Source organism: Gorilla gorilla, chromosome 13, assembly GCF_029281585.2.
Source record: "Gorilla gorilla gorilla isolate KB3781 chromosome 13, NHGRI_mGorGor1-v2.1_pri, whole genome shotgun sequence".
Classification (NCBI taxonomy): Eukaryota; Metazoa; Chordata; class Mammalia; order Primates; family Hominidae; genus Gorilla; species Gorilla gorilla.
The window spans coordinates 93,166,931-93,239,019 of record NC_073237.2 but is presented as its reverse complement, the minus strand read 5'-3'; the positions used below and the strand labels follow the sequence as shown (position 1 = coordinate 93,239,019).

General features: G+C 41.8%; 1 protein-coding gene and 1 pseudogene across 5 annotated transcripts; one reads left to right on the top strand and one right to left on the bottom strand.

The window, feature by feature from the left end:
* The first annotated feature begins 1,525 nt into the window (after window positions 1–1,525).
* ZNF510 (zinc finger protein 510) lies at window positions 1,526–24,042 on the top strand. 5 transcript variants are annotated; one of them, XM_004048313.5, is made up of 6 exons: window positions 1,526–1,615; window positions 3,404–3,649; window positions 4,802–4,860; window positions 15,959–16,085; window positions 16,378–16,473; window positions 19,434–24,042. In XM_004048313.5, the coding sequence occupies exons 2-6, from the start codon at window positions 3,580–3,582 to the stop codon at window positions 21,128–21,130; spliced, it is 2,049 nt and encodes a 682-aa protein (XP_004048361.3). In that variant the 5' UTR covers window positions 1,526–1,615; window positions 3,404–3,579; the 3' UTR covers window positions 21,131–24,042. The 5 variants fall into 5 exon arrangements, with proteins under 5 accessions (XP_004048361.3, XP_018889575.2, XP_063552666.1 ...); XM_019034030.4 differs by having other exon boundaries at window positions 1,532–1,615; window positions 19,437–24,042; XM_063696596.1 differs by having other exon boundaries at window positions 1,558–2,067; window positions 19,437–24,042.
* Window positions 24,043–58,782: 34,740 nt separating this feature from the next.
* Window positions 58,783–61,215, bottom strand: LOC101145111 (E3 ubiquitin-protein ligase makorin-1-like; annotated as a pseudogene).
* Between the last annotated feature and the right edge of the window lie 10,874 nt (window positions 61,216–72,089).

Below are 72,089 nucleotides of genomic sequence, written 5' to 3'. Positions count from 1 at the left end.
TTTCTGATCATAAGTTTTTATTAGAATGAAAATTGGAATAGTTCCTTTAGGAAAACAGGCAAAATATATAAATGTCAAAAAAAGAAAATATACACTTAGAAAACATAGATGATTAGAATTTTTAAAAACAAATGTTAGTCTTTTCCTCCAGTATCTATTAAAGTGTTTTTCAGTGTCAACAGTAAAATTTTATACCTTGATTCATATATACTGCACTAGTTTACTGTTGCCATTAATCTTTTTTCTTGCTAATCGAAACTTATCATTGCCATATAAAATAACCTGTTAGAAAGTATCAACCGTGTGTGTGAGTGTATGTGTGTTACTAAAAAGAGTGTCATAAAATACTGTGCTGAGAGGTTCCTAATTTGGTTCCTGATTTCAGAAGCATACCACATAAGATTTAAGCAAGCTCATCTCTAGAAGATGCATAATTTGTGGATAATGGTTTTCTTAGTTGGGATTGCGTGTACTTCAGGTATTATGTAATACTGAACAGCTTACTTGCTTTTTCTTTTTTTCCCCCCAGAGATAAACTGAGGATCACAAATATTATTCTTTTATGTTAATAATGGTTTCCATTTTCTAGTATTTGTTACATTTTACGGCTTTATTCACAAAGCTGTTTATGTATTTTTGTGGCAGCTCTAAGTTAAAAGGCACACTTGTAACATTACAGTCCCAATTTTCCCTTTATCAACTTTATATTACAAAATTTTCCAACACATAGTCAATAAGCATGTCCATATTCTAGAAGTAGATATTCTTAACATTTTGCCATACTTCCCATTTCTAATTATTTTTTAAAAAGAACTTACAAACGGGCCGGGAGTGGTAGCTCACGCCTGTATACCCAGCACTTTGGGAGGCCAAGGCAGGCGGATCACTTGAGGTGAGGAGTTCGAGACCAGCCTGGCCAACATAGTGAAACCCCGTCTCTACTAAAAATACAAAAAATTAGCTGGGCGTAGTGGTGGGCGCCTGTAGTCCCAGCTACTTGGGAGGCTGAGGCAGGAGAATCGCTTGAACCCGGGAGGCGGAGGTTGCAGTTAGCCGAGAACGCGCCACTGCACTCCAGCCTGGGCGACAGAGTAAGACTCCGTCTCAAAAAAAAAAAAAAAAAAAACCCAAACACTTACAAACATAATACAATCCTAAATACTTACATAGACATCTCTTTATGAATAAGCAAGATTACCAACATAATCCCAATGCTGCCACAATTAATAATTCTAATTTCCAGTCCGTATACAAATTTTCCCAATTGTTTTCAAACGTCTTCCGCGGCTCTTGCTTTCTGCAACCACACGCTGCATTTGCTGTTATGTCATCAAGTCTAACCCACAACCTCTGGGGCTCTGACAGAACCCGGGCTCCAGTTATCAGGACCGTCCATGTTATTACTCCATAAATCTTGGGGGAAAAACAAAAACAAACAAAAAAACACTGACAGCTGGCGCCGTACTGCATGTGAAACGTAGTCTTGCGTGTTATGGGTTACCGCGCAGCATGCTGGGAACGGATATGCGCGTTTTCGTCTGCGCATGTGCAGTCAACCCCACTTTCCGGCTTCTCCCTGTTAAGTGTTTGCTGGTGCAGAGGGTTCGCAGCTCAGGTGAGAGCGCCGGGCCTCCACGCGGATTGCGGACCTGCAGGGAGGGATGTGCTAGTGTCCAGAGGGCGGGAACGCGACGTCCCGGGAACTCCCCCAAAGCAGGCCCTCGCTCCCTGTGCCTGGGCCGGCCCGGGACCTCAGCCTGAGAAGGGCCGGTGGGGGCGGGCTCCGGGGGCGTTAGGTGGGGCTGAGTCCTAGTTGGAAGATGCTCGGTGCGGGCCGAGGTGTGGGTGCCAGAATGCAGCCAGGCGTCGGAAAACGCGGTGCTGGCTTCAGGAGGGGAATGCGCGTTTATTGTATTGACCATGAACTTGCCACAAAGCGCGTACGGCCCGTGGGTCTGCGGTGAGAGGCCGAGCCTAGGAGCTAGAAGGACCTCGTGAATTTTGGCTCTGTCACTTGAGCGTTTGAAAATGAGGACATTAGTAAAAACTGCTTTGTGTCGTTCAGAGGTAAGCCATCCCCTGTAAAGCATTTAGCTAAGCGCTAGTTACTAAGCAGCATGTAAATGTTGATTCCCGTTATATTTGGAAGACACTTTGTTCTTTTCATGTAGTATTTTCATTTAATTCTCACAACCACCGTATTTATATCATTAAAAATGAAGAAGGAGGGGTGAAAAGATAGAGCCAAGCTCACAAAGGATGAGAGAGCTAGGATGTCAATACATAAACACTTTACTCCCCGAATCAGGCTGTTTGTAATGGCCTACCTACCTAACCCAGCATTGCAGCCTTCACAGCACTGAGTGATTGTCCCCAAAACCCCAGGACAATGATTGTGAAGTCAGCGTGGACAGAATCTTACTATGTGGCAAGTGTATTTGTTGTGGGGTTTCTGGGATGTCTCCAGAGCCTCTGGGTTAGACTGAGGCCCCTGCCACCTCCTGTGCTGTCCCTGCTGTCTCTGTCTTTAGAAGTCAGTCTGATATTCTAGGGCAGTGAAGATGAGTCACATACGTAATTTTAAATGTTAAACTAGTAGCTACATGAAAATCTAAAACATGAAATTAATTTTAAGAACATACTGTGGTTTTCTCAGTGTATCCAAAATGTTATTTCAACATGTGGCCCTAGCCACATTTCCAGTGCTCAGTAGTTGATGTGATTGGAGGCTGTAGTCATGGATAGCAGGGTTCTAATTAATGCCAAGAGAATCAGGTTTAAGGCCTTAGGTCAGTTCTTCACCAGGAGGATTTTGCTCCCTAGGGAACTTTGGAAATGTTGGAGACTTTTTTGGATGGGGAGGGGGGACTGAGTTTCTCTCTGTCGCCCAGGCTGGAGGGCAGTGGTGTGATCTTGGCTCACTGCAACCTCCACCTCCCAGGTTCGACTGATTCTCCTGCCCCAGCCTCCCAGCTTGTAATCTCAGCTGGAGTTACAAGCATGCATGGCCATGCCCAGCTAATTTTTTGTATTTTTAGTAGAGGTGGGGTTTCACCATATTGGCCAGGCTTATCTTGAACTCCTGACCTCAGGTAATCCACCTGCCTTGGCCTCCCACAGTCCTGGGATTACAGGCGTGAGCCACCACGCCCGGCCTGGAGACGTTTCTGATTGTCACAACAGGGAGAAGGGGTGTCCTAGTGTCTAGTGCATGTTTAGAAATGCTCCTAAACATCCTACAATGCACGGGACCACTCCTTATGTCAGAGGATTATTCAGCCCAAAATGTAAGTTGTGCTGAGGTGAAGAACACTGTTTTCCATGAAAGTTTCAACTAAAATAAATTTGTTACCCAGGCCTCAGCTCCAGCTTCTCTGGAGCAAAGCAGCTCTTTATGTTGCAGGAAGGAGGGAGCCCCAGGAACAGGAGTCCCACCGAAGAACTGCCCTCTGACAGAACAGAGACCTCCTCACCAGGGCTTCCAAACAGATGCAGAAGAACCCAGAGAGGAGCAGGTCTTGATTTGCCCAACCAGCAGCACTTCTTCATCCCCTTGCCCAGAGAGCACCAGACTTGGTGATGTTGCCACATCCAGAAGCCATCACAGATTGTGTGACACCGAACACTGTGGGCCAACTTGCAGAAGGTGGTAAGCTGGGGTTGAGAGGCGTGGGTGACTGTCAGACTGCACAGGAAAAACCACATTACTGGAGGGCTTTTCTCCATGGTCTCCAAGGAAGGCATAACCAGCCAGGGCTGAGGAAATTGTCTCTAATCCTCCTCATAGAGCCCCCATTTTCTTCATTCTTGCCTCACTCTTTCCAGATTCTGAGTCACTCTCACACAACATCCATCACATGTAGCATCTAGAAATTTACTAAGGTTGCCTCTATCCTGAACCTGTAGAATCACAAAAATGATAATACAGGAAAGGATTTCTATTTCTGACTCTTAAAACCTTAAAAAGTATTGAACCTAGGATGAACAGTTTGTCCATGGTCACTCAGGACAGAGCTTGGAGCAAAGCACAGTGCTGTTCACTCTGTCACAGGTGAGTCACCAGAAGTGTCTTATCGAAAGTCTTCTGAGAAACTATAAGTTAGAACAAAAATATTTTAAAATAGTCTTTCAGCATCTCCTTTTTTTCAGTTTTGTGTTTTCTATTGGTGTAAATAATATTAACAGAATATTAATGTTAATTCTGTTTAAGTTGTTAGTCAAAGAAGACATACATTTTAAATAAATCAATAGGAAAATAGTCTGCAATCGCCTGATGAAAAACAGCAAGGGGCCAGGCCTGGTGGCTCACCCCTGCAATCCCAGCATTTTGGGAGGCCAAGGCGGGCAGATTGCTTGAGGTCAGGAGTTCGAGACCAGCCTAAGCTACATGGTGAAACCCCATTTCTACAAAAAATACAAAAATTAGCTGGGTGTAGTGGTGGGTGCCTTTGGTCCCAGCAACTCAGGAGGCCGAGACGGGAGAATTGCATGAACCCAGGAGGCAGAAGTTGCAGTGAACTGAGATCACACCGCTACACTCCAGCCTGGGCAACAGAGCCAGATCCTGTCTCAAAAAAAAAAAAAAAAAAAAACACACACACAGCAAGAGTTCATCCACATGATCATATTAAAGATGCACATATTCAGGAGGTGCTTTCTCTGTAGTGCTTCTTGTCCCTTCTCAAAGGTCAAAGGAACATTTTTTGTAGAGAGGCCTTTTTCCCCAGCTGGTGTGATGACATTGGTAGGCAGGTAAGATAGAGGCTGCCCAGATCTCTCATGACTCCTTCCTCACCCCCAGGTTATCCTTTACGGTTCTCCACACTCTTTCAGGAGCAGCAGAAAATGAACATATCTCAGGTGAGTTAATTACTAATACCTTTTTCATCATGGATTTCATAGGTGTTTAAGGGTCCACATATTAATATGGAAATGTAGAAATGGATCAAAATCATTCAAGGAATATATAGAAAAGCGGGGCAGTAGCACAGCAGAATTGGCATGTGGAAAGATGGAGGTCCCCTGATGTTACAGATTTTCCAAAATGGAACTGCAGTTTTCATTCTTTCTGATAGCCATGGCAGAGAGCCAGACAGACAGTATTTTTTTACAGATTTGCATTGATGAGAAGCTTAAACCAGGCTGATTCCTCATGGAATCTAAAGTTATCAAAGTCAGGGAAAATGTCTTTGTTGGTCTTCATGTGTCAGTGCAAATCTTTCTCATAACAGCCTTGAAATAAATGCAGTATGTTGCTTCCGCTTTTTCCTCAGTGGAAGTAGACGGCTTAGTGCCAAACTCAGGCTTTTATTAATACAGTTTTTCAGTTTTTTTATTAATACAGTTTTTCAGGTAATGGAAACAGACGTTCAGGTAGACAGACTGTCAAAGAAAGGAGAGATCGATGGTGTAGGCTCTGTTGATCAGAGGTGGAGAGTTTAAAAGGATTTTGTCCTGAAAAATGGGTAAGGTTTTCATTGTTGCAGTACAGGAGATTACTGCATTTTGAGAGCAGGCTAAACAAGGCATGCAAGGTCCATTAAGAATCTTTGCCCATTGCAGTTTGGACTTCCTCTTAGGGAATAATAAGAGAGGGGAGGGAGATAAAGGTTAGAGCCTTAGTATTAGTTTGCTAGGGCTGCTATAATAAAGAACCACAGACTGGGTAGATTAAACAGCAATTTATTTTCCCACCATTCTGGAGACCAGAAGTCTGAGATCAAGATGTCAACAGGGGTCGGGTGCAGTGGCTCACGCCTGTGGTCCCAGCACTTTGGGAGGCCAAGGAGAGCAGATCACTTGAAGTCAGGAGTTCGAGACCAGCCTGGCCAACGTGGTGAAACCCTGTCTCTACTAAAAATATAAAAATTAGCTGGGCGTGGTGGCGGGTGCCTGTAATCCCAGCTACTCGGGAGGCTGAGGCAGGAAAATTGCTTGAACCTGGGAGGCGGAGGCTGCAGTGAGCTGAGATCGTGCTACTGCACTCCAGCCTGGGCGACAGAGCTAGACTCCATCTCAAAAAAAAAAAAACAGATGTCAACAGGTTTGGTTCCTTCTGAGAGCTGTGAGGGAAGGGCCTTGTTCCGTGGCTTAGATGTCTGTCCTCACATCATCTTTCTTCTGTATGAGTCTATGTCCAAATTTTCTTTTCCTGTAAGGAATTGAGAAATTGTTCAAATATAGAAAGATACAAAGAAATAATATAATAAATATGTTCCCACCTTCCCAAATTACCAACTATATATATTTTGCTAAATTTTTGTTTCTCTTGTATGCACTCTTTTTTCCTTTTAAAAACTTAGTTCTTTAACTGAGATGCAGTTTTAATACCAGTAAAGTGTACTCTGAAGTGTGTAACTGGATGGATTTTTACATATGTAAATTCATGTAATTTAATACCTAGATTAAGATAACACCACTGCTCCCCTCTACAGGGCAACCACAATTCTGACCTCATATGTTAGGGAAAAAAGATAAATTCATTTTTGAATATGATACCAGTAGAATCATACAAAGTGTATTCTTTTACAGTTTTCAAGGGAATGTTTTGCTCTGTATCTTAGTATTTCCCTTTTATCACTGGGCTGTATTTCGTTGTATGAATAGACCATAATTTATTTCCTCATTCTCCTCTTAGTGCATTTTTTCATTTGTTTTTCCTGTTTGAGGCTATCAGGAATAAGGGTGCTGTGAATATTCTTTTGTGTCTTTGGGTATGTCCTCATTGCTTTTGGGATATACTTAGAAATGGAATTGCTGGTTCATAGAATAAACATATGTTCAGTTTTAATACATACTGCAAGTAGCTTGCCTAAGTGGTCGAATCAGTTTACATTCCCACTAGCATTCTGGCTGTACCACATTCTGAGCAACACTTGTTGTTATCAATCTTTTTGTTTTTAGCCATTTTGGTGGCTGTATAGTGTGGTATCTTATCAAAATTTATAATTTGCTTTTCTATGGTAAATACTAATGTTGGGCACCATTGTTTCTGTTTTGGCCATTTAGACATCCTTTCTTTTTATGTAATATATAAAGTACCTATTCAACTCTGTTTTAATTGGGTTATTTGCTTTTTTTAAGTAGGAATTATTTCAATATTTTCAGTAAATGTTTTTTGCCATGTGTGCATTACTAATGTTCTTGGATTCTGTGGCTTGCTTATTCATTTTTTAAATAATATCTTTGACAACAAAGTTTTTACATTTAATAAAGGTCAGATCGTCTTTTCTTTAATGGCAGTTCCTTGTGTATCATATTTGAAAGCTCTTTCCCTACTCTTAAGATCATACAGATATTCTCCTATATTGTTACTACATACTTGTTTATTTTAGCTTGATCTACATAGAGTTAGCTTTTGTGTTTGGTATAAGGTGAGTGTCAAGGTTCATATTTCCATACGGATATCCAGTTGCTCTAGCACCATTTGTTAGACCATCTTCTGTCAACTGAATTGCAGCTGTTTTTTGTCAGTCAAGTGACTTGTATGCGGGTCTAATGTAGACTGTATATTTTCTTCCTTTGGTCCAATTAGTTTATCTTTTTGCTAGTACTTCACTGTCATAATTACTGTTGCTTTATAGTAAGTCACGAATTTTGTGAATTTATTTACTATTTTAGGTCCTTGTCATGTTCATGGAAGTTTTATCAATTTTCACAGAAAATCCTGATGGAAAGTTTTTCAGAGTAGAGGTGAAGTCTTTCACATCTTTTATTAGATTTATTCCTAGGTATTTGATCTATTTTGATAATAGCACAAATGATACTGCATTTTAAATGTCATTTTCCAGTTTATTGTTAGTTTATTAAAATACGATGGATTTTTTTAGTATTGATCTTATACCTAGGCATTTTACAAAATTCACTCATTCTAATAGCTTATCTGTGGATTCTTTTGGATTTTAAAGTGCAAAATTTTTTTTGCAATAAAGACAATTTTACTTCTTCCTTTACAGTTTTTATATCTTTAATTTCTTTTTAGCCTTACTGCTAGGACTTCCAGTAGAATGTTTAGTACAAATGGTGATAATAGAAATCCTTGTCTTATACCTCACCTGAGGGGTACTCAGTATTTCACCATTGAGTCTTATTTTAACTACATGTTTTTTGTATATGTCCTTAATTAGAATAAGGAAATTCCCTTTTTTATTTTTAGTTTCCTGAGTTTTTTTTTTTTATCATGCATGAGTATTTTGTCAGATGGCTATTCTTGCTTCTAGTGAGATAATCATATTATTTTATTCCTTTAGTCTGTTAAAGAGCTGAATTATATTGATAGATTTATCAATGTTTAACCAACCTTGCATTCCTGTGATAATTCCCACATGATAAGGTAGTGCTGTCACTTTAAGTTATTTCTGGATTCAATTTGTTAATATTTCAATTAATATTTTTGTGTCTACATTAATGGAAAGATACTGGCTTGCAGTTTTTCTGTCATGTCATGTCATGTTTTGGCGTCAACATTATATTCTCAAAAAATGAGTTTGGAAACAGTTATTCATTTTGTGTTCTCTGAATGAGTTTAAGACTGCTGTTATTTCATCCTTAAATGTTTGGAAAAATATACCTGTGAGGTAGTCTAGCATTGGAGTTTTTCTTGTGCCTGGTTTTTGCTCATGAACTCAGTTTCTTTAACAGGATATAGAAAATCCAAATCGTGCTACTTATTCTAGTGTCCTTTATTTTTAACAGCTTTATGGAGATACAATTCACATACCATATAATTCACACTTTTAAAGTGTACAATTTTGTGGTTTTTAGTATATTTGTAGAGTTGTGCAGTCATTGCCACAATCAATTTTAGAATGTTTTCGTCACTTCAAAAAGAAATTCCGTATCATTTAGCTATCATCCCCCATCCTGACATACACAATCTCAGCCCTAAACAACAAGTAATCTGTGTTCTGTTTCTATATGTTTGGCTATTCTGGACATTTCTAATAAGTGAAGTCACATAATATGTGATCTTTGTGACTATTTCTATATTTTTTTTTTTTTTGAGACAGAGTTTTGCTCTTGTCGCTCAGGCTAGATTGCAATGGCACGATCTCAGCTCACTGCAACATCCGCCCCCTCAGGTTCAAGCAGTTCTCCTGCCTCAGCCTCCCAAGTAGCTGGGATTACAGGCACCCACCGTCATGCCTGGCTAATTTTTCTATTTTTTTTTTTTTTTTTTAGTAGACACGCGGTGTCACCATGTTGGCCAGGCTGGTCTCGAGCTCCTGACCTCAGGTGATCCGCCCACCTCAGCCTCCCAAAGGGCTGGGATTACAGGTGTGAGCCGCCACACCTGGCCCTTTGTGACTATCCTTTTTACTTAGCATACTGTTTTCAAGGTTCATCCATGTTGTACGTATCAGTACATCATTCCTTTTTGTGACTGAATAATATTCCATTGTGTGGATATACCACATTGTTTATTCATTCAACTATGAGCATTTGGATTGTTTCTCCCTTTTCACTGTTATGACTAGTACTGCTATTAACATTCATGTACAAGTTTTTGTTTGGACACCTGTTTTCTCTTGGGACTAATCCTAGAAAAGGAACTTCTGACTCATATGGTAACTCTTGACTTATCTTTTTTGGTAACTGCCAAACTGTTTTCCACAGTGGCTGCACCATTTTACATTCCCACCAGCAGTGTATTAGGGTTCCACTTCCTCCGCATCATTAAAACCACTTGTTATTTTCCCTTTTTTTAAAATTATGGACATCCTAGTGGGTGTGAAGTGGTATCATTTGACTTTGATTTGCATTTCCTTGATTAATGACATTCAACATCTTTTCATGCGCTTATTGGCTATTTGTTTATCATCTTTGGAGAAATGTCTATCCAAGTCCTTTGCCCATTTTGGATTACATTTTTTGTTGTTCAGTTATGAGAGTTCTTTATGTATTCTGGCAACTAGACATTTATTAAATGTAGTATTTGTGAATATTTTCTCCTATTCTGTAGGTTCTTTTCACTATCTTGATGGTATCCTTTGCACAGAAGTTTAATTGTGATGAAGTCCAATTTTTTTTTCTTTGGTATCATATCCAGGAAGTCATTGCCAAATCCAAGGTCATAAAGGTTTACTCCTGATTTCATCTAAGAGTCATGCAGTTAGACTCTTATATTTAGGTCTTTGATCCCTTTTAAGGCCAATTTTTTTTTTTTTTTTTTTGAGACGGAATCTTTGTCTGTTGCCCAGGCTGGAGTCCAGTGGCACGATCTTGGCTCACTGCAACATCCATCTCCCGGGTTCAAGTGATTCTCCCACCTCAGCCTCCCGAGTAGCTGGAATTACAGGCATGCACCACAATGCCCGGGTAATTTTTATATTTTTTCAGTAGAGACGGAGTTTCACCATGTTGACCAGGCTAGTCATGAACTCCTGATCTCAAGTGATCTGTCTGCCTCAGCCTCCCAAAGTGCTGGGATTACAGGTGTGAGGCACCATGCCTGGCTATTTTGAGGCAATTTTAAAATACAGTATAAGGTAGGAGTCCAACTTCATTATTTTGATGAGATTCAGTTATCCCAGCATCATCTGTTGAAAACTATTTTTTCCCTAATAAATGGCCAATGTATGGGTTTATTTCTGGGCTCTCAGTGCTATTCTGTGGATCTGTATGTCTGTATTTATGCCAGTACCACACTCTCTTCATTACTGTTGCTTTATAATAAGTTTTTAAATCAGGAAATGTAATCCCTCCAATTTTTTTTCTTTTTTTTCTAGATTGTTTTGACTATTCAGGGTCCCTTGCAATTTCATATAAATTGTAGGTTCAACATTTCTGCAGAAAGGTCATTAGGATTTTGATATAGATTTCACTGAATCTGTATATCACTTTTGGGAGTATTGTCATCTTAACAATATTAAATCTTCCAATTCATGAACACAAGGTGTCTTTCCATTTATTTGGGTCTTCTGATTTCTTCTAGCAATGTTTTCTAGTGTTCACGTATAAGTCATGTACCTTCTTGGTTAAATTTATTCCTATTTTATTATTTTTTGTTCTATTGTAAGTGGAATTGTTTTCTTTTTTATTATTCATTGCTAGTATTTAGAGAGATAAATGATTCTTGTGTGTTCATCTTGTATCCTACAATTTTGCTGAATTCATTTATTGGCTCTAATAGTTTTTTGTGGCTTCCTTAGTCTTTTCCATATATTAAATCTCATGGTCTCTGAGAATAGAGATAGTGTTACTTTTTTCTTTCCAATTTGGATGCATTTTTGTCTTACCTATTTCCTCTAGCTAGAACTTCCAGTATAATGAATAGAAATGATGAAAGCAGGCATCCCTGTCTTATTCCTGATATTTGGAAGAAACCTTCTTGTTTTTTAGCCTAGCATATTATGTTAGCTGTGGTTTTTCAGAAATGCTTTTTATTGTGTTGCAGCAGTTCTATTCTAGTCCTACTATGTTAAATGTTTGTTTTTATCATGAAAGGATATTTTTGTCAAATGCTTTTTCTGCATCAGTTGAGATGATCACGTGACTTGTTTTCTTCATTTTATTATTGTGATATATTACACTGATTTATTTTCTTATGGTGAGCCACCTTGCATTCCTGGAAATAAATTGTACTTGGTCATGGTGTATAGTACTTTTTATTTGTTGCAAGATTTGGTTTGCTAGTATTTTATTGAAAACTTCTGCACACATATTCAGAAGGGATACATATCATAGTTTTTGGGTGATTTTTTTATCTGGCTTTGGTTCAAGGTAACTCATAGAATGAGTTAGGAAATGTTCACTCATCTTCTTTTTTTGGAACAATTAGAGAAGGATTGGTGTTAGTTTTTCTTTAAATGTTTGGTAGAATTCACCAAACATTTAAAGACCGACAGTTGGTCTTGAGCCTTTCTTTGTTGGGAGGATTTGGATTACTGATTCAGTCTTATATCAGTCTGTTTGGATGTTCTGTTTCTTTTTGAGTCCATTTTGGTGGTTTGTGTGTTTCTAGGAATTTGTCCACTTCATCTCGGTTATGTAGTTTGTTGCTATACAGTTCACTGTATTCTTTATTGTTTTTTTTATTTTTGTAAGGTTAGTAGTAAGGTCCCCACCTCATTTAGTTCCTTAAAGTATACAATTAGGATACTGATTTGGGATCATTTTTAATATAGGTGTTACAGCTATAAATTTCACGCTTAGCACTGCCTTAGCTGCATCTCATGCATTTTGGTATTTTGTGTATTCATTGTGAGTAATCTCAATGTATTTTCTAATTTCTGGGTCTCGGGGGTTTGTTTTGTTTTGTTTTGTTTTTTTGAGACAGAGTCTCGCTCTATCACCCAGGCTGGAGTGCAGTGGCGCGATATCAGCTCACTGCAACCTCCGCCTCCCGGGTTCAAGCAATTCTCCTGCCTCAGACACCCGAGCAGCTGGGATTATGGGCACGCATCACCACACCTGGCTAATTTTTCTATTTTTAGTAGAGACAGGGTTTCACCATGTTGGCTAGGCTGGTCTCGAACTCCTGACCTCAAGTGATTCGCCTGCCTCAGCCTCCCAAAGTGCTGGAATTATAGGCGTGAGCCACCATGCCCGGCCTCATTTCTCTTTTGATTTTCCCTTTGATCCTGTAGCAAGGTGAAAATCCACCTATGTGTATGGCCCCCAGGGACTTCACACACTCAAACTAGTACACATTTGCCTTTAGCAGGTTAAATTTTTCTAGTTTTATCTTCCTAATTGTATTAGATGGAGTTGAGTAGCATCTGCTCCAGTAAGCAAATGAGCACATCCTGATTCTCCCTGCAGGTGCCTGTCTCTCTCCTAATAGTTTGAAAAAAAGATACTAATTTTCTGTTTTCCCAGCTATGTTCTTGTAAGGATGTTAGCGTTGCTTTTATCAGCTCTCTACATCTCTAAGCTAAGATCTAAAGCTACGCTGTATGATTGTAATTTTTTGCAATTTAGTGAGATAGACTGTCCTTTTTTTTTTAATGTGCAAAGGAAACCAGAGAATTATGTTATGCAGAGGTTATCCTATATATGTCAGTCAGGTTGGTTAATTATGTCTTTTCAATCTTCTATATCAGTGGTCAGAAAACTTTCTGTAAATGTCAGATAGTAGGCTTTGTGAGAGATACAGTCTCTGTTGCATCTACCAAACTCTGCAGCTGTAGTGTTAAGCAGCCATAGATAATACATAAACAAATGAATGTGGCTGTGTTCCAAGAAAACTTTATTTACAAAAAAAAAAAATTGGTAGTGGTGGTATTTTTCATTTACAAAAAAAAAAAAAAATAGTAGTGGTGAGCTGGATTTGATCTTTGTGCTGTAGTTCACTGACTCCTGTTCTATATCCCTGTTGGTTTTTCTTAGTCTGCTTTTCTATGAGTTACTGGGAGAGTTACATTAAAATCACTAATTAAAATTGTAGATTGATATCTCATTTCTGTCATCTTTTGTTTATATACAGTCAGTTCTCATAATTCTCAGTAGTAATGTTCCAAAAAGTCACTACAAACACTGAACTAATAAATACTGAACCATTACTCAGAGGAGAAATACGGGGTTAAGCCTCTAGTCACATTTTTGTCAGCCAGTCAGTACGTAATCTTTTTGTGTGTCTTTCTGCATAAAGACACCTTATTTAATATTGTTGGTTTATAATGATTGAACTAATGGCCAACAACACCATAACTAATGCCTGAATGAATCTTATCTAACATAGATATTTTCTCCATGAGACATACCACAGGCTTCTTGCACATAGGCACACTAGATAGCACATAACTGTTATACATATAGGCCATTTAAAAAGTGAAATCGGCCGGGCGCAGTGGTTCACGTCTGTAATCCCAGCACTTTGGGAGGCCGAGGTGGGCGGATCACGAGGTCAGGAGATGGGGACCATCATGGCCAACATGGTGAAACCCCATCTCTACTAAAAATACAAAAATCAGCTGGGCATGGTGGCGCGTGCCTGTAGTCCCAACTACTCAGGAGGCTGAGAGGCAGGATAATTGCTTGAACCTGGGAAGCGGAGGGTGCAGTGAGCCGAGATCGCATCACTGCACTCCAGCCTGGCAACAGAGCAAGACTCTGTCTCAAAAAAAAAAAAACAAAGAAAAAGTGAAATCATCAAGAAAAAGCACAAAAATGCAGTAAATATGGCACTAAATAGACTGAGAAGTGGACACTTATTTACAGTATCAGAGCTGAAACAAGAAAGCAGATCACCTTGTTGAGCCTCATCTGGGAACATGTAGGTCAGGCAATTCAAATTTTTTACCTTCCTGTATATGTCCACAAATGACTGCAAAATAACTGCAAGTGTTGATTTTGAGGTTGCAAATAATTTTAGTGTGTGAATTTACAAATACGTAATCCATGAATAATAAGAAATGCTATTTGGACGCTATGTTTGCCAGGTGCATAGCAATTGCGATTTGTTGTATCCTCTATTGAAAGGACTGTTTTGTCATTACAAATCGTTATTCAGTTTTTTGTTGTTGTTGTTGTTTTTTATACAAGAATCTCACTCTGTCACCCAGGCTGGAGTGCAGTGGCGCGATCTCAGCTCACTGCAACCTCCGCCTCCCAGGTCCAAACGATTCTCCTGCCTCGGCCTCCTGAGTAGCTAGGATTACAGGCACTCACCACCACACCCGGCTAATTTTTGTATTTTTAATAGAGATGGGGTTTCACCACGTTGGTCAGGCTGGTCTCGAACTCCTAACCTCGTGATCCGCCTGCCTTGGCCTCCCAAAGTGCTAGGATTACAGGCATGAGCCACCGCACCCGGCCCGTTACACATTTTTTATACCTCTTTCTTACCTTAAAATATACTGTATATGATAGTAATGCAATCATATCAACTATCTTTTGGTTTTGATTATATGGTATATCTTTTTCCATCCTTTTACTTTCAATCTCCATAATCCCTATATATATAATGTTTCCTTTGTTGTTGTATTATACTTTATCTTTTCTTTAACACGATTATTTAGTCCAGAGAATGGTACATTTTTTTCTATAAAGGCAAGTAATAAATATTTTCAATTTTGACAATCATAAGGTCTCTGATGGAACTTCTCAGTGCTATTTCAGCACCAAAACAGCCATAAACAATGCAACATGATTGGGTGTGCCTGTGTGCCAATTGACTTTATTTAAAAAGCGGCAAGTGGCCAGGTACAGTGACTCACACTTATAATCCCAGAGCTTTTGGAGGCCAAGGTGGGAGGATCACTTGAGGCCAGGAGTTCAAGATTAGCCTAGGCAACATAGCAAGACACTGTCTTTACCACACATACACAAAAAACTGGCAAGCCAGATTTGGCCCAAAGGCCATAATTTGCTGACTCCTGCCATGATGTATGCCCAGGGTAGTCTGTTGGGATGGAATAAAAATTGTAGGAAGTTTATTTACATTTTTTGGCTACAAAAATAAGAATTAAAAAAAAAGTTTTACTAATGTATCTATTTATAGTATATGTATATAACTCATAAATATATATAGATCATTTATAAACATTTTCTTTGAGACAAGGTCTTGCTCTGTCACCAAGGCTGGTATACAGTAGTGTGATCATGGCTCACTGCAGCCTCAACCACCTGGGCTCAAGCAATCCTTCTGCCTCAGCCTCCCAAGTAGCTGGGACTACAGGCACATACCACCATACCTGGCTAATTTTTTAAAATTTTTGTAGAGACAGGGCCTTGCTGTGTTGCCCAGTCTGGTCTTGAACTCCTGGGCTCAAGCAGTCCTCCCACCTTGGCCTCCCAAAGTGCTGGGATTACAGGCATGAGCCACTGCACCTCTCCTATAAAAACTTTTACCAATTTAATACCTTCAAAGTCTAAGATTAAATTAGATTCAAAATAGGCATCCCTTATATTCATTTAAGCTTTTTAGAGTTAAACCTGATAAGAATCGTTTTCATGGGTATTTTCTACATCATCTAATTCTGAACCCTTCAGATTGAATAGAAATGTACTGTTACAGGCATCAGTGTCATTCAAGGACGTGACTATAGAATTCACCCAGGAGGAGTGGCAGCAAATGGCCCCTGTTCAGAAGAATCTGTACAGAGATGTGATGCTGGAGAACTACAGCAACCTCGTCTCAGTGGGTAAGCATGTAAACATAACTTACCCTTGTAACTCCATATAGAAGGTATTTCTTTTTTAAGTGCCAATACATGTGAACAGTTTACTTAAAGTTTAAATTATTTAGGCTTTTCATTCAGGATTCCAAAGTAACTATGCCCTGTCGAGGACTAGAAAGAATGTGTTGTCAACTCCCAGTGATAAATGCAAAGGAGCACTTTCAGGATACTGCTTCCAAAGCTGTATTTTCTTCCACTTTTGGAGACTAAAATCTCATATATCTGGTCTAAGTCCTCGATTGTGTTTTATTAACAGGGTACTGCCGTTTCAAACCAGAGGTGATCTTCAAGTTGGAGCAAGGAGAAGAGCCTTGGTTCTCAGAGGAGGAATTCTCAAACCAGAGTCACCCAAGTGAGTTACTGAGCAGTAGTAGACATAATTCTGCAGGAGTGGTTAGACTCCAGGTCAGTTTAGGGGTGAACACCTAAATATTGCAAGACTTTTCTTAGAAAGCCTAAAGGCGGCCGGGTGCGGTGGCTCACGCCTGTAATCCCAGCACTTTGGGAGGCAGAGGCGGGCGGATCATGAGGTCAGGAGATCGAGACCATCCTGGCTAACACAGTGAAACCCCACCTCTACTAAAAGTACAAAAAATTAGCCGGGCGTGGTGGCGGGCGCCTGTAGTCCCAGCTACTCAGGAGGCTGAGGCAGGAGAATGGCGTGAACCCGGGAGGCGGAGCTTGCAGTGAGCTGAGATCGGGCCACTGCACTCCAGCCTGGGCAAAAGAGCAAGACTCCGTCTCAAAAAAAAAAAAAAAGAAAGAAAGCCTAAAGGCACAAAAAGCAGCAGTTAAAAGAAAATAATTAATAAAGTTGATTCCATTAAAAGTAAGAAATTTGTTAATAAAATATATTATTCAAAGGGTGAAAAGACAAGCCACCGACTAGCATAATATGTATGTAGTGCAAATAACTTAGAAAGGATATGCTTCCTGAAAATGTAAAGAACTTCTGCAAGTCATTGTGGGAAAAGACAGGCAACCCAGATGAAAAATGGGCAAAAACATTGAACAAGAACTTTTTAATATGTATGCCCAGTAAATCTTTGAAAATGTGTTCAATCTCATTAGTTTTCATGGAGTACAAAATAATACATGAAGTGAGATATGAGGTGAAATAACAGATATGAAGTGAGTTTACAAATATGGCAATGCCAAGTCTTGGTGAGGATATGGAATGTTAGACACCCTTATCCACTGATTGATTGGAAATATAAACTGGTAAAACCACTGTGGTATCAGGAAGATGTTTTCTTTTTCTTTTTTCTTTTTTTGAGATGGAGTCTCCCTCTGTCAGATGGAGTCTCCCTCTGTCACTCAGGCTGGAGTGCAGTGGTGCAATCTTGGCTCACTGCAAGCTCCACCTCCCAAGTTTATGCCATTCTCCTGCCTCAGCCTCCCGAGTAGCTGGCACTACAGGTGCCCGCCACCATGCCCAGCTAATTTTTTGTATTTTTAGTAGAGACAGGGTTTCACCATGTTAGCCAGGATGGTCTTGATCTCCTGACCTTGTGATCTGCCCGCCTCAGGCTCCCAAAATGCTGGGATTACAGGCATGAGCCACTGTGCCTGGCCTCTTTTTTTTTTTTTTTTTTTTTTAATTTCCACAGGTTTTTGGGGAGCAGGTGGTATTTGGTTACATGAGTACATTCTTTAGCGGTGTTTTGTGAGATTCTGATGCACCCATCACCCAAGCAGTATACACTGCACCCAATTTGTAGTCTTTTTTCCCACTCCCCCTTCCCACCCTTCTCCCACCCCAAGTCTCCAAAGTCCATTGCATCATTTTTATGCCTTTGCATCCCACCAGGATGTTTTCTAATCAAGGTAAACTTTTGCATATGTTGTAGCCAAGTAATTCCTTTTCTAACTGTATGACTGACAAAAAGATATGATTATATTCTCTGGAATACATAAAAGAATATTAATGGAAGTATTGTTTATGTTTGGCAAAAATAGTGCTCATCAACAGTAGAATGGAGAAACAGTTGTATTCTTTAAGGAAAAATTATACAGCCACATAAAATCTTGTACACTGATTACAAACATAATATTAACCAAAAGAAAAAATATGCATATATGGCTATGTTTATGTAAAGGTCAGAAGCAGGCAAAATTCAACAACATTTTTAGGAATTCATATATTGGTGATAAAACTAGGAAGAAAATCAAGGAAATTATTGCATAAATATTAGAAGACTGGTGAATTCTAAGCATAGAGAAGTTGTAACCAAGCATAGGTAAACAGGGATTTTTGCAGAGCCATTTGTGTTTCATGACATGGTTTCTGATTCCATGAGTGTTCACTTAATAGTATTAAGTTGCACATGAAAGTTTTATGCAGATGTATATTGTTTCATGCTTAATAAAATGTTAAGAGGTAAGCGAGAAGTGGCAGATGATATTTGCAATATGACCTGTCAAGGATAGGCATTTAGAATGCATAAAGAATCCAGACCTCTCTTAAATGTCATTTTCACAGTAAAACTTTCTGTGATACCCTATTTAAAATTGTACCCCTCATGTCAGATTGAAATGTGGAAACTCAGGATGGGATGATCAGGTTCACTTAGCACTTAGTTCTGATGGAATAAATCAACGCTATGACAGCCAGAATGGAGCAGTGCATCTAAGTTAGTTGCATGAATGGATTTTATTTTCAACAATTTTATACTTGCTTGTATTTCTATGAATCACAACCATAAGACAGGTTAGAGCTATAAACTTTTTCATTTAATCATAAAGGAGTTGGTGCTGTTATAAATTTAATTTGATGTTGAATTGATGAGGGATATCAAATTGTAAGAATGTAGACAATAGACTATTCTAACCATTATAATCTAGATAATGTCAAGACCTAGACTGTAATTTACTTTCAGCTTCTAAACCCCCTCCCTGTTGAGTCTATTCCAAAATTCCTGTTATCTCCTGATTTTCCCTGTTATACTACTTACATTTAGAGTTTTTGTTGTATTTATCCCATTCTCTGTTTTTCCTGCTCCCTAAAATAACTACCCCTATAAAACGCTTAAGTTTTATTTTATTTTCTTTCCTCTATCTACCCAGTTAGGAAAATCTTACTAGTCACATGCAAAATACGTATTCATTACCAGTTTCCTCTCCTATTTGCACTATATCAATATTATTTTTTAAAGGAGGGTGGTCTGAGATATATATATTTACACACACATACATCTGAATTATTTAATCTTGATAAATCAAATAATTAGGTGCAACATAGGCTGTATGTTGATAAGCCCTACCCACAGAAAATGTAAGAGTCATAAGATGTTTTCAATATTTCTGTTTTAGAAGATTACAGAGGTGATGACCTGATCAAGCAGAACAAGAAAATCAAACACTTGGAGCAAGCAATATGTATCAATAATAAAACATTGACTACAGAGGAAGAGAAAGTTTTGGGGAAACCATTTACTCTGCATGTAGCTGCTGTTGCTTCAACAAAAATGTCCTGCAAATGCGACTCATGGGAAGTGAATTTGCAAAGTATTTCTGAATTTATCATTAATAATAGAAACTATTCAACAAAGAAAATAGGTTGCGGTAATGTATGTGAGAATTCACTTTTCAAAATTAACTTTGAGAAAACTCAGACTGGAGAGAAATTTTATGAACATAATAAAAACATGAAAGCTCTCAATTATAATGAAAATCTTCCCAAGCATCCAAAGTTTCAAACTTTGGAGCAAGCTTTTGAATGTAATAAAATTGGAAAAGCCTTTAATGATAAGGCTAACTGTGTTAAACATAAGAGTCCTCACACAGGAGAAACAGCCTCTAAAGATGATGAATTTAGGAAAAATTGTGATAAGAAAACTCTCTTTGACCACAAGAGAACTGGCACAGGGAAGAAACACCTGCATCTTAATCAATGTGGGAAATCCTTTGAGAAGTCAACTGTGGAGGAATATAATAAACTTAATATGGGTATAAAACATTATGAATTAAATTCAAGTAGAAATAATTTCAACAGAAAGGCACACCTCACTGATCCTCAAACAGCTGTCACAGAAGAGAACCCATTGGTAAGTAATGACAGAACACAGACTTGGGTTAAATCCTCTGAATATCATGAAAATAAGAAATCCTACCAGACATCGGTTCACAGAGTTCGCCGGAGAAGTCACTCAATGATAAAACCCTATAAATGTAATGAATGTGGGAGATCCTTCTGTCAGAAAGGACATCTCATTCAACATCAGAGAACTCACACAGGAGAGAAACCATTTGAATGTAGTGAATGTGGAAAAACTTTCTCCCAGAAGTCACACCTCAGTACTCATCAGAGAATTCATACAGCAGAAAAACCCTATAAATGTAATGAATGTGGAAAAACATTTGTCCAGAAGTCAACCCTCAGGGGACATCAAAGAATTCACACAGGAGAAAAACCCTATAAATGTAGTGAATGTGGGAAAACTTTTGTTCAGAAGTCCACCCTCAGAGATCATCACAGAATTCACACAGGGGAGAAATCCTTTCAATGCAATCAATGTGGAAAAACATTTGGCCAGAAGTCAAACCTCAGAATACATCAGAGAACTCACACTGGGGAGAAAACTTACCAGTGTAATGAATGTGAAAAATCCTTCTGGCGAAAAGATCATCTCATTCAACATCAGAAAACTCACACGGGAGAGAAACCATTCAAATGTAACGAATGTGGGAAAACTTTTGCCCGGACATCAACTCTCAGAGTGCATCAAAGAATTCACACTGGGGAGAAACCATTTAAATGTAATGAATGTGGGAAAAAATTTGTCCGGAAAGCAATCCTTAGTGATCATCAGAGAATACACACAGGGGAGAAACCCTTTCAGTGTAATAAATGTGGGAAAACTTTTGGCCAGAAATCAAACCTCAGAATACATCAGAGGACTCACAGTGGGGAGAAATCTTATGAATGCAATGAATACGGGAAATTATGTAAGAAGTCTACCCTAAGCTTATACCAGAAAATTCAGGGAGAGGGGAATCATCCCTATTGATGTAATAACTAGAAAATCCTTTTGACAAAAGGAATATGCCATTTGATATCAGAGATACACAAAAAACCAATTGAGAGTAGTGAATGTAAGAAGACAGTCCCAGAAGTAAACCCTCACTGTGAATCAGAGAATTCACATAGGAAAGAAACCAGATGAAGATGAATGCAGGAAGAATTGTGTCCAAAAGGCAACCTTCAGAGTGTATCAAAGAATTCACACAGGCTTCTGTTTTCAGAGTACTATGGATAGGCCTGAATGAAGTCATACCCTATTAGATAGCTCTCACACATCACACAGGCTGGTAATCTCTTCACCAGCACCAATTTCATTTTACTCCAGGCACATAGTCCAAATTTCCCAATCTCCTTTTCATCCAGGTCGGTCTTTGTGACTGGCTACTAAGATGTGGATGTCCATGATGTATATCACATCCCAGTCTGAAACAGACTTCCCTAACAAATTACCAGGGCCCTGTCACAACAAAATGGATATCATTTCTAGGACAAACTTGGTGCCGTGCTTTAATGTGGCATGGTACAAGATAAAGAACTCTGTGCCTGAATGAATATACGTAGCAAAATTCTCCTCTCCTGTGTCTTTCCCAGTTGAACATTATGTGAGCAAAATTTAAGCTTATACAGTAGTCCCCCCTTATCTGTATTTTCACTTTACGCAATTTCCATTAACCATGGTCAACTGCACTTTAAAGTTATTAAATGGATCCAGAAATAAACAATTCCTACATTTTAAACTGCACCCGATTCTGAGTAGTGGGATGAAGTCTCATGCCCTCCTGCTCTCCCATGAGGGTTATTGAATCATTCCTTAGTCTAGCATATCCACAGTGTATACACTATCTGCCAGTTAGTCACTTACTTGACATTTTAGTTATCAGATCACCTGTCAGGGTATGACAGTGCTTGTATTCAAGTAACCCCTGTTTTACTAAATAATGGCCTGAAATTGCAAGAGCATTTCTGGCATGTTGTTGTAATTATTCCATTTTATTATTAGTCCTTAATTTATAAATTAGGCACAGCAAGAGATTAAACTATCATAGGCGTGTGTATATGTAGGAAAAAAATATAGTATATACAGGGTTCAGTATACCCGTGGTTTCAAACATCAACTTGGAATTCTTGGAGAGCATTCCTTGTAGTTAAGCAGGGACTACTGTATTCTGTTGAGCTTTCACATGTTTGAGTCTATTTGTTTCTACACATAATTTAGTTATCTTCTGCTAGGAAGGCAGAAAGCTTCTGTGTAAGCCAGGCTTAAGTCAATCAGAGGGCACAAACCTTATTAGGACGCTAGAGAGTCAAGGAGAACCTCAAATATGATCAGAGAATTGTGGAAAAGACATCCTTTCAATGTAATGAAATTGATAGTACCACCTGATACAGGGCTTTGCATGAACCTAAAAGTCTTCTGGCTGAATGATGAGCAGCCACTGTGCAGTTCAACGTAAGTGTGCCTTAGTTGCACAGAGGTACTGCCCCCACACCTCCTGACACTTCCATATACCCCAGCTATATCTGCTTTAAGGAGTTTTCCCTGGCTCCAAAGGCCATTGGCACCCACCCAAGTATTATGGGAAACCTCCAGGGAGGGGAGGGACTCAGATTTATATGGCTTTATTGAATCCATGCCCAAGGCAAACATCTTAACTAGTTCCTGTGGGGGTACAGGACACCTAGATTTAGCTAATGGGGTTTGGCAATGGGAAGGCAAACAAATTTAATAACTTTATGGGTGAGGTACTTTGGGCCAGTGGAGTGTACTACAGTTATGTTTACATCTGAAAGTATAGTAGGGATTAATTCCCGTAAGTTATAGAGAGAATTCTAATTCCCTGTAATTCACATAAGTCATAGAATTCTAATCAGAAATAATTGTATGTAAAGATACCTCTGAGGTCCAACAGCTCTGATCATTTTGGGCTTCAAGTCTCTGTGACTGGTGATTTTGTGGGTTGAAACTTCAGGCAAAAGGGGGCAGCCCTTGGGAGCTGGGGGCCAGGGGATTGACTTGGTTCCCTGACAAGGGTACCAGGTCCACCCCTTCTGAAAAGCAGCTGTTAGTTTACTCTTGGGCTCTTTTACACATTGGATATCTCTTCCCTGGGTAGAGGGTTCTGACCTAAAATTCCACTTTGGGAGTTTGTCATCTTGGACTCAACAACTAACAAAATGAAAAGGACCCAGCAAGCCTCACTTGTGGAATGAAAATGGGGCATTCAGGAAAGCAGCTGTCCTGGCCCCACAGTATGTCAGCTGTATAGGCAATAGTAGTAGCTGTCTCTTAGAAGGGAAATAATGTATCACCTCTTTCCAGAACGAAGCAAAGTTGCTGGCTTAGTAGAGCCCTCAATTCATAGAGGTTACTGTAATTGGGCCTGGCTCACTGATGCTTTCGCCAACTGAAACTACTAGGATCCTGTGTGTGTTCAAACTCAGTGCCATTAACAAACCCAAAGTGAAGCGGTCACTCCTCTCAGTGGAAAGAGCACAAGGATGTTCTCAGCTCTGGCCAATACTCCATTTCATAAACCTTGTTACATTTTTGTTAAGCCTTGGCTCTGGATGTGGCCTAGATATTTGATATTCTAATTGGAAATTACAGATTAAAAAGCACCCTTTCATTCTTTGTACAGTGGGGGTAAAAGTCACAGCTGCTTAGTTCAACCATCTGGGTTGCTCAGGTAGATGCCCATAATAAGAGACTATTTTCTGATAAGACTGACTGGAATCAAGCTGCCGACAGCTTTCTCCATCCAGATTGTGACCGTTGCTACCTGGATCATTTTACTGGTATGGCAAAAAATCACCCATGTGACACTGGGTGACATGGTAAAAGTACATGGTACTTTTACAGTACCATGTACTGTACAAAATAAAGGTCTCTTTATCTGATGCTTCCATTGATGTCATTGGATATAAGAATTTACAAAACTTTTTTCCTTCTGGATAAATAGCCAGTACTTCATATGCCATTGATAAATTCACCTTTTTCCCACTGATTTTAAATATATACTAAATTGTCATTTGTAAAGATAGTGCATATGACTGATTAAACGTTCTGATATTTTAGTAACATCATTTTGTGAATAGGACTGGCATGTATAGGAACCATAATACCCATCTTTCTGGCCTGCTATTGAATTTTTCACAGAAGGATAATTGAATCAAGTTTGGAAAAAGAATACATCTTAGTACTTAAGAAATAGAATATCATAGGCCAGTTACATTGTAACTGTAGAACTGCCAGCAGCCTTACCAAGAAAATGCATTGACAATAGGAGAACATAAGGTTACCCCTGGAGAGAAGCAGATATGACAGGAAGATTAATGGTACACAAGCCCAGTTAGTACCTGTTAGGACCAGTTAGTCCCTGAGAATCAAAACATCACTGTTTACTCTGTTTTTGTAATACTTCCTAATATAAAGCAAGTCTTTCTTTAAACTTTTTTTACCCAGACACTTTCTGAAAGAAAATATTTAGAATCATCTCTCTTCCTGCCCCTTTTAAATAGGATATTTGAGGATTATGACTGGGTTTGGTATTAAGGATCAGGAACCCTGTAGGGTGGAACTGATTGATTCACCCAGGTGGCCTGAGTCATTGGGAGGCCAGGTGGCAAAGCCCCATGACTGGGGACTCAGGCTTCACCTGCTGTCCCTTAGCAGAGGGCGGCCCACAGGATACCTTTCCATACAATACATCACCAACTGGAGACCATGGTCTGTGCTCTAGTCATGTATGCTCCCTCTCCTTGCCTGGTTGATCTCCTTAGCAACTCATGGTCTTTTACTCTAGCAGATGGATGCCTCATCTAGAGACTCTGGAGGAGCTGATTTTCTGTCTGCCCACCCACTAAGGTCCTTCAAGCTAATAAAGATAGAAAACAGGGCAGGAATTTTTGTCTATTTTATTCACAGTGTATCTCAAACACATGAAGCAGTCCCTCTTCGTATGAGGCACTCAGAAATACTTGCTGAAGGTACAGTTATCAAACTGAAATCTGAGCATTTTTCCTTTTGATGTTCCAAGTTATCTTTTGAGGTGATTAATTTATTATAAATAGGTAAAATATTGCTATAAGTTCCCTATTCACAGGTATTTTATAAATTTTTAAAACTTGTTCTTAATCTTCAGAAGTGTACAGAACTGTTCTTCAGATCTTTGTCAACCAAAACATGTATTTTCAATAAATTCAGATTCCCAGTTCAAAGTTATGTCCACACATTTAATCAGTTTATTAGTATTGTAGAGTATAACCTTTTTTTTTTTCCTGCTTTGCTTCCACACAAATACTTTGTAAGTACCAGTCTAAGCAATTTTGCAAAACAATAATGTAAAATCCTATTTCCAAGATCAACCAGATGGGCATGCAAAGAAAATCTGGGGATCATCACTTTAATCCAATTTAACAATAGTTCCCCTCATTTTTACTCTCCAAATCCTTCTCACAGTTCAAAAGAGAAGTTTTTTGTTACATTCAGATATCTTTGCCCTTGGAGAGACATGTTACCCTGAAAGAAGGGGTATAACACCTTCATGTGACTTCCTGCCTCTATGTTTGTCTTCTCTGATACCTTTTCATATTAAATGTCTTCCCAGAACCCCAGAAGAAATAGTATCTTCTGTCCTTGTACTAGGGTAGCCTTTTATAATGGGAGAGAAATTTGTTTTCTTATCAGATTGCACAGTCTTCAAGTACCAACAGCCTGCCTGGCCAACTGGCTATTTTAGTGATCTTCCAGTATTCTAAGGAGCATTGACAGAACTGTATAACTAGCTTACACATCAGCTGACTGACCCATTGATACTTAAACTAGGAAACTGGTTGGCCTGATTTCTTGGCAAAAGACATCCGCCAAAATAAATTTGACTAATCAGATATGCTGGGACTGAATGACAGGTTCAGGATGGGTAATGTCATCACTAACTAATGAAGCCTTCCTATCCTCATTTAGTTCCTTATTCACCAGATGTCTCCAATGCACACATGCCTAACAATTCAATAATCCCTCAAATGGCAAGGGTGAAGAGGCTATGCTCTTTAAAAAAAAATATTTAATGAGCCAAAAGGATTGAGATGACGACAACCTTGTACATACCTTCAGCATACCTAATTATGGTTTACTTTTCTCTTACTTGATGTTCAGATGCACTAAATTAAATGATCCAAACCAACATACCAATCTCTCAGTCCTCACTGGAGCCAACTAGTGATCAGTCTTTTTCCCCTTTGCCTCATTGATGTAACCTGCCTGACACCTGTGTCATGAATCTGCAAGCCATGCCCTAATCCATTTCACACCAAGTAAGTTGTACCCTCAGGAATCCCTTATTTCCTTAGAAACATGCAATATTCTTTAGAATATGACAGTTGTTAACCATCATATTCCTAATCCCTCCGTTAATGGTAACAATCCTTGCCCCAAAGTCATTTACTGCCTCTCTTACCAACTTTGATCTTATCTTTTACCACTTTCCTAGTTTCTCTGTCACTTTGTATTGCCTTGTCAACAATGACTTGTAACTGCCTTCTCTCTGGACAATGTGGGCTTTAAGGACAGGTCATGATTTAATAAGAAAAAGGAGGAGGTATCACAACAATCACATTTGAAAAATACAAATTGTAAAAGCAATCCACTTTGATAGCTCTTAGTGGACTTCAACTCCCCTCTTTCAATAGTGAGTGAAACAATAGATAAGAAAGAAGGTCAAAAGGAAATAGAGGATCTGAACTAAACCATAAACCAGTTATACCTTACCTAACATCTATACAGAACACTGAACACCTCCTGCATACAAATTCTTCTCAAGTGTATATGAAACATTCTCTAGGATAGACCATGATGTTAGGGCACAAAACAAGCCTAAATGAGTTTTAAAGGTTAAAGTAATATAAAGTACCTCCTGGGGCCGGGCACAGTGGCACACACCTGTAATTCCAGCACCTTGAGAGGCCCAGGCAGGAGGATCTCGAGCCCAGGAGTTTGAGACCAGCCTGGGCAACATGGCAAAACCCTGTCTCCAAAAGATACAAAAATTCAGCCGAGCATGGTGGCATGAACCTGTAGACCTAGCAACTCAGGAAACTGAGGTAGGAGGATCACTTGAGTCTGGGAGATTGAGGCTGCAGTGAACCAAGATTGTGCCACTGCACTCCAGCCTGGGTGACGAAGTGAGACCTTATTTCAAAAAAAAAAAAAAGTGTCTTCTCTGATCAAAACAGAATGAAAACAGAAGTCAGTAAGAGAAGAAAACTTGAAAAACTAAAAAACACGAGAATGTGGAAATCAAATGACACATTTTTAAAAAAAGATTAAAGAAAAAATTACAAAGGAAATTAGAAAATACTTTGAGATGAATGAAAATGAAAACCTACCACAATGTATGAATGTAGCTAAAGCAGTGCTTAGGGAGAAACTTATAGCTGAAAACACTTACATTAAATAGATCAATAACCTAACTATATATTTTAAGGAACTCTTGATAAATAAGTGCAAACTTAAGCCAAAGATAGCAGAAGGAAAGAAAGAAGAAGAGAGATAAACAAAATAGAGAATAGAAAAACAGTAGAACAAAACAGAAAATTGGTTCTTTGAAATTAACAAAATTGACAGACCTTTAGATAGCCTGACCAAGAAAAAAAGGACTCAAATTATTAAATCAGAAATGAAAGTGAGAACATTACTACCAACCTTTCACAAATAGAAAGGCTTATAAATAAAAAGGAAGCTGGAGAACTCACACTTCCTCAATTTCAAAACTCATTACAAAGCTAATCAACACAGTGTGATACTGACATAAGGACAGACATATAGATTCATGAAATAGAATTGAAAACCCCATACATCTATGCTCCATTGATTTTTGACAAGAGTGGCAAGACATTTCGATGAACAAACAAGAGTCTTTTCAACAAATGGTGCTGGTACAACAACTGGGTATCCATGTGCAAGAGTGAAATAGACCCCTACCCAACACCATATATAAAAATTAATTCAAAATAGATCAAAGACGTAAATATAAGAGCTAAAACTATGAAACTCTGAGAGGAAAACATAGGGATAAATATTTTTTGAGACAGGGTCTTACTCTGTCACCTAGGCTGGAGTGCAGTGGCACAATCTTAGCTCACTACAGCCTCAACCTCCTGGGCTTAGGTGATCATTCCACCTCAGCCTCCCAAGTATCTGGGACTACAGGTGTGTATCACCACACCTGGCTAATTTTTGTATTTTTTTTTTGTAGTGATGGTGTTTTGCCACGTTGCCCGGGGTTGTCTTGAACTCCTGGACACAAGTGATCCTCCTACCTTGGCCTCCCAAAGTGCTGGGACTGCACACGTGAGCCACTGTGCCTGGCTAGGAATAAATTTTTTACATTGGGTTTGACAATCATTTTTTAGATATGGCCCTAAGAACACAATCAGGAACAACAAAAAATTGATAAATTGAACTTCATCAAAGTTAAAACTTTTGTGCAGCAAAGGACACTCTAAGGGAAGCAGAAAGACAACCCAATGAAGGGGAGGAAAAATTTCCAAATAATATATTTGATAGGGGTCTGGTATCCATAATATATAAAGAATTCTAAAGACAATCCAGTTCAAAAATGGGCGAAGACTTTAATAGACATTTTTCTAGAAAAGATAACAAATAGCCTACAAGCACATCAAAAGATGCTTAATTACATTAGTTATTAAGGAAATGCAAATTAAATCCACAATGACATTCTACTTCACACCCACTATGATGGTTGTGATTTTTTTAAAAAATAGAGGCTGGGTACAGTGGCTCATGCCTGTAATCCCAGCACTTTGGGAGGCTGAGGCGGGCGGATCATGAGGTCAGGAGATCAAGAACATCCTGGCCAACATGGTGAAACCCCGTCTACTAAAAATACAAAACTTAGCTGGGTTTGGTGGTGCACACCTGTAGTTCCAACTACTCAGGAGCCTGAGGCAAGAGAATCACTTGAACCCAGGAGGCAGAGGTTGCAGTGAGCCAAGATTGTGCCACTGCACTCCAGCCTGGCAACAGAGTGAGCCTCCATCTCTAAATAAATAAATAAATAAATAACAACTGTTGGCAAAGATGTGGAGAATTTGAAACCCTCATACATTGCTGGTAGGAATATTAAATGGTGCAGTCACTCTGGAAAATAGTTTGTCTGCTCCTCAACATGTTAATCATATAATTACCTTATGAGCCAGCAGTTCCACTCCTATGTGTATATTCAAAAGAATTGAAAATGTGAGTTCAAACAAAAACTTGTATATGAATGCCATAGCAACATTATTCACATATATAATAACCAGAAGGTGGAAACAAGCCAAAGGCCCATCAACTGACGAATGAATAAAGAGAATGTGGTCTAATCCATTCATAAAATGGGATATTATTTAGCCATGAAAAGTAATGAAGTACAACTGATATGTACCACAACACAGATGAACCTAAAAACATGTTAACTGAAAGAAATCAAACATTAAAGGTAGTCTTCAAAGCAAAGGATATTTCCAGGGTGGAGAGTTATATTGCATCATTATAAAAAAGCTCCATGCACCAAGAAGACAAAAATCCTATGTGCACAAAACAATAGAGCATCGATATACATGAAACCAAAACTTACAGAATTAGGAGAAATAGAAAAGTCTACTAACATAGTTGGTGAATTCAATATGCCTCTCTCAACAATTGATGGAACCACCACACAGGAAATTGGCAAATATATAAAAGAATTCCATCACTCAGCTGAAGATAATATACATTTATAGAACACTCCACCCAACAACTGCAGAATATACATTCATTTCAAGTACACATGGAGAATTCAACAAGTTAGATCATATAATGTGTCATAAAGGAAACTGTAAATTTTTAAATATCGATATCATGCAGACTATGTCCTCTGACTATAATGGAATCAAACTAGAAATAAGTAACAAAAAGATTTTTTTTAATGTAAGCACATAGAAAGTAAACAGCATACTTTTAAAGCATGCTTTTAAATATTCCACAGGACAAATAGGAAGTTGCAAAGAAAACTAAAAAGTAATGTGAAGGAATAAAAAGATAAAACCTTGTCAAAATTCGTGCCATGGGCCGGGTGGCTCACGCCTGTAATCCCAGCACTTTGGGAGGCCAAGGCGGGTGGATCACGAGGTCAGGCGATCGAGACCATCCTGGCTAACATGGAGAAACCCCCTCTCCACCAAAAATACAAAAAATTAGCCGGGCGTGGTGGCCGGCGCCTGTAGTCCCAGCTACTCAGGAGGCTGAGGCAGGAGAATGGCGTGAACCCGGGAGGCGGAGCTTGCAGTGAGCTGAGATGGTGCCACTGCCCTCCAGCCTGGGCGACAGAGTGAGATTCTGTCTCAAAAAAAAAAAAAACAAAAAAAAAAACATTGTGCCATGGAGCCAAAGCAGTGCTGTGGGGGAAATTTATACCACTAGATGTTTACATGAGAAAATAAAGGTCTCAAATCAGTAGTCCAAGCTCACACCTCAGGAAACACAGTAGAGCAAAATAAACCCAAAGCCAGCAGAAGGAAAGAAATAGTTAACATAACCACAGGATTCAATCACATTAAAAACAGAAAAACGATAGAGAAAAATCCATGAAAGTTGAGTTGATCCTTTGTAAAGATCAATAAAATTGATGAAACTCTACTATGATGGGAAAAAAAAGACACAAATTACCAATGTGAGGAATGAAAGAGGTGATATCACTACAGACTCCACAGACATTAAAAGGATAATAGGAACAGCACAAAAACTGTGCACATAAATTTGACAATTTAGGTGAAACTGACCAGTATTCAGGTCAATACCTCAAAGCCACAAATTACCAAAATTCACCCAAAATAAAACAGATAATTTGAACTTTTTAAAACCATTAAATAAATAAAATTTGTAGTAAAAACATTCCAGGAAAGAAATGTTCAGGCCCAGTTTATTTCCATGGAGAATTCTCACAGATTTACAGAATTAATATCAATTCTACACAAACTCAGAATTGAAGAGGGAATACTTTACTACTCCTTTCATGAGGCCTGTATTAATTTCATACATGTAATAAAGATAAGAAAAGAAAGAAAACTAAAGACATATCTCTTTTTCATGCATGTGAAAAAAATCCTCGAAAAAATTTTAAACAGTAACACAACAAACAATTCAATTCGAAAATGGGAAAAAGACATGAGTAGTCTCTGTTTTGTCAATGAAGATATACCAATGTGTGTTACATTTCCCACCCTGTATATTATGTTTCGGCATTTTAAAAGAATCCCTTCAGTCTGGGGAGTGACTGCCTCTCCCAAGTCTAGCTAACTCTTAGAGACAGCAAAGGGCCCAACCAGGTGCATGCTTTTGATATGCAAACTAATCAATCCAGAGCCATACCTCCTCTGTCTGGCCTGTATATCCCAGAAGACAATATTCCTCAACCTTAATCATCCAGGGCCAGGTACCAGGCAACTAAGGGACCACTCCTTTAGTTGAGAGCCCACCAGAATTATTCAACCTACCTAATCTTAAACTGTTTACCCTGCCTTGCCTTGTGTTTTCCATGGAAACCCCAATAAAGACTCCAGTCTCGGCTTTCCCCTTGCTCCTGTCTTCTGCCACCTGACCAAACCTGGTATTCCTCCCATGGCCCTGTGTAGCATGCTATGCCTCTTTTCTAGGGGAACTGTCAGTTACATTAAACTTTTCTTTCAATGGCATTGACCTTTATATGCCATCACTCAGTCACCACATAAGTAAGACCTGGGCACAGAATGCAATGGCAAATAAATGAAATGACATTCAACATGATTTGAAATTAAGGAACTACAAATTAAAACCACAATGAGGTACCTATTAAGATGGCTAAAATTTAGAATGTTGACACTAACAAGTATTGACAAAGATACAGAACTAGATCTCTTATATACTGGTGATAGAATTAAAAATGGCATGGCTACAAAAATACTTTTGCAGTTTCTTACAAAATTAAACATACATGTACCATACTACCAAGCAATCCTACTTGTGGGCATTTATCCTAGAGAAATGAAGTTACGTTCACACAAAAACTTGAACACAAATGTTAGGTGATTTATGTGTAATAGCTAAAAACTGGAAACTCAAATGTCCTTCAGTGGGTGAATATAAACACACTGTGGTGCATCCATATTATGGAATACTACATAGCAATAAAAACGAACAAACTATTGACATACACAACAATTTCCATGGCTCTACACAATTTCCATGGCTCTCAAGGGAATTATGTTATGTGAAAGGTAACATATTTCATGACTATTTATATAACATTCAAGAAAGGACATAGAGATGGAAACCCCATTAGTGGTTGTAAGAATTGGGGGGTGAGGGAGGGAATGCCACGATAATGGGCATGGCCATAGACTAACCTAAGGGGAGAGAGTTGACATCTCCTGAGCCTGGAGCTCACTGCAAGCCAGAGATTCTAGAGCTCGCCTCCTTCCTGGGGCCAATGGGGAGTGACATGGAGAGACAGAGCCATCCCCTGGGGCTGTACAGAGGAGGCCCCGCACATCTCCTAATGTTGGGGGACACTGTTCTGTCTTGGCTCTGGTACCTTGGCTCATACTGCTATCATTCAAAAGTAAACCTTTACTGGCCCAGCGTGGAGGCTCAATCCTGTAATCTTAGCACTTTGGGAGGCCAAGACGGGTGGATCACTTGAGGTCAGGAGTTCAAGACCAGCCTGCCCAACATGGTAACACCCCATCTCTACTAAAAATACAAATATTAGCTGGGCACAGTGGTGCATGCCTGTAATCCCAGCTACTTGGGAGGCTGAGGTACGAGAATTGCTTGAACCCGGGAGGTGGAGGTTGCAGTGAGCCAAGATCATGCCAGTGCACTCCAGCCTGGGTGACAGAGCGAGACTCTTGTCTCAAAAAAAAAAGTAAACCTTTCCTGACTTTTTTTTTTTTTTTTTTTTTTGAGACGGTCTCACTTTGTCACCCAGGCTGGAGTGTAGTGGCATTATCATGAGTTACTGTAGCCTCGACCTCCCAGGCCCATGCGATCCTCCTGCCTCAGCCTCCTGAGTAGCTTGGGACTACAGGCACATGCCACCATGCCCAACTAGGTTTTTTTACTTTTTTGTAGAGACAGGGTTTCCCTATATTGCCCAGATGGTCTCAAACTGCTGGGCTTGAGTGATTCTCCCACTTGGGCCTCTGTAAGTGCTGGGATTACAGGCATGAGCCATCACACCAGGCCTAAATCTTTAAACATAATAAAACAGCTGCTTCAAAACCCATGTTTTCTCATTACAACATTTAGGTCATCTCGGGCCTTTTCCATTGGTAGGCTTTCTCCCTCTTGATTTTGGGTCACATTATTCTGCTTAATATGTCAGGCATCTGAATTATGTTAGACATTACAGATAAAATATTGTAGAGATTCTAGATGTATTTATTTCCTAGGGCTGCTGCAACATATTACCACAAACTTTGTGGCTTGAAGAAACAGAAATGTATTCTATTACAGTTCTGGAGACCAGAAGTCAAAAATCAAGGCCACACTCTGAAGGATCTAAGGAAGAATACTTCCTTTCTTCTCCCAGATTATTGTGGTCCTGGCATTCCTTGGTTTGCAAGCACATCACTCCAATCTCAGCCTCTGTCTTCACACTGTCTTCTCTGTGTCCTAGTGTGTCCTTGTCTATTTCTTGTAAGAAAACTCTCATTGGATTGAGGGTCTGCCCTAATCCAGGATACGCTCATTTCAGTCATTATCCTAATTACATCTGCAAACACCCTATTTCACTAAGATCATGTTCAGAGGTTGTAGGTAGACATGAACTTTGTAGGGATACAATTCAACTCACTACCCTGGATAATGCTGACTTCCATTATAGGATGTTGACTTTTTTGCTAAACCAAGTAATTGAATTACATGTGGATGCTTCTGGCCCTGTCAGGCTTTGTTTAATCTTTTGTCGCTGTGCATCTCATATGGTCTTAAACATAACTTTAGAGCATGGTCCTTTCTGTAGGGTATCACTTGACAAACTTTGTATGTAAGGAGTCATAAATATTTTAGATTGCATGGAAAAAGAGATAAATGAAGGCTATTACATAGGTCCTTATATAAAAGGAGAAAAAGAACTTACACAAAATTGTTATTCATGAAATTTGAAGTTTAATTAAAAGGTGCAAGTTTAGGTAGTATAGGTCTACTAATGAGAATGGAATTCTACATTTTGTTGAATGCAATTCAGAGTTAGCATGTGTCCCATTTATCAAAATCAGTTCAAATATTCACCTGTTAATGATGATCGGTAATGAGATTTTATATATTTCATCTTTTGAAAATGTTTCTCCACTGTGGGAGGCTGAAGCGAGAGGATCACTTGAGCCCAGGAGTTTGAGACCAGGCTGGGCAACATAATGAGACCTCATCTCCACAAAAACTTTAGAAAATTAGCCAGGCACGATGGTGAGTGCCCGTGGTCCCAGATACTCTGGAGGCCGAGGTGGGAGGATTGCTTAAGCCTGGGAAGTCCAGGCTGCAGTGAGCCATGATCGCAGTGAGCAATGTCAGTGCAGTGACAGAGTGAGACCTGGCTCAAAAAAAAAAAGTCTCTCCATACAAATACATACTGCCAAGTACTGATTCTTGGCATACAATTCTATTTAAGGCTATTTTGCGCTAGGAAGGTATTGACAGAATTGTATCTGATTGTCCTCTGCACATCAGCTCCTCAACATGTATTACACTGCAGATCAATCACTTCCAATTAAACATTAGGTGGCAGCACCTCAAAATTTAATGCTTTTGAAGTATGGAAATTTCCTTTTTATTTGCATCAAACTTCTCCCAAAATGCTGCTAGAATAGTAGTTTCAGCTTCTAAAGCATGGGAATGGAGATCTCTCTTGTTGCTGTAATTTTTTAAGAGACAGGGTCTTGCTATGTTACACAGGCTGTACTCAAAACTCTTTTGCTCCAGTGATCCTCCCACCTCAGCACCCCCAAGTAGCTGGGACCCCAGGCAAGTGCCATCACACCCAGATCTTGTAATTTTTGACTACACAAGAGTGTACACAGCAGGCTGACGTTACTTGTGATTCAAACATTAGTCGTTGGAATGACTTAACCACCATATCTGAATTTCACATATAAGTGCTATTTTGCCTTGTAACTTCAAGCTGAATTCAGAAAGATTATCAAACCTATGGCATTCAGAGTTTATTAATAGTGCTTTAGGGCAGATTTTCTCATTCAGAAAAATTTCAGTCTTGGCTATAAGCTTTAAAAATTCACAATAACTATTTACCACTGCTAAGTCATTGATCAGCTATGTGACAGGACAAGACAAAACATTCAAATTCATGGATCTCATCAGAGTTAAGTCAATGAGACCAGCAGTTTTACTGTTACACTACTCACTCAGTAAGACATGACAGACTGAAATATTTTCAGCAATGTTCCTGTTGATGAACGATATAATGAATAACCATAGGTCTTCAACACCTTATATTTTCACAAGCTCTATAAATTTGCCCAACTAAGCTTTTTTCGGTTCCATATATTTTTACCACCATCAGTTGAAACACATCTTAGCAATTCCACCTCAGGTTGCACTAAGTGTTTTCACAACTTCTCTTTAAAATATTCTCACCTGTAGTTGTTCCATTCAAACTATTAATAGAGATTAATTCTTCACTCAATTCAAACAACACATCAAATAAATAGCAACAGAGCAGTATTGGTAACAATTGTGGGCTCAACAACAGCTAAGGAAGACCACTTAAATCATTCATACTGTTTCTTAATTGACTGTTAAATGTTGCTTCTACTCTCCTCAAGCAAGTGTTCTCACCAAAAGGAAAAGAATCTTTAAAAAGTTTATTTCTTCTAGAAATACCTCTTCAACTGCCGCAATCAAACACAACATTGCTAAACAGCCTTCCTTGCTTAGCTAACACACTGCTATACAAAACATTCACATATATACACACCTAGAATGCAATCTTATACACAAATGAACTCATTATTAACTAGAAGTCATAGACCAATACCTACCTAAGTCATTTTCTCACAGATTATTCTCAAAGGTTCACTTTCTTTAGCCACACAGGATGGTGCTATATCAAGATCCTCATATCTTACTTGAGACTGAAGAATTTCTGCCCTGAAATTATCATCCTGTGGTAAGGAAGGCCACCAGCAAGAACAGAGCTGGTAGACTGCCCTGGGCCAGTCTCTGGAAGACTTTGATCAAGCCTTGCTCTTCACAGGCACTGAGAGCAATCATTGGAACCTGAGTCCAAACAGAAGAATAGGTCTCTAGGTGCTGCTCAAGAGTCAGCCAGACACTCTTAACTTGTTGCATAGCACTCTGACCCCTGAGATGGCAATATCATACATCGGAGTGGCTGTGAAATGGAACATGGGGGTTGAACATAATAAATGTAAGTTTCTTGGAGGTCACTTCTGAGCAGCAGATGAAAATTGTAGTAGTCTATTCTCACACTGCTGAGACTGGGTAATTTATAAAGGAAAGAAGTTAAATTGACTCACAGTTTTGCAGGGGAGGTCTCAGGAAACATACAATCATGGTGGAAGGGGAATCAAACACGTCCTTCTAATTACATGGTGGCAGGAAAGAGAAGAATGAGAGCCAAGTGAAGAGGGAAGCCCCTATAAGACCATCAGATCTTGGCCAGGCACGGTGACTCACACCTGTAATCCCAGCACTTTGGGAGGCCGAGGCAGGCAAATCACTTCAGGTCAGGAGTTTGAGACCAGCCTGGCCAACATGGTGGAACTCTGTCTCTACTAAAAATACAAAAATGAGCCGGGCATGGTGACACAAGCCTGTAGTCCCAGCTACTCAGGAGGCTGAGGCGGGAGAATCGCTTGAACCCAGGAGGCAGAGGCTGCAGTGAGCTGAGATCATGCCACTGCACTCCAGCCTGGGTGACAGAGCAAGACACTGTCTCAAAAAAATAAATAAAAATTTTTAAAAATAATAAAACCATCAGATCTTGTGACAACTTATTATTATGAGAATAGCATGGGCGAAACTGCCCCCAGGATTCAATAATCTCCCACTGGATCCCTCTCACCACACATGGGGATTATGGGAACTACAATTCAAGATGAAATGTGGGTGTGGACACAGCCAAACCATATAAAAAATTATAGGTAATAGGTAACTAAGTTATTAAATATTTAGAAATTTTGAAAGCAGCTATGCACTATCTTCCCAGAAACCTGCACATATAACAGAAAGTTATTCATGAGCTTCCTAGGGGTCTCTCCTGAGCAAAAGTTCTTGACAATTTTGCATCATTAGAGTAGCAATCATTTTGAAAATGTGACAAAAACCATGAATCTTCATGCCAGAAGTATGCGCACACCCACCTACAGCCATAAATTTGAATGTATCTCAGGCAGCTAATGAACTCCCTGTAGCTCATTTATGGGACTCAAGTTAGCAGTGGGCTGCAGGTGGTTCTGCATGTTTATTGCCTAGTTACCTGACACTAAAAACTGTGCTCAAGAGGGCAGAGTAAGGGGCTCTACAATGCAGAGGAGCCTAAACTGATAAAGAAGAAAGCAGCTATTTATCCTGGCAACACTCCCTAAGTTCCCTCCATCTATGTGGTTACACAGCTGGTTTGTCTGTCACTCTGTCAGGTCACATATGGTTGATAATAGTTAGACACTTATTCACTTAGTCAACTAGACAGGCAGCTAAGATACAGTATCATTCTTTCAAACAACAGACAGGAAAGAAAAAGGTGTGCTGGGTGAGTGCTGAAGCGTGAAAATGCTCCTCATCTGCAGAGTCACCACACGCAGCAGTGTGGAAACCCTGCGGAAACAGGCTGCCTATGTGCCTGTAGTGACATAAGGAGCCTAAAGAAGGAGGTGAGCAGGAAATCTAATTCCTCCAGGGTCTCCAGGTGATCCTACCATTTGTTGGAACAAAAGTTTAGACACAGGTAAAAAAGATCTATAAAGCAGAGAGGGGGAAAAAAAAGGAGCATTAAAAACATTTAGGGCCCGGAAAACATTCCCTAGTGGGTGATGTGGTACTGGGTGGGGAGTATTCTCTGGACATTGGTCAGCACAGAGGGAAACTAGGAAAGGCCTGAGCCCCATATGGCTAGACTGTGTCTCTGGGTTTCCACAGAAGGAATCTAGGCCAGTGCGTTGAATTGGTTATACATATGGGCACCTGATTGAGACAAAATTAAATGAAATTCTAATCACAATCTTAAAGGATTTCTTAAGAGGGGCTTAGAATTCTAAACATTGTAAGGAAAAATCGAAATTATCAAAACAAGAATGCTTTGGTAAAAGCAAAAAGATACCAGAAACATGACAAAAGGACACAGGAACAATTTAAATGCCCCACAGGCTTCGTCTCAGATGATTTGAGAATAAAAAACAACCAACCATACTAGCTAAGCATTATAACCCACTGAATACAGAGAAGCTGAATCTATACAGACATAAATAAAAATAAATAATAAATGCTGGAAAAAAGAAAACTATTTTCTATACCATGATAAACACGTGAGGAATAATGGAACTAAAAATCACAGGTTTTTGCGACTGTGGTAATAAGTGACTTGGGCAATGATCAGGAGTAAACACTAACAATAATGAGTAGTGACTTCAGGATTGAGAGGATACATGCATAGCCTGAACATATCTCCTCACAAGATTTTTCTTCTAATTTTGTTAGATACAAGGTCTTGCTCTGTCACCCAGACTAGACTGCAGTGCCGCCGTCATAGCTCACTGCATCCTCGAACTCCTGAGCTCAAGTACCTGTAATCCCAGCTACTCAGGAGGCTGAGGCAGGAAAATTGCTTGAACCTGGGAGGCAGAGGTTGTAGTGAGCTGAGATCGGCCACTGCACTCCAGCCTGGGTGACAGAGGGAGACTGTCTCAAAAAAAAAAAAAAAAAGAAAGAAAGAAAAAAGAATAGAAATCTCAACACTTCTGTTACTTCTGTTGTATGTCTACAAAAGGTAGATAACCTAAATGTAATCACAAGGCAACATCAGACAAATCCTGTCATTTACCAGATGAGTAATGAAGAGTTGTGGGCAATAGCTAATGATCAGTCAGGATGTTGTCAGGGGTTTCTCCCATGAGGCTTTTGATATCATTTGGGCGTCTGCCTCCTTCAGATCTCATGTTGAAATTTGGTCCCCAATGTTGGAGGTGGGGTCTAGTGGTAGGTGTCTGGGTCATGGGGGTGGATCCCTCGTGATCAACTTGATGAGTGAGTTCTCACTCTATTAGGTTGCACAAGATCTGATTGTCAAAAAGATCCCGGCACCTCCCTTCTCTCTCTCTTTCCTCGTCTTTCCAAGTGAAGCCTGCTACCCCTCTTCCCCTTCTGTCATGGGTGGAAGCAATCTGAGTCCCTCACCAGAAGATGATGCTGGTGCCATGCTTCTTGTACAGCCTGCAGAACCATGAGTCAAATCAACCTTTTATCTTTATAAATTACCCGGCCTCAGGTATTCCTTTATAGCAATGCAAATGGACTAAGGCACATATCAACTTCACGCTTTTCAAGGAAGTCATATTCTTAGCTTGTATCAGCTGAGGGATGTCTAGGATATGTCAGTAACAAGTAGACCCAAACCTATAACAGCTCAGCAGAGAACAAGTTTGTTTATTCCTCATAAAAGGCTGCCAGAGAAGTAAGATGAGGAAACTGTTCCACACAGTGATTCTTGAACCTTTGCTCCTTCCATATGGTATTTTTCATCTCTAGTATAGGAACAAGGAGAGCAAAAAAACATATAGAATGAAGATATCTCTCATAGGACTTGTTTTACCACTGAAATCCACATTCCACTACCCCATATAGATGGAAGAGTGGTTGTTGGCCTAGGGACAAAAGGAAATAGTTCTTGGTGAACACACAAGAATATGCAAACACACAAGTAGGTGCCATAGGGGTCTCTTTTATTTACTTTTTATGTATATATATCACATTGTGTGGTTGCATTCTGGAAGAAGGATTTCCCACATCCATTACCTTCATATGATTTATTTGGTCTGGTTGATATACTATGAGGTCTCTACTGCTGCATACATTTTCTTTTTTTTTTTTTTTTTTGAGATGGAGTCTTGCTGTGTCACCCAGGCTGGAGTGCAGTGGCACAATCTCAGCTCACTGCAACCTCTGCCTCCTGGGCTCAAGCAATTCTTCCTGCCTCAGCCTCTTGAGTAGCTGGGATTACAGGCACCCACCACCAAACCTGGCTAATTTTTGTATTTTTAATAGAGACGGGATTTCACCATGTTGGCCAGGCTGGTCTTGAACTCCTGACCTCAGGTAAACCACCCGCTTCAGCCTCCCAAAGCACTGGGATTACAGGCATGAGCCACTGCACCCAGTCTGTATACATTTTCTGTTGCACTGAGAAAGGTGGGTTTGAGCTGAGATTATCATACATTTATTACATTCTAGGTTTTCTCCATTGTTTAAATTCTCTGCTCAATGAGGTTCAATCAAGGACAGAAAGCATCCATCTTTTCATTTCTTTCTCAGGATTCCTCCATAGTGTAAGTTTATAAGGGTTTAGTTCATATAGGATATTTTCTATATTCATTAACTTCATAGCGTTTCTTTCCTGGGTGAATTATCTGACTCCAATACGGACTAAGCTTATACTTAGTGGCTACAAGACTATCCACATGCAATACATTTCAAGGCTTTCCCTCCAGTGAAAGTTCTCTTATGTTGGCTGGGCATAGTGGCTCACACCTGTAATCCCAACATTTTGTGAGGCTGAGGTAGGAGGATCCCTTGAGCCCAGGAGTTTGAGACCAGCCTGGGCAACATAGTGAGACTCTAAGAAAAACATTTTTTAAAAATTACCGAGGCATGGTGGTATGCACCTGAAACCCCAGCTGCTCAGGAGACTGAGTGAGGCAGGAGGATCACTTGAGCCTCAAAGGTTGAGGCTACAGTGAGCCATGATTGCATCACTGCACTGCAGCCTGGAAGAAGAGCAAGACGCTGTCTCAAAACAAAAAGTTATATGTTTAGTGAGAAACTTCCACGTTCATTTGGTAAATAGGTTTTCATCCCCTGTCTGAGTTCTCCAGTCTTTTCTTAGCTCTGACTTGTGGCTGAAAGTTGTCCTACATTCATCACCTTTATAGAATTCCTCTCATGAGTTCTCTGATGTTCTTGAAAGTGTGATTTCTGCCTAAAAGTACTCCAAGATCCATGACACTGGCAGGCCCATTCACATGTGTAAGTTCTCTGATACAGTGATAGGTTTAATGTGTGGCTGAAAGCTTTTCCACACTCATTATGTTTATAAATTTAATCCCAGTGAGTTTTCTGATACTTTTCATGGTTTTACTTCTGGTAGAAATCTTCCCTACTCCATCATATTTATAGGATTTCTTCATTGTGGAATTTATCTGATGGCTTTTTGCACCTGAAAACTCTTTGAAAAATTTCCCACATTGATCACATTTATAGGTTTTCTGATCTTTGTGAGTTCTCTGATGCACTCTAAGGCCTGATTTCTAGTTGAAAGCTTTACCACATTATTACATTCAGAGGGTTTCTTCCCTGTGTGAATTCTCTGATGTATAAGGTTTGACTTCCTACAGAAAGACTTCCCACATTCAGTACATTCAAAGGGTCCTCCTCTGAGTGTGTTCTCTGATGTACTCTAAGAGATTATTTTCAGGGAAAATTGTCCCACATTCATTACATTCATAGGTTTTCTCAACTTTGTGACTTATTTGATGTATAAGGGATGATCTCCTAGAGAAGAATTTTTGACATTGAAGATACACATAAGACTTCTCCTTTATGTGAGTTCTCTGATGTATACTGAAGGTCGACTGAGAACTGAGTTTCCCTGCATGTGTTATTATGACAGGATGTCTTCAATGTGTAAGTTTTCTGATGATGTACTGTAAGGGCTTAAATGTGGCTGATGTTTTTCCCAAACTCAAAACGTTTCACCCCTGTGAGAGCTCTCTGATATTCTCTGAAGAGTACTTTTCAACTGAAAGTTGAAAAGAAAAAAAAGAAAGGAAGAATTCTTTGTATTGATCTATCATGTAAAAATTCTGGTGTATACCTGACTGTCACCCTGCTGCTAGCCATACTTCATTAACAAATTAAATAAAAATTAAAGAAAAGAAAAGAAATAATTAAAAAATCAAGTAAGGGTCAGAAAAACAACACAGGCAGCTGGGCATGGTGGCTCACGCCTGTAATCCCAGCATTCTGGGAGGCCAAGTTTTTTTTTTTTTTAATGATAGTGTTGGGGCTCAGAAAATGATACCCCAAAGGACTGAGCAGCAGCCTCAGTATCAAAATTTCTCTTTCTCTTGCCCTGTGTTTCTTCCCCATCATTCTCCTCCAAGGCAAGCCACAGAGACTCAAATTCCTCTTCCCCAAGGCAAGTCATAGAAACTATTAATGCAACCCTTTTCCACAGAGCTAGCCATAAAACCTAAATATATTACTCTAATTTTCCCCCATTTCTGTGTAAGACCTGGCTATGAAGAAAATCTCTCATCTACCTTGTTTGATAATAGGTCATAAACCCTCCATTCCAGAAAGGATCCTACTCATACCTGGGAGAAATTAATGCCATTCAGAGAGGCCAAGAAGAATCTGAACCACACAGGCCTGCTAGGTTTCCTCACTCAGTCTATTAACACTGGCTTATAACCATTTTTGTCCAGTCACACTTCTACATGGCTGTCCCTGCTTCATTGAACCCAAGCATAAAACCAGATCGTTTCCCCTGTAACTTTGAGTCTTCATTCTGAAGGCTCCCATGTCACGTAAAACTATGACCAAATGAACTATATTTTTCTCTTTTTAACCCATCTTTTATTATGGAGTGTCAGCCATGACTCTTATGAGGAGGGGAAAGGCATCACACCTTTCTGTCCCAAAAATAGTAAGGAAATTCTGAACAATTTCATACCATTAAACCTAAATAATTCAGATGAAACTGAAAAATTCCTTGAAAAACACAAATTACCAAACCTCATTTAAAAAATAGATAACATTCAAAAGTTTACTCAAAATAGACCAAATACCTAAAGGTAAGAGCTAAAAGTATAAAATTCTTGGAAGAAAGCAGGAAAAAATCTTCATGACGTTAGATTTGGCAGTGATTTCCTGGATATGAAGCCAAAAAGAAGTGGCAACAAAAGAAAAATAGATAAGTTGGACTTTGTCAAAATTAGAAACTTCTGCTGGGCCCAGTGGCACATGTGTGTACTCCCAGCTGCTCAGGAAGCTGAGGCAGGAGGATCGCTTGAGCCCAGGAGTCTGAGGCTAAGGTGCACAGTGATCGTGCCTGTGAATAGCTAGTGCACTCCAGCCTGGGCAACAAAGTGAGACTCTGTCAGACAGGAGAGGGGAGGGGAGGGGAGGCGAGGGGAGGGGAGACTCTGTCAAAGAGGAGGGGAGGGGAGGGGAGGGAAGGGGAGGCGAGGGGAGGGGAGACTGTCAAAGAGGAGGGGAGGGGAAGGGAGAGGAGGGGAGAGGAGGGGAAAGGAAGGGAGGGGAGGGGAGGGGAAAAGAAACTTCAGTACACTATTGAACAGTGAAGAGGTAACCCATAGGATAAAAAAATTGCAAATCATATCTGATAAGGGATTAATATTCACAAGATATGAAGAACTCCTACAACTCAACAACAAAGAACAAACAACTCAATTCAAAAAGGTAAGAGTCTTCTCCAAAGATATACAAATGGCCAGTAACACAGGAAAAGATGCTCAACGTCACTAATAATTAGGGAAATGCACATCAAAACCACAATGAGATACCACTTCATACTTACTGGGTAACTGTTATCAAAATATCAGAAAAAAGGTATCGGTGAAAACACGGAGAAATTGAACCCTTATGCATGGTACGTGATGGCAGGAATATAAAATGATACTGCCATTGTGGATAACAGATTGGTGATCCCTCAAAATTAAAAAGCATTGAATTGTCTGGGTTTGGTAGCTCATGCCTGTAATCCCAGCACTTTGGGAGGCCGAGGCAGGTGGATCACCTGAGGTCAGGAGTTCGAGACCAGCCTGGCCAACATGGTGAAACCCTGCCTTTAACAAAATATGAAAATTAGCTGGGCGTGGTGGCAGGCACCTGTAACCCCAGCACTTTGGGAGGCCAAGGTGGGTAGATCACCTGAGGTCAGGAGTTCGAGATCAGCCTGGCCAACATGGCAAAACCCAGTCTCTACTAAAAATACAAATATTAGCTGGGTGTGGTGGCGGGCGCCTGTAATCCCAGCTACTCAGGAGACTGAGGCAGGAGAATCACTTGCACCCCGGGAGGCAGAGGTTGCAGTGAGCCAAGATCACGCCACTGCACTCCAGCCTGGGTGACAGAGGGAGACTCCTTCTCAGGCAAAAAAAAAAAAAAAAAAAAAAAATGCAATGAATTGCTATCACTTCTGAATATATACACAAAAGAAATCCGGCACATGAACAGATACTCGTACAACAATGTTCATAGCAGCGTTATTCACAATACCCAAAAGGTGGTATCAACCCAAGCATCAACCAGTGGATGAGTGGATACACAAAATGTGGTACAAACATACAATGTAGTATTTTTCAGCCTCAAAAAGGAAGAAAATTCTGACACATGCTAAACACGGTTGAATTTTAAAGACATTATGCTAAGTGGAATAAGCCAGACACAAAAGGATAGGTATTGTATGATTCCAATTATATGTGATACATAAAGTAGTCAAATTCATAGAGACAGAAAGTAGAACCAGTGGTTAACAGGGGCTGGGGAAAAGGAGGAATGGGGAGTTAGTGTTTAACGGGTAGTTTCAGTTGGAGAACATGAAAAAGTTCTGGAGTTACATGGGAGTGGTGGCTGTATAACAGTACAAATGTAGCTAATGCCACAAAACTGTAGAGTTAAAATGGTAAATTTCAGGCCAGACACAGTGGCTCACACCTGTAATCCCACTACTTTGGGAGGTTGAGATGGGAGGATTCCTTGAGCTCAGCAGTTCGAGACCAGCTTGAGCAACATAGGGAGACCCCACCTTTATAAAAAAGAATAAATTGGCCGGGCACAGTGGCTCATGCCTGTAATCCCAGCACTTTGGGAGGCCGAGCCGGATGGATCATGAGGTCAGGAAATCGAGACCATCCTGGCTAACACGGTGAAACCCGTCTCTACTAAAAATACAAAAAAAATTAGCCGGGCGTGGTGGCGGGTGCCTGTAGTCCCAGCTACTCAGGAGGCTGAGACGGAAGAATGGCGTGAACCCAGGAGGTGGAGCTTGCAGTGAGCCGAGATCGCGCCACTGCAGTCCAGCCTGGGCGACAAGAGCGAGACTCCATCTCAAAAAAAATAAATACATAAATAAAAATAAATTTAAAAATTAGCCAAGTATATTGGCACATGCCTGTAGTCCCAGCTACTCAGGAGCCCGAGGTGGGGGAAGATTACTTGAGCCCACGAGTTCAATTCTGTAGTGAGTCATGATTATGCCACTTCACTCCAACCCAGGCAACAGAGCAAGACCCCATCTTGAAGGGAAAAAAAAAATGGTAAATTTTGTTACGTATATTTTACTATAATAAAAAAAGAGATAACCGGATGGGTGCAGTGGCTCATGCCTGTAATCCTAGCACTTTGGAAGGCTGAGGCAGGAGGATCACTTGAACATGGGATGTTGAGGTTGCAGTGAGCCATGATCACACCATTACAATCACACTCCAGCCTGGGCAACAGAGCCAGAACCTGTCTCAAAAAAAAAAAGACAACCCAAATAGTATTATGACTAATAAAGAAATTATACTTTTTTTTTTAAGACAGGGTCTTGTTGTGTTGCTCAGGCTGGAGTGCAATGGTACGATCTCAGCTCGCTGCAAACTCTGCTATCTGTGATCAAGCGATCCTCCCACCTCAGCCTCTTGAGTAGCTTGGATTATAGATGTCTGCCACCATGCCCAACTAATTTTTGTATTTTTAGTAGACAAAGGGTTTTGCCATGTTGCCCAGGCTGGTCTTGAACTCCTGGACTCAAGCAATCCACATGCCTTGGCCTCCCAAAGTGCTGGGATTACAGGCATGAGCCACCGTGCCCAGCCAAGAAACCACACTTTAAATAAAAACTTTCCCACAAAGAAACCTGTAGGTCCAGAATGATTCTGGGGTGAATCCTACCAAACATATAAGGAAGAAATATATCAATCCTATCCAATCTCTTCTAGAAAATAGTAGAAATGGTCAAACTCATTTTACAAACCAGGTATTGCAACAAGAGAGCAAATCAATATGAAGACAAGGCAAGAAAATCTACAAATATCCTTTATAAATATAGGTGCAAAAGTCCTTAAAATGCTAGTGAGTCATATCCAGCAACATAAAAATAATATAGCACAAACAAGTGAGGTTCATCCCAGGAACTCAAGGTTAGATGAACGTTCAAAAAACCAATGGAATTCACAATATTAGCTGAATAAAAAAGAAAAACCATATGATTATTTCAGTAGAATCAGAAAAAATATTTGACAAAATTCAATGATGGTATTTATCAAAGAATGAAAACAAGATTTCAGTAGACTAGGGAATTTCCACAAACTGATCAGTAGAATCATAAAACATATACAATTAACTTAGTTCACTATATCACAGTGCAGTTTGAATGTTTTCCCTCCAAGATTAGAAACAAGACATGGGGGTGGGCACATTGGCTCATGCCTGTAATCCCAGCACTTTGGGAGGCTGAGGCAGATGGATTACTTGAAGTTAGGAGTTCGAGACCAGCCTGGTCAACATGGCAAAACTCCATCTCTACTAAAAATACAAAATTAGCCAGGCATGGTGGTGGTGCCTGTAATCCCAGCTACTCCAGAGGCTGAGGCAGGAGAATCGCTTGAACCAGGAGGTGAAGGTTGCAGTGGCCAAGATTGCACCACTGCACTCCAGCCTGAGCAACACAGTGAGACTCTGTTTCAAAAAAAAAAAAAAAAACAAAAGAAACAAGACATGGATGTCCTCTGTCACCACTTGTAGTCAAAGTTATATTGGGGGGAGGAGCCAAGATGGCCGAGTAGGAACAGCTCCGGTCTACAGCTCCCAGCATTAGCGACGCAGAAGACGGGTGATTTCTGCATTTCCATCTGAGGTACCGGGTTCATCTCACTAGGGAGTGCCAGACAGTGGGCACAGGACAGTGGGTGTGCGCACTGTGCGTGAGCCGAAGCAGGGCAAGGCATTGCCTCACCTGGGAAGTGCAAGAGGTCAGGGAGTTCCCTTTCCGAGTCAAAGAAAGGGGTGACGGACGCACCTGGAAAATCGGGTCACTCCCACCCGAATATTGCGCTTTTCAGACCGGCTTAAAAAACGGCGCACCGGCCGGGCGCGGTGGCTCACGCCTGTAATCCCAGCACTTTGGGAGGCCGAGGCGGGTGGATCACGAGGTCAGGAGATCGAGACCATCCTGGCTAACACGGTGAAACCCCGTCTCTACTAAAAATACTAAAAATTAGCCGGGCGTGGTGGCGGGCGCCTGTAGTCCCAGGTACTCGGGAGGCTGAGGCAGGAGAATGGCGAGAACCCAGGAGGCGGAGCTTGCAGTGAGCCGACATCGCGCCACTGCACTCCAGCCTGGGCGACAGAGCGAGACTCCGTCTCAAAAAAAAAAAAAAAAAAAAAAAAAAAAAACGGCGCACCACGAGACTATATCCCACACCTCGCTCGGAGGGTCCTACACCCACGGAGTCTCACTGATTGCTAGCACAGCAATCTGAGATCAAACTGCAAGGCGGCAGCGAGGCTGGGGGAGGGGCGCCTGCCATTGCCCAGGCTTGCTTAGGTAAACAAAGCAGCCAGGAAGCTCGAACTGGGTGGAGCCCACCACAGCTCAAGGAGGCCTGCCTGCCACTGTAGGCTCCACCTCTGGGGGCAGGGCACAGACAAACAAAAAGACAGCAGTAACCTCTGCAGACGTAAATGTCACTGTCTGACAGCTTTGAAGAGAGCAGTGGTTCTCCCAGCACGCAGCTAGAGATCTGAGAACCGGCAGACTGCCTCCTCAAGTGGGTCCCTGACCCCTGAACCCCGAGCAGCCTAACTGGGAGGCACCCCCCAGCAGGGGCACACTGACACCTCACACGGCAGGGTATTCCAACAGACCTGCAGCTGAGGGTCCTGTCTGTTAGAAGGAAAACTAACAAACAGAAAGGACATCCACACCGAAAACCCATCTGTACATCACCATCATCAAAGACCAAAAGTAGATAAAACCACAAAGATGGGGAAAAAACAGAACAGAAAAACTGGAAACTCTAAAACGCAGACCGTCCCTCCTCCTCCAAAGGAACGCAGTTCCTCACCAGCAACGGAACAAAGCTGGATGCAGAATGACTTTGACAAGCTGAGAGAAGAAGGCTTCAGACGATCAAATTACTCTGAGCTACGGGAGGACATTCAAACCAAAGGCAAAGAAGTTGAAAACTTTGAAAAAAATTTAGAAGAATGTATAACTAGAATAGCCAATACAGAGAAGTGCTTAAAGGAGCTGATGGAGCTGAAAACCAAGGCTCAAGAACTACGTGAAGAATGCAGAAGCCTCAGGAGCCGATGCGATCAACTGGAAGAAAGGGTATCAGTGATGGAAGATGAAATGAATGAAATGAAGTGAGAAGGGAAGTTTAGAGAAAAAAGAATAAAAAGAAATGAGCAAAGCCTCCAAGAAACATGGGACTATGTGAAAAGACCAAATCTACGTCTGATTGGTGTACCTGAAAGTGATGGGGAGAATGGAACCAAGTTGGAAAACACTCTGCAGGATATTATCCAGGAGAACTTCCCCAATCTAGCAAGGCAGGCCAACGTTCGGATTCAGGAAATACAGAGAACGCCACAAAGATACTCCTCGAGAAGAGCAACTCCAAGACACATAATTGTCAGATTCACCAAAGTTGAAATGAAGGAAAAAATGTTAAGGGCAGCCAGAGAGAAAGGTCGGGTTACCCTCAAAGGGAAGCCCATCAGACTAACAGCGGATCTCTCGGCAGAAACCCTACAAGCCAGAAGAGAGTGGGGGCCAATATTCAACATTCTTAAAGAAAAGAATTTTCAACCCAGAATTTCATATCCAGCCAAACTAAGCTTCATAAGCGAAGGAGAAATAAAATACTTTACAGACAAGCAAATGCTGAGAGATTTTGTCACCACCAGGCCTGCCCTAAAAGAGCTCCTGAAGGAAGCACTAAACATGGAAAGGAACAACCGGTACCAGCCACTGCAAAATCATGCCAAAATGTAAAGACCATCGAGACTAGGAAGAAACTGCATCAACTAACGAGCAAAATCACCAGCTAACATCATAATGACAGGATCAACTTCACACGTAACAATATTAACTTTAAATGTAAATGGACTAAATTCTCCAATTAAAAGACACAGACTGGCAAATTGGATAAAGAGTCAAGACCCATCAGTGTGTTGTATTCAGGAAACCCATCTGACATGCAGAGACTCACATAGGCTCAAAATAAAAGGATGGAGGAAGATCTACCAAGCAAATGGAAAACAAAAAAAGGCAGGGGTTGCAATCCTAGTCTCTGATAAAACAGACTTTAAACCAACAAAGATCAAAAGAGACAAAGAAGGCCATTACATAATGGTAAAGGGATCAATTCAACAAGAAGAGCTAACTATCCGAAATATATATGCACCCAATACAGGAGCACCCAGATTCATAAAGCAAGTCCTGAGTGACCTACAAAGAGACTTAGACTCCCACACATTAATAATGGGAGACTTTAACACCCGACTGTCAACATTAGACAGATCAACGAGACATAAAGTCAACAAGGATACCCAGGAATTGAACTCAGCTCTGCACCAAGTGGACCTAATAGACATCTACAGAACTCTCCACCCGAAATCAACAGAATATACATTTTTTTCAGCATCACACCACACCTGTTCCAAAATTGACCACATAGTTGGAAGTAAAGCTCTCCACAGAAATTATAACAAACTATCTCTCAGACCACAGTGCAATCAAACTAGAACTCAGGATTAAGAATCTCACTCAAAGCCGCTCAACTACATGGAAACTGAACAACCTGCTCCTGAATGACTACTGGGTACATAACGAAATGAAGGCAGAAATAAAGATGTTCTTTGAAACCAACGAGAACAAAGACACAACATACCAGAATCTCTGGGACGCATTCAAAGCAGTGTGTAGAGGAAAATTTATAGCACTAAATGCCCACAAGAGAAAGCAGGAAAGATCCAAAATTGACACCCTAACATCACAATTAAAAGAACTAGAAAAGCAAGAGCAAACACATTCAAAAGCTAGCAGAAGGCAAGAAATAACTAAAATCAGAGCAGAACTGAAGGAAATAGAGACACAAAAAACCCTTCAAAAAATCAATGAATCCAGGAGCTGGTTTTTTGAAAGGATCAACAAAATTGATAGACCGCTAGCAAGACGAATAAAGAAAAAAAGAGAGAAGAATCAAATAGACACAATAAAAAATGATAAAGGGGATATCACCACTGATCCCACAGAAATATAAACTACCATCAGAGAATACTACAAACACCTCTACGCAAATCAACTAGAAAATCTAGAAGAAATGGATAAATTCCTCGACACATACACTCTCCCAAGACTAAACCAGGAAGAAGTTGAATCTCTGAATAGACCAATAACAGGAGCTGAAATCGTGGCAATAATCAATAGTTTACCAACCAAAAAGAGTCCAGGACCAGATGGATTTACAGCCGAATTCTACCAGAGGTACAAGGAGGAACTGGTACCATTCCTTCTGAAACTATTCCAATCAATAGAAAAAAAGGGAATCCTCCCTAACTCATTTTATGAGGCCAGCATCATTCTGATACCAAAGCCGGGCAGAGACACAACCAAAAAAGAGAATTTTAGACCAATATCCTTGATGAACATTGATGCAAAAATCCTCAATAAAATACTGGCAAACCGAATCCAGCAGCACATCAAAAAGCTTCTCCACCATGATCAAGTGGGCTTCATCCCTGGGATGCAAGGCTGGTTCAATATCCGCAAATCAATAAATGTAATCCAGCATATAAACAGAGCCAAAGACAAAAACCACATGATTATCTCAATAGACGAGAAAACGCCTGTGACAAAATTCAACAACCCTTCATGCTAAAAACTCTCAATAAATTAGGTATTGATGGGACGTATTTCAAAATAATAAGAGCTATCTATGACAAACCCACAGCCAATATCATACTGAATGGGCAAAAACTGGAAGCATTCCCTTTGAAAACTGGCACAAGACAGGGATGACCTCTCTCACCACTCCTATTCAACATAGTGTTGGAAGTTCTGGCCAGGGCAATTAGGCAGGAGAAGGAAATAAAGGGTATTCAATTAGGAAAAGAGGAAATCAAATTGTCCATGTTTGCAGACGACATGATTGTATATCTAGAAAACCCCATTGTCTCAGCCCAAAATCTCCTTAAGCTCATAAGCAATTACAGCAAAGTCTCAGGATACAAAATCAATGTACAAAAATCACAAGCATTCTTATACACCAACAACAGACAAACAGAGAGCCAAATCATGAGTGAACTCCCATTCACAATTGCTTCAAAGAGAATAAAATACCTAGGAATCCAACTTACAAGGGATGTGAAGGACGTCTTCAAGGAGAACTACAAACCACTGCTCAAGGAAATAAAAGAGGATACAAACAAATGGAAGAACATTCCATGCTCATGGGTAGGAAGAATCAATATCGTGAAAATGGCCATACTACCCAAGGTAATTTACAGATTCAATGCCATCCCCATCAAGCTACCAATATCTTTCTTCACAGAATTGGAAAAAACTACTTTAAAGTTCATATGGAACCAAAAAAGAACCTGCATTGCCAAGTCAATCCTAAGCCAAAAGAACAAGGCTGGAGGCATCACACTACCTGACTTCAAACTATACTACAAGGCTACGGTAACCAAAACAGCATGGTACTGGTACCAAAACAGAGATATAGATCAATGGAACAGAACAGAGCCCTCAGAAATAATGCCACATACCTACAACTATCTGATCTTTGACAAACCTGAGAAAAACAAGCAATGGGGAAAGGATTCCCTATTTAATAAATGGTGCTGGGAAAACTGGCTAGACACATGTAGAAAGCTGAAACTGGATCCCTTCCTTACACCTTATACAAAAATCAATTCAAGATGGATTAAAGATTTAAACGTTAAACAATAAAAACCCTAGAAGAAAACCTAGGCATTACCATTCAGGACATAGGCATGGGCAAGGACTTCATGTCCAAAACACCAAAAGCAATGGCAACAAAAGACAAAATTGACAAATGGGATCTAATTAAACTAAAGAGCTTCTGCACAGCAAAAGAAACTACCATCAGAGTGAACAGGCAACCTACAAAATGGGAGAAAATTTTCACAACCTACTCATCTGACAAAGGGCTAATATCCAGAATCTACAATGAACTCAAACAAATTTACAAGAAAAAAACAAACAACCCCATCAAAAAGTGGGCGAAGGACATGAACAGACACTTCTCAAAAGAAGACATTTATGCAGCCAAAAAACACATGAAAAAATGCTCATCATCACTGGCCATCAGAGAAATGCAAATCAAAACCACTATGAGATACCATCTCACACCAGTTAGAATGGCAATCATTAAAAAGTCAGGAAACAACAGGTGCTGGAGAGGATGTGGAGAAATAGGAACACTTTTACACTGTTGGTGGGACTGTAAACTAGTTCAACCATTGTGGAAGTCAGTGTGGCGATTCCTCAGGGATCTAGAACTAGAAATACCATTTGACCCAGCCATCCCATTACTGGGTATATACCCAAAGGAGTATAAATCATACTGCTATAAAGACACATGCACACGTATGTTTATTGCAGCATTATTCACAATAGCAAAGACTTGGAACCAACCCAAATGTCCAACAATGATAGACTGGATTAAGAAAATGTGGCACATATACACCATGGAATACTATGCAGCCATTAAAAATGATGAGTTCATGTCCTTTGTAGGGACATGGATGAAATTGGAAATCATCATTCTCAGTAAACTATTGCAAGAACAAAAAACCAAACACCGCATATTCTCACTCACAGGTGGGAATTGAACAATGAGATCACATGGACACAGGAAGGGGAATATCACACTCTGGGGACTGTGGTGGGGTGGGGGGAGGGGGGAGGGATAGCACTGGGAGATATACCTAATGCTAGATGACGAGTTAGTGGGTGCTGTGCCCCAGCATGGCACATGTATACATATGTAACTAACCTGCACAATGTGCACATGTACCCTAAAACTTAAACTATAATTAGAAAAAAAAAAAAAGATTCTTCCAAAGTAAAAAAATAAATAAATAAATAAAAATGTAAAAAAAAAAAAAAGTTATATTGGTAGTCCTAGCCAATTATTAAAGAAAAAAAAAAAGACATACAGTTGGGAAAGGAAGAAGTAAATATATCTTTATGTATAGATAATTGTGGGCACAAAACATTCTAGGGAACCTCCAAAATATTTACTAGAATAAATAAAATTAGCAAAGTTATAACGAAACATAATGTGGCCAGGCATGGTGGCTCACGCCTGTAATCCCAGCACTTTGGGAGGCCGAGGTGGGTGGACCACCTGAGGTAGGGAGTTTGAGAACAGCCTGGCCAGCATGGTGAAACCCTGTCTCTACTAAACTACAAAAATTAGCTAGGCATGGTGGTGTATGCCTGTAATCCCAGCTACTTGGGAGGCTGAGTCAGGAGAACGGCTTGAACCCAGGAGGCGGAGGTTGCAGTGAGCTGAGATCACACCATAGTCTAGCCTGGGAGACAGAGCAAGACTCCGCCTCAAAACAAAATTAAAATTAAACAAAACATAATGTAATATACATAAATCATCTGGAGTTCTACAAACATCCAACAAATAATTAAAAATTAAAATGGTAAAATGCATATTATTTATAATATCAAAATCATGAAACACATGTAACAAAATATGTATAAAACGTATACTGGGCCGGGCACAGTGGCTCACGGCTGTAATCCCAGCACTTTGGGAGGCCGAGGCAGGCCGATAACCTGAGGTCACAAGTTGGAGACCATCCTGGCCAACATGGTGAAACCCCGTCTCTACTAAAAATACAAAAATTAGGTGGGCATGGTGGCCCACACCTCTAATCCCAGGTACTTGGGAGGCCGAGATAGGAGAATCGCTTGAACCCGGGAGTCAGAGGTTGCAGTAAGTGGAGATCACGCCATTGCACTCCAGCCTGGGCGACAGAGGGAGACTTCATCTCAAAAAAAAAAAAAAAAAAAGTATACTGAAGGCTACAAATAATTGCAAAAAAAAAATTAAAGACCTAAATAAAAGGAGGCAAAGGATACATTAATGGATCAGAAGACTTAATATTGTTAAGATGAAAATCCCCCCTCAGACTACCTCAGACTATTATTAAAATTCAAGACAGCTGGGCACCGTGGCTCACGGCTGTAATTCCAGCACTTTGGGAGGCCAAGGCAAACCAATAGCTTGAGGTCAGGAGTTCAAGACCAGCCTGGTCAACATGGGGAAACCCCATCTCTAATAAAAATACAAAAAAAAGTAGCCAAGCGTGGTGGTACTCACCTGTAATCCCAGCTACTTGGAAGGCTGAGACATGAGAATCGCTTGAGCCTAGGAGGCAAAGGTTGCAGGGAGGTGGAGATTGCAGTGAGCCAAGATCAAGCCACTGCACTCCAGCCTGGGCAACAAAGCAAGCCTCCATCTCAAAAAAAAAAAAAAAAAAAAGATTCAAGAGAATCTCAACCAGGATTTCAACAAGTTTTTGGGGAAATTAACAATTCTAAAATTTATGTGGAACAACAAAGAATGGTATAATAATCAAAAGAATTTTTAAATGAAGAGCATACTTAGAAGACCAAAACATTCAATAACTTTCCACAAAGCTACGTTGTAAGAAAGATGACTTACAGACATACAAATCCATTAAACAGAACAGAGTCCAGACACAGAACTACCGACATATGGTCAATTTGTTTTTTACAAAGGTGCCATGGCAGTCCAATGGGAAAATAATAATCCTTCCGGCAAATGGTGCCAATATAATTGGACATCAAGATGTAAAAAAATAACCAAAATCTTATTTCACATTATATAGAAAAATTAACTGTAAATGAACCATAGGCCTACATGTAAAACCTAAAATTTCTTCAGGAAAACATAGGATAAAATCTCAATGGCCTTGGACTAGGCAAAAATTTATTTAAAAGGACACACAAACCATGAAATATAAAATAAAAAACAATGACATATTTAAAAACAAATGAAAAACTTTGCTCTTCCGAGACACTATTAAGAAAATAAAGGCCAGGGACAGTGGCTCATGCCTATAATCCCAACACTGGGAGGCTGAGACAGGAGGATCTCTTGAGCCCAGGAGTTCAAGGCTGCAGTAAGCCTTGATCACACCATTGCACTCCAACCTGAGTGACGAAGTGAGACCCTGTTTCAACAACAAAAAAAAAAAAAAGAAAAGAAAGAAAAGAGCAAGCAACCCACGGGGAGAAAACATTAGCAAAATCTTTATCTGATAATGGGCTTGTATCTAGATTATATAAAGAATTCTTTCAACTCAACAAGACAAAAAAAGGGGCTAAATATTTTAACACACTTCCAGAAGTGTGAAACATGAAAAGATGCTCCCCTTCATTAATCATCAGGAAAATACAAATTAAAACCCAATGACACCCACTATAATGTTTCTTTTTTTAAGACAATACAAAATGTTGGTGAGGATGTGGTGCAACTAGAACTATCGTACATTGCTAACACACAAGCAAACCGGCAGAGCAACACTGGAAACGCTGGCAGTTTCTGACAGTGTTACACACACACCTGTAAGACGGATAATACCTTACTCCTAGGTATTTACACAAGAGAAATGAAAACAAATGTCAACACAAAGACTTGTACTCAAGTGGCCATAGCAGCTCTACTCATAATACCCCAAAGGGGACAAAACTTACATGCCCATCAACTGGTAATGCATAACAAATTGTGGTATATGCATGCTAAGGAACACTACTCAGGAATGAGAAGAATGATATACACAAAAACACATATGAATCTCAAAAGCATTATGCTAAGTGGAAGCAGGAAGAAAAAAGTGTAAATATAATGTATATAAAATTTCTAAGGCAAAACTACTGTGAAAGAAAACAGATCACTGATTGTGAGGGGCTGAGAGGGCGAATGACTGCAAAGGGCTACAAGGAAATCTTTCGGGGTGACGGAAATATTTTGCCATGATTTTGGTAGTGGTAATCACCTATATACATTTCTGAAATTCATCAAATTGTACACTGAAACTTAATAACTTTTATTTTCTGTTAGTCACACCTCAATACAAGTGATTTAAAAATTAAAAGGGAGGGCCGGGTACAGTGGCTCACACCGGTAATCCCAGCACTTTGGGAGGCTGAGGCTGGTGGATCACAAGGTCAGGAGTTCCAGACCAGCCTGGCCAACATGGTGAAACACCATCCCTACTAAAAATACAAAAACTAGCCAGGTGCGGTGGCACGCACCTGTAGTCCCAGCTACTCAGGAGGCTGAGGCAGAATTGCTTGAACCCGGGAGGCGGAGGTTGCAGTGAGCTGAGATCGTGCCACTGCACTCCAGCCTGGGCGACAGAGCGAGACTCTGTCTCAAAAAAGTATAGATACAAAAATACAAAAATTAGCTGGGCATGGTGGCGGCCACCTGTAATTCCAGCTACTAGGGAGGCTGAGGCAGGAGAATCACTTGAACCCAGGAGGTGGAGGTTGCAGTGAGCCAAGACTGCACCGTTGCACTCCAGCCTGGGCAACAAGAGCGAAACTCCGTCTCAAATAAATAAATAAAAAGGAGGTGAAAAAGAGAGGAGAAACATAACTGCACTCTGGAGGGAACACCATGGTAAGCTGTGCTCACCCACTGAGACGAGGTGGCTGTAGTTCTCCAGCACCACGTCTCTGTACAGGGTCCTCTCAACAAGGCCCAGGTGCTGCCACTCCTCCTGGGTGAATTCCACAGTCACATCCTGGAATGACTGACGCCTGTAACAGCACATTTCTACACTTGATCTTAGCCAAAAGGCCAAGAAGTGATATAACAGCACATTTCTAATTAATCTGAAGGGTTTAGAAACTGTACTGTGGAAAATGCCTTTGAAAACAAATTTGTATTCTGTTTATTGTTGAGAGTTTAAATGTTATAAAGTACCCTATTATGGCTCTGCCATTGTCTTATACTTTGGGGTACTCATATAATTGGTACAAATATTATTCTCATGCCCTAATGCATGTATATTTATTTATAAATTATATACATAGACTGTCAGCTAATATACTATGGATAAGATTTAGTGTCTCTGTTTTAGATAAAGTTATTTTAGTTAGGCTTTCTGCCACCTTTCCTACACCTTAGTGGACCATCCTGAGAACTCTCTAGGATATACAAACCTCATCACAGTTCTCTGCTAGGTTAAGAGGGAACCAACAAAGGATGCATGTAAGCCCTGGAAGTATTACACATGATCAAACTTGTCTTTCAGAAGCAATATTCCAGAAGAGTGGGAATGTCTTAAGGAGCAAAACAGATGAGAACAATCTAACAGATGACCTACATAGAGGTAAAGCAATGAGGTTCAGACTGGGAAGCTAATCCCTGTGAGAGAAGGGAACATTTTTCACTGTCATTTTTGTGTGCAATTGTACATAGAGAGGCTGCATGAGCAAATGGTTAGATGATGATGCTATATACTAAGATAAAAAGAACAAGAAAAAGGAAATGGGTATTTAACATCTGTGAAGATACAGGTGGAATTATATATCGCACCATTGGTTACATGAGTTTGGAATACAGAAAGAGGTTTAAAATTGATCCTCAGAGTTAATGCAACCACACACAAAGTCACAGCAAGTTTTGAAGATAGAAAGGTAGACTCTAAAGTTATAAGCAGCAAAGGACTTAGAATATCCAATACAATTGTGAAAAGGAATAAGCTTGGGAGATTCACATTCTGAATACAAGACTTATTTTAAAGGAATAGTAATCAAGGGGGGCATACTCGCAAAAGGACTGGCACAGATCAACAAAAGAGAATACAGACTCCAGGCCAGGCACAGTGGCTCACAACTATAATCCCAGCACTTTGGGAGGCCTAGGCAGGCAGATCACTTGAGCTCAGGAGTTCAAGACCAGCCTGACCAACATGGTGAAACCCCATCTCTACTAAAAATACAAAAATTAGGTGTGGTGGCAGGTGCCTGTAATCCCAGCTGCTCGGAAGGCTGAGGCAGGAGAATCGTTTCAACCCTGGAGGCGGAGCTTGCAGTGAGCCGAGATCGTGCCAGTGCACTCCAGCCTGGGCAACAGAGGGAGACTCCGTCTCAAAAAAAAAAAAAAATCCCCCAAAAAACAAACAAACAACAACAATGAAAGAAAGAGAATACAGACTCCAGAAACAGAGCCACAAATAATAAAAAGTCAACTGTTTCCAAAAAATGGTGCCAATGCAATTCAATTGAGAACAAATATTAGAACTCTCAGACATAAACAAAAATAAACAACCTTGATATTGTGGGTGAAGGGAGAACTCTGCCTGTACTAGCCCAGGAGAGGGAACAGATAAGGAAAGATTCCCCATTTTGAGGCTGTTTGAGATCACCTGATTTTTTTTTTAATTGTGTTAAAAAAACTAACTTTAACTGTTTTCAACAGGGAAAATAACACACTCCTCGGGGGAAGGTGAAGGGTTGAGAAGACAGGCCCTGGGTAAAAATTTTTACAACACCTGGAGTTGATAGGCCTACCTAGGAGAGAACACAGGCACTGCCACACCAGCACAGGGGACAGCTGCTGTCTGGGGTCAGCAGACCAGTTCACACGCCACACAAGGTTGCTATAGATCCAAATCATAAAAATCTTCCAGCTCATCATGAAACAAGTCCCACTCATCTTCAGAGTCTGCCAGTTCATCATCCCCACCTGCAGCCAAAAGCATAAGCAACATCTCACCCACCTCAAAGGTGACAACCTCTTCATCATTGTCAAAAGGGTTGCTGCTATCTCTTTCCTCAGTGAGTTCTCAGAAGTGGTTCCTTCATTGGACCCAGTTTCTGCTTGATGTTCCCACTTTCTGTCTCTGTGGCTCCTTTGTAAGACCATCAGAGTACGCATGCTTGTAAAAACAATTCCTTCCAAATGGGCAGCTCCCACATCCTTCATCAAAATACCTGCAAGCCTTGTTGCTCAATGCCTACTTGTATTTCTGAATGAGTTTCTGCTTCTCTTCTTTCTCTTCCACCCAGGACTCACTTGGAATGACAAAGTTAGATGTGATCTGGCAATCGGGGCAGGACTTTATAATCTTGCTCTGAAATTGCTTAGCACTCCTCCACTTGCGAATGCACTTGAGACAGTAGGCATGGTTGCAGTTGGAGAGGATCCCGAAGCGGCACTCGCTGGGGTTTGCTTTCTCATAGACCACCTCCATGCAGATCCCATACACCACGTCCTTGCTGCGCTGCACAGCAAGTGAGAGCTCCATGTCCTTCTCATGGGCCTCAATGCACAATTTTAAATGCTGTGATCTCTGGGCAGCAGCCATGGGATGCAGGACCTGCAGTCCACACATGTCACATGAATCTCCATGGAGAGGCACACAGTTCTCCCCATCTCAGCACTCTCTCACTGCAGCACAGGGGCACAGCTGCTTCTTGGTTTCCACAGCAGTTTTTCTCTTTCTCTGATTCTTCCTTGGTCACTGAGTCCTGCAGAGGTGCTTCAGTGCAGGAAGGCACAGCTGAAAATTTTCAAGAGGGTGGCAAAGGTCCAAACTAATAAGACAGATACATGAACTACAAGGGAACTGAAAATCTAATATAGCCAAAATAGGGTTGCCCAGGAACAAACTCAATAGCATGCACCCAGTCCTCTGAACCTGCTCCTACAATTGCAAAGTTTGAATTTCTTGACTCAGCTTCACCTGTATTCATTTCAACAAGTGGTCCAACTAATGATGAGAGACTTGAGGAAGCAGCAAGGGATGATGTTGTAGTTAGCTCTCTAGCAGCTGCTTCTTCCTGTTTTAATGGCTTGCTATGTTCATATCTGCAGCGGTCTCCATAAATACAGTACCCTCACTGAAAATACTTGCACGCTACACCACACGGACTGTCAGAGGTCATGGGAGTAGCGACAGTTATCACCTTCCTTACAAACCCCAGCATAAAATACCTGCAGGTGACCTGTTTAATCCAGCCACCTCCCCTGCTGTCGCTGCCGCCACCCCCTCCGCCCATCCCTGGGGATGGGGTGGTGACCGAGATCAGCTGATTTAGCTGGAACAGGAGGGCTGGCTGACTCCACAGGAGAATTTAGAGTGAGAAAGAGAAAATCGGAGTCATCCAAAACTTGTGAATTTGCCCTGAATGAGCTTCCACTGTCAGTTGCGTCACACGTAGGCATTGAGGCTACCGACCAGAAAATATAGGAACAGCCTTTCTGCCTTGCAGGCAGGGCTGCTGGCCCTATTCACTCTCTGGCCTTCAGGCAACACCAGAGAGCAGCTCCAGCCAGTTACCATCAATTGCCAGGAGATACTAGAAGCCGGCTGCTAAAGACTAAAGACAGAATAAACAGGTTTCTCACCTGAACAGAAGGTGGCCATCAGATGCTTCCACATGGACACCGTTTAGTCCCATGGGAGTATAGCTCTAGCCAGAGACCTAGAGTTGTCTTTGTGCTTAGACACTTGTCCACCAAGGGTCCCAAGTTGGGAAAGGGAAAGTGAGAAGGGAGAGTGTTTCCCATAAGGAGAGAGTCCCCCATACAGTCATGGGTGAGTGGCAACTATCTGGGCTGGTGGCACAGGAGTAAAAAGAACTTACCAAGACAGTTGTAGGTAAAGAAAGCAGATTTATTAGAGAAGGTATGAAAATGCATTGCGAGAAAGCAATGGATTGAATCAGCAAGAGAGAAGCTGACTGCTGGGAGACAAAGACTTGCTGCAGATTTTATAGAATGGAACTTGGGCTGATGGATAACGCAACTGTAGCAGGAAGCTAACTTGCATTTTTCTGTCTGCTGAGGTGTTTGATGAGAAATTGAAGCATTTGATGATAAGCAGGAAATCTGTCAATTCTATACATTATCTACACAGGAGGGCTATATGTCCTGGACCAGAAGGAGTACAGCAGACTTACAATTTATCTGCTTTCTATTTTGGTTTCTATGTCCTGGACCAGGAGGAAAGGCAGACCTTATAGCATATCTGCTTTATTTCTTTGCTTTCCCCTGGTCACGCCAGCCACTCCTTTTCCCTAATTAGGACTCCACACTTGATCTATACCTTGTAACAAAAATAACAATGAATTCAAAATGATCACAGAGGGTCAGCCATGGTGGTGTCTCATGCTTACAGTACCAGCACTTTGGGAGGTCAAGATGAGAGAATTGCTTTAGGCCAGGAGATCAAGACCAGCCTGAGCCAATGATGCGAGACTCTGTCTCTACAAAAAATTTAAAAATCAGCCCGGCATAGTGTCATGCACCTGTAGTCCTACCCTAGCTACTTGGGAGGCTGAGGGAAGAGGATCACTTTAGCCCAGGAGTCCAAGGCTGCAGTAAGCTATGATCATGCCTGGATGACACAGAGCGAGACCCTGCCTCTACCAAAAAAAAAAAAAAATCATAGACATAAATGTAAGACCTGCAACTAAAAAACATGGGAAGAAATCTTTGTGACCTTGGTTTAGGCAAAGATTTCTTATACATGAGCAAAAAAGCATAAGAAAAAAAGGTTAAAGTTTTTGAAAACTTGATTGATTAAACCCTTCTTTTTTAAAGACACTTAAGATATGAAAAGATTGTCTTTCACAGCAACACGGATGGAACTGGAGGCCATTATCTTCAGTGAAATAACTCAGAAAGTCAAATACCACATGCTCTCACTTATTCATGGGAGCTAAACAGTGGGTACACATGGACAGACAAAGTGGAATAACAGGCCCAGTGCAGTGGCTCATGGCTGTAAACCCACCACTTTGGGAGGCAGAGGTGGGCAGATCACCTGAGGGCAGGGGTTCGAGACCAGCCTGGCCAACATGGTGAAACCCCATCTCTACTAAAAATACAAAAATTAGCTGGGTGTGGTGGCAGGCACCTGTAATCCCAGCTACTCAGGAGGCTGAGGCGGGAGAATCACTTGAACCTGGGAGTCAGCGGTTGTGGTGAGCCAAGATTGTACCACTGTGCTCCAGCCTACACAACAGGAGCAAAACTCCGTCTCAAAAAAAAAAAAAAAATGTGGAATATCAGACACTGGAGACTCCAAAAGGTGTTAGAGTGGGAGGGGTGAGGGTTGAAAAACTACCTATTGGGTACAATGTTCACTCTTCAGGCGATAGTACACTAAAATCCCAGAATTCACCACTACTCAATATACGCACTTAAGAATCCTGCATTTATACCCCCTAAATATATAAAAATAATTTTTAAGTAAAAAAAAAAAAATATGAAAAGATAAGCTACATGGTGAGAGGAAAATCCAGGAGCTCTTGACCATTTAGTATTAATAACTGATGTTATTTTCAAAATCTGCACACAAAAATCCCCCCACAAACAACAGGCAATTTTTTTTATATTAAGTTACAGGGAGAAAAACATCAAGGAAAGAAAAAAGGAGCAGAAAAGTGACTCCATTCCTTTTATGAGGCTAATAGAGCCATAACACCAAAAAGGGAAAAGGAAATTATAGGTTCACCTAACTTATGACAAAGACACAAATATCCTAAATATAGTACTGGCAAAGGATCCCACCCAACACACATTCAAAGCAACTCACCATACTCATCAGCATGTCAGATCTATACAGGAGATCAACAATAAATATTAGAAAATCAACAATAAATATTGTGATTAGCATAAGATTAAAGAAAATAAGCTGGGCTTTATTTCAATAGAGATAGAAAAGATACTCAACATAACAAAGTACATTCATGCATGACTAAATGAAAGTCTAAGCAAACTGGTAAGTAAAGGGAACCTACTTATCAACAAAGGTTACCTAGCAAGAGCCAGTATTTGGATGTGTGGTTTGGATATGTGTCCCCACCTAAATCTCCCATTCAATTGTAATCCTCAATGTTGAAGGAGGGGCCTGGCGGGAGGAGGTGACTGGATCATGGAGGCAGATTTCTCATGAATAGTTTAGTAGCATCCCCTTGGTACTAACCTTGTGATAGTTCTCCCAAGATCTGGTGGTTTAAAAGTATGTGGCACCTCGCCCCTCACTCTCTTGCTCCTGCTCTGGCCCTGTGACATGCCTGCTCCCCCTTCACCTTCTGCCATGATTGTAAGTTTCCTGAGGCCTTCCCAGAAGCCAAGCAGATGTCAGCATCATGCTTCCTGAACAGCCTGCAAAACCATGAGCCAATTAAACCTCTTTTCTTTACCCAATCTCAGGTGTTTCTTTATAGCAATGGGAGAATAGACCAATACACAGTGTTCCACACACAATGGGTGGGTTTGATCACTTGGCAGGTGACAGATCAGTGAACACAACCAAGGGGAACATAATAAGGGGATTTTATTACTTGGAACAAGTAAAGAGGACATGGGAATGGTTCCCCAAAGCAGTGTCTCCCCAAACAGAGTGAAAACAGGGCTTTTATTGGGCTGCTTAGCTAAGTCATTATATGTAGAGGTGGAGTAAAGGCAGTGCAGGTGCAGTAGCTGATCATGCTTCTACCTTTGTGGCATGTGTAGAAAATGGCCAAAAAGCTCCTCCCTGGGCAGGGTTTTTAGTATGGTAATGAGGAGAGTTCGCCAAAGATCCAACCAGTTTTTTTGTTTTGCAAGGGCTGAGCTTCTTCCTGGAACTTTTTGAAACAACAAGAACTCAAAGTGCAACAGTTACAAGTGGGTTCAAAGTGGGTTCAAAGAGTGTACAGGAAAATCCAGGGATCCTGGGTTACACCAAGAGCAAATATCAGAGTTTATGTTGAAACCACATATATTTTCCCTCAAGACTGGGTTCATCTATTTCTATTTTTATTTCATTTACATACAGACCCTTATAAGCCTCATAAATCCATTACAATGCCAAGTGGAGAATGAATAAAGAGCTGCCTGGGAAATGAATAAAGAGCTTGTGTGAGATTGGCTGGTTTTCTGCAGCTTGTGGGAGAGCATAGAACTGTGATGGCTCAGCAGGGAGGCCCAGGAAGAACTGCAGAGGCAGCACCACCTACCACCTAAGACTCAGAAATGCTCAAGTGGGCTAAGACCTACGCTTTTCATCAACGGAATATGCACTTTTCCATGGTTAAATGATACTTCAGTTTTTCTGAATGACTAACAGAAACAACACAACAGAGGATTAATTAAAGTACTTGAAGGATAAGGCACTGTTCTTTTATTAAAATTAACACAGCAAAACACTCAGGCTGCACCACTTAACTGTTTTCCAATTAATACTGCTTGTCTCTCATGGGAGAAAATCCACAGAAAGCCAAGTAAAATGAATATGGAGTGCTTTAAGGCAAGAATTTTTAACTAGTTTTAACGGGGTTACAGTTTCTCAAAAGGTCTTTTTATAGGATGTTTTTGGTGACTCACCTGTGAGAGTGAACTGAACTGTGTTTTCCTCCCGGCTCTGCACAAATTGGGTGTCCCTGGACAAGGTACTGAACCTCTCTGGCACAATTTCTTTAAGCTTTCAAGAGTCAGAAGTAAATAACCAGGGAAGCCCTTTGTGAGCCATCATCCTGGGATCCTGTGAGGTCAGAATAAAATCCCTGGTGTCACATGCGGGGATGGACCTACGTGGCATTAGTGCAGCATCGGTGAAGAGTGGAAAACCAAGCGACTGGGGATGCTTTAGGAATAGCCCAATTGGATTTCTACCCTCTGCCTGCTTATCCCTTAACCCTCGACCTCACCCTCGCAAGTTCTGCCATGGAATGGCTTTTCCTGGGCAGCCTGCTCCAGGAAGTCCCAGCTCACCTTGCTCTTCTCAAAGCTGTTCCAAATCTCCCACTGTCCCAGAGTGTGGTAGTGTCTGGAGGTGGCCAAATCTTCGAATCTAGCCAAGAGGATCAAGAATTGCTTCTGGCCATGCAAATCTTGGACCTGCTCCTGTTTGCACACTTCTGCCTCTTCTCTGAAGCTCTGGTGAGGGAATTAAGAACAGGATGTTGTTCCCTTCCGGGTAAGATTCCTGTTCCCTGAGCCCCCTGATTCCTACATCACAAGACGGGCTTTGATCTAAGATAATTAGTCTCTCAATATCTAGGAAACAGACCCGCTTAGGGCCACAAACCTGACTCTCTTGGAATTCACTCTATCAGAGTGAAAACACAAACCACCTGCCAGTGCAGGAGGAGCTAGGAGTCTCCCTCTGCCCCAGGGATTCTGAGCAAACGCCAGAAATCCCAGAACACACTCGACAAGAGGAAGTTTCACATTCACTTCCCATTTTAACCCTGGGTATTTGCAGACAGGTCACTCTGCTAAGCGCTGTGAAGGCTGCAGTGCTGGTTTTAGGCAGGTGTGATATTAGACAGGGCTGAGACGGGAAATAAATCACAGCTGCCCTTGAACCCAGCCTCCCTCACTGCTAGCTTACGACCTGAGTGCACTGCTCCACCAACCTGAGCCTCGGTTGTTATATTTAATGCAGATGGTTATGCCGGCCTCACAGAGTGCTTGGGTGCTTTACATAAGACACCCAGTGAATAGAAAACAAAGTGTCTTCTAAATACAATACTAGCTGTCACTCAGGCCTTGGGAAGCTGCACTTAGCTACTTGCCTTACAGGTGATGGATTTTCTAACTCTCAGAGCAAAGTCATCTTTTCAAATGAGAAACCTGACCAGCTTCCTTCCCTCGCCCTGACTCACAGGTGCCAGAGCTGGAACTTAGCCAGGGCTCCAGGGCTCCAGGGCTCCAGGGCTCCAGGGCTCCAGGGCTCCAGGGCTCCAGGGCTCCAGGGCTCCAGGGCTCCAGGGCTCCAGGGCTCCAGGGCTCCAGGGCTCCAGGGCTCCAGGGCTCCAGGGCTCCAGGGCTCCAGGGCTCCAGGGCTCCAGGGCTCCAGGGCTCCAGGGCTCCAGGGCTCCAGGGCTCCAGGGCTCCAGGGCTCCAGGGCTCCAGGGCTCCAGGGCTCCAGGGCTCCAGGGCTCCAGGGCTCCAGGGCTCCAGGGCTCCAGGGCTCCAGGGCTCCAGGGCTCCAGGGCTCCAGGGCTCCAGGGCTCCAGGGCTCCAGGGCTCCAGGGCTCCAGGGCTCCAGGGCTCCAGGGCTCCAGGGCTCCAGGGCTCCAGGGCTCCAGGGCTCCAGGGCTCCAGGGCTCCAGGGCTCCAGGGCTCCAGGGCTCCAGGGCTCCAGGGCTCCAGGGCTCCAGGGCTCCAGGGCTCCAGGGCTCCAGGGCTCCAGGGCTCCAGGGCTCCAGGGCTCCAGGGCTCCAGGGCTCCAGGGCTCCAGGGCTCCAGGGCTCCAGGGCTCCAGGGCTCCAGGGCTCCAGGGCTCCAGGGCTCCAGGGCTCCAGGGCTCCAGGGCTCCAGGGCTCCAGGGCTCCAGGGCTCCAGGGCTCCAGGGCTCCAGGGCTCCAGGGCTCCAGGGCTCCAGGGCTCCAGGGCTCCAGGGCTCCAGGGCTCCAGGGCTCCAGGGCTCCAGGGCTCCAGGGCTCCAGGGCTCCAGGGCTCCAGGGCTCCAGGGCTCCAGGGCTCCAGGGCTCCAGGGCTCCAGGGCTCCAGGGCTCCAGGGCTCCAGGGCTCCAGGGCTCCAGGGCTCCAGGGCTCCAGGGCTCCAGGGCTCCAGGGCTCCAGGGCTCGGGGGCTCGCCGCAGATCCAAGCGCCCTGGCGTCTGGCACGTTCGTTGCCGGCATCAGAAACGCGCTTACCCCTACCGCCGCCAGCATGGGCTTTTCTCAGGTTGGGCTGCAGGGTGGGCCCGGCTCACGCTCCCGCACCCCCGGGACGGCACCAAGCCCCTGCCCCTGACACGCGCCCCACCCCACCCGCGCTTCAGGAGCCCGCAAGGCCAGCTGCACAGGCCCGGGCTGGGCTCCAGAGCTGGGGAGTCCCGCCAGATGTTGGGGGGCTCCCGAGACTTCTCGCTCCCTTCTCCCCAGGCACAAGCCGAGCACTCCACGCTGGTCCCCGCCGCGCAGACGCCCCATCACCCCCGCGCTCTCCCCTGGGGTGCGGACCCTCTACATCTGTGGGGAACCAGGAGCCTCTGAGATACTCTGCACCCCACCGCGCAGGAAGAAGGTAGGGGAAAAGACAGACGGAGCCCAGGAGACGCGTCCGAAACCACATTTCCCGCAGACCTCCGCTCAGCGCCTGAAAGCGACTTCGCAGCCTTTCCGCGTTTTTAGACTGCAGAAGAAGATGTCCGTGACCTTCTCTCCTGCCCAGATTGTTTCAGCGCCCTGGGACCTTAGGGGTTAAAGTTTACCGCCAAATGCAACGCGTGGTCCTCTATCAAATACCCATTAAATAACCACCACCTGCGGAAGACATTGGAGAGGAGAACGGAGCGTGCACTGGGTTACTCTTAAGTGTGAAAATAACGTTACAATCAAGTAGGAAAACGTACTGGTTTTTATCAGGATTGGTGCAACATCAACACTCATTATGTTGGCTGTGGCTCTGTATGAAAATTTTTTTTAAAGAAAATCACTAACATTAAGCAGATTAATAGAAAAAGCATACAAATTTATGTAACAAGTATACACGGGCGCCTTCAGAATGAAGACCCAAAGCTACAGGGGAAATTGTCCATTTTTATGCTTAGGTTCAACAAAGTAAAGCCGTGAAGAAATATGATTGGACAAAAAGAGTAGGACCTAATGCTAAAAGATGGAGTGGGAAAACCCAGTGAAACCTGTTTGTCGGGGGCAGGGGTATCCAATCTTCTGGTTCCCCTGGGCCACTTTGGAAGAATTGTCTTCGGCAACACATAAAATACACTAACGATAGCTGATCAGCTTTAAAAAAAAAAAAAAAATCACAAAACAAACCTCATGATTTAAGAAAGTTTCCAGACCGGGTGCGGTGGCTCACGCCTGTAATTCCAGCTTTTTGGGAGGCCGAGGCTGGCGGATCACGAGGTCAGGAGATCGAGACCATCCTGGCTAACACGGTGAAACCCCGTCTCTACTAAAAATACAAAAAATTAGCTGGGTCTGGTGGCGGGCGCCTGTAGTCCCAGCTACTCGGGAGGCTGAGGCAGGAGAATGGCGTGAACTGGGAGGAGGAGCTTGCGGTGAGCCCAGTTTCCGAATTTGTGTTGAGCAGCATTCAAAGCTGTCCTGGGGCGCAAGCCGGCTGCAGGTTGGACAGGTTTGGCCTAGAGTTTTCTTGGCTTCTCTAAGCATGCTTCCTTCCTTATGAATATGGGGCAGGACACTCTCTGGAATAGGGGTCTTATGACCTACAGTCAAACAACATGGGTCAGATAATTTATTCATGGCCAGTTTTTACATGGAAAGGCAAAAGGAAAATTAGAATAACATTTTTCGGTTTTAGGGCTGGCTCTGGGGGAAAGGCATTCTGGATCCTAGTTTCTATGGCTAGCCTTGGGGGAGAATGAGACTAAGATACGGGAGAGTGCAGGAGAAGGTCAGAGGAAAACCTGCTTCTGAGGCCCTCATTTGGGGGTATTGTTTTCTGAGCTGAAATATTTAGGATTGAAGTTATGTCTTTGTAAATTGACTTAATGAATTTTCAGAAAAAGCATTAGACTAAGCAAATAAGGCAAAATGTTGAGTTTTCTTATGTGCATTGAGGAAATGCACATACATAGATGCATATTTTACCATTTTCCCAGTGTTTGAAAATGTTGCAATATGAAGTAAAAAGAGATATAGGGGTTCTACCTCCATCAGGGTATCTTATAAATTCAAAGCTACCAAGAGAATTCAAGGTGCATAGAAATGTTTCTTGGGAATAAGGCTATGAAATGGGAATACAAAACTTGAAATGGAGCACAGCAGTACTGTAAATGAAAAGTATCCATAAGCAGCAGTGTCTGCCTCAAGAAAGAAAAAAAAAACTTTTCAAATATACTTAATACATGAAAATACTCACGATGCAAAATAAGAAAATAGTTATGGGCCCAGAACGGTGGCTCACGCCTGTAATCCCAACACTTTGAGAGGCCAAGGCAGGTGGATCTCTTGAGTTCAAGAGTTCAAGACCAGCCTGGCCATCATGGTGAAACCCCATCTCTACTAAAAGTACAAAAATTAGCTAGGCATGGTGACACGCACCTGTAATCCCAGCTATGCAGAAGGCTGAGGCAGGAGAATTACTTGAACCCAGGAGGTGGAGGTTGCAGTGAGCTGAGATAGCGCCACTGCACTCCAGCCTGAACGACACAGCAAGACTCTGTCTCAGAAAAGAAAAAAAAAAAAAGAAAGAAAATGCTTATGTAGGTGGGGCATGGTGGCTCATGCCTGTAATCTCAACCAATACTTTGGGAGGCTGAGGTGGGAGGGTCTCTTGAGTCCAGAAGCTTGAGCCCAGAAGCTTGAGACCAACCTGGGCAACACAGTGAGACCCCATCACTAAAAAAATACAAAAATTAGCCAGGCATAGTGGCACGTGCCTATGGTCCCAGCTACTTGGGAGGTTGAGGCAGGAGGATCACTTGAACCTGGGAGGTTGAGGCTGCAGTGAGCTGGATATTGCCACTGCACTCCAGCCTTGGTGGCAAAGCAAGACCTCATCTCTAAAAAAGAAAATTACTATGCAAATCATTCACCTCTTGCCCTTATGTGGGCATCCTCTTGTCTTATAACCAAATTAGAGACATGTGGTCATATAACATGAACATTCTTTTTTTTTTTTTTTTGAGATGAAGACTTGCTCTGTCACCAGGCTGGAGTGCAGTGGCACGATCTTGGCTCATTGCAACCTCTGCCTCCTGGGTTCAAGCGATTCTCCTGCCTCAGCCTCCCTAGTAGCTAGGAGTACAGGCACGTGCCACCACACCTGGCTAATTAATTGCACCTTTAGTAGACAGGGTTTCACCGTGTTAACCAGGATGGTCTCGATCTCCTGACCTCATATCCGCCTGCCTCAGCTTCCCAAAGTGCTAGGATTACAGGCGTGAGCCACCATGCCCAGCAACATTCTTTTACTAAATTACATATGAGGATTTTTTGATCCTTTTTTTTTTTTTTTTTTTGAGATAGTCTTGCTCTGTCGCCCAGGCTGGAGTGCAGTGGTGCCATTTTTTTGTACTTTACAGTAGAGACGGGGTTTCACCATGTTAGCCAGGATGGTCTCGATCTCCTGGCCTTGTGATCCATCCGTCTCGGCCTCCCAAAGTGCTGGGATTACAGGCGTAAGCCACCGCGCCCGGCCTGATAGACACTATTTTATAGCATCAGTTACTTCTTCCATGACATTGATTTTTGAAATTAGATCTTACTAATACTGAGGTGTGGGGACAGAATAAAATCATCAAGAAATTACATTGCCCTCTCCTCCCCCTCCCCCTCCCCCTCCCACTTTCCACGTCTGCCTCTGATGCCTAGCGGAGGCTGGACTGTACTGCTGCCATCTCGGCTTACTGCAACCTCCCTACCTGATTCTTCTGCCTCAGCCTGCCGAGTGCCTGGGATTGCAGGCGCGCGCCGCCACGCCTGACTGGTTTTTGTATTTTTTGGTGGAGACGGGGTTTCGCCGTGTTGGCCGGGCTGGTCGCCAGCTCCTGACCTCGAGTGATCTGCCAGCCTCGGCCTCCTGAGGTGCCGGGATTGCAAGACGGAGTCTCGCTCACTCAGTGCTCAATCTTGCCCAGGCTGGAGTGCAGTGGCTGACCTCGGCTCGCTACAACCTCCACCTGCCAGCCGCATGCCTTGGCCTCCCAAAGTGCCAAGATTGCAGCCTCTTCCCAGCCGCCACCCTGTCTGGGAAGTGAGGACCGTCTCTGCCTGGCCGCCCATCATCTGGGATGTGAGGAGCCCCTCTGCCCGGCGGCCCAGTCTGGGAAGTGAGGAGCGCCTCTTCCTGGCCACCATGCCATCTAGGAAGTGAGGAGCGTCTCTGCCCGGCAGCCCATCCTCTGAGATGTGGGGAGCGCCTCTGCCCTGCCGCCCTATCTGGGATGTGAGGAGCGCCTCTGCCCGGCCGCGACCCCGTCTGGGAACTGAGGAGCCCCTCCGCCTGGCAGCCACCCCATCTGGGAAGTGAGGAGCCCCTCCGCCCGGCAGCCGCCCCGTCTGGGAAGTGAGGGGCGTCTCCACCCGGCAGCCACCCCGTCCGGGAGGTGGGGGGCAGCCCCCGCCCGGCAGCCGCCCCATCCGGGACGTGTGGGGGCGCCTCTGCCCGGCCGCCCCGTCTGGGAAGTGAGGGGTCCCTCTGTCCGGCCGCCACCCTGTCTAGGAGGTGTACCCAACAGCTCACTGAGAATGGGCCATGATGACGATGGCAGTTTTGTTGAATAGAAAAGGGGGAAATGTGGGGAAAAGAAAGAGAGATCAGACTGTTACTGTGTCTGTGTAGAAAAAAGTAGACATAGGAGACTCCATTTTGTTCTGTACTAAGAAAAATTCTTCTGCCTTGGGATGCTGTTAATCTATAACCTTAACCCCAACCCCCTGCTCTCTGAAACATGTGCTGTGTCCACTCAGGGTTAAATGGATTAAGGGCGGTGCAAGATGTGCTTTGTTAAACAGATGCTTGAAGGCAGCATGCTCGTTAAGAGTCATCACCACTCCCTAATCTCAAGTACCCAGGGACACAAACACTGCAGAAGGCCACAGGGTCCTCTGCCTAGGAAAACCAGAGACCTTTGTTCACGTGT

Bases quoted from the DNA above. Each gene is read 5' to 3' on its own strand.
- ZNF510 (XM_004048313.5), top strand. From the start codon at position 3,580: ATGTTGCCACATCCAGAAGCCATCACAGATTGTGTGACACCGAACACT. The intron at 4,861-15,958 runs GTGAGTTAATTA...GTACTGTTACAG, and splicing joins AGAAAATGAACATATCTCAG to GCATCAGTGTCATTCAAGGA. The intron at 16,086-16,377 runs GTAAGCATGTAA...TTTTATTAACAG, and splicing joins CAGCAACCTCGTCTCAGTGG to GGTACTGCCGTTTCAAACCA.